The following is a 72,089-nucleotide window of genomic DNA, read 5'->3' as shown; positions in this document are numbered from 1 at the left end:
ATAAGGCTCGCCATGATAGATCTCGTGACATTCTTTGGGCGCCTTGTATCTTCACATCTTGCGAGGCTCTCCGGTAGCCGGGTCTATCTCTCTTGGGTTCCGGTATCTGCGACCCTTATTTGGCTCGAAGTCCTTGTAGTTGACTTTCGATTGACGCTGCAGGTAAGTCGGGTAGAGTCTTCAGCTCGTGATGAGTAAGATAAATAAGATCCCCGCTGTAGCGTCTGATGGCCCAAACCTTATTTCGTTGATCAAATCTAGCATATACGATCAGCGAGTCATCGTGATATGGATAGTTAAGCACGCGGGCAGACGCACAGTCCGTGACGATATGTGTCTTAAGCTTATTCTTTGGTGGTGGTGCAGGGACAGGAGCTGTTGCAGGAGCCTCCGAAGCTTGAGCAGGAGGAGTATCTGGATTTGGCGAGTAATTGATGTCATCTTCTTGTTCATTCACCGCCATTTCCTTTTCAGTTCCCTCTATGAACTCCTCAAAGCTTATACCTGCATTAATAAAGTCAGCGATTACACCTGTATTGTCTGTCGGAGAGATGAGATCTTTGTATAAGCTGTCAAGTATCGAATCATCCTCTCTGACTTTTCTGGCTGAGCCGGTGTTAGCAGGGTCTTGAGTATCATGTTGAGATTGTGGAGGTGATTGAGTGTTAGCTCCACCTCCACCTCCTGCCGTCCCGGCTCCTCCATCTCCTCCACCACCGTTGCCACCATCGTCATCATCATCATCATCATCAAAACTGTCATGTACGTCATCGTTGTCGTCATCTTCTTCATCATCATCATCCTCTTCGTCTCCATCATCCTCTTCGTCTCCATCATATCCACCACCAGCGCCGCTAGATTGGCCGCCCTGTTGTACTAACCGACCAACAGTCGCCTCTCCTTCTGACACAGCAACCGATACTCCTCGCATGGCAACAGAAGGACCTGCGGCTGGTTGCGATCCACCAACTTGAGAAGTCTCACCAGACCTTCTCCAAGTTCTAAAAATAGCATCAAGCCTATCCTCCAGACCATGAAATTCGTCTTCCTGAATGCCCATCAGGTCTGAGGCCGCTTGGTATTTGCTCACCATCTCTTCATTTGTTTTGAGCTGTAGCTCATTCAGATGCTCTTGATCTTTTAATCTTTCTTTGATGGCTTCCATGTCTGATCTGAGCAATTCAAGAGAGGTGGAGGAAGCGAGTTGATTTTCCAAATCAGCAACTCGTGAGTTTGTAGCTTCCTTCTCAACATCCCACCTTCTTGTGGCATCTTCAATTTTCTTGTTATTGCTTGTTCTGAGAGCACTAGCACTTGGTAAATTTCTTTCAAGTGTGCCCAATCGATCTCCAAGTCTAGCGTGATCGGCTCTCAGATTAGCATTTTCGGACGCCTCATGATTCATCAAAGTTTGAAGATTTTGGATGCGGGTGTGGAAGGTATTGGTCAATAACCGTTGATTTTCAGCAACTTCATCACTTGCTGCTTTTTGCTCTTCCAACACCCGTATCCTTTCCTTTAGGGCCGCCTTCTCCTTTTTTTCCTCTAGAGCCCTTTGCTTCATCTCCTTGATAAGCTTGAGAAGGGCAATCTCTCGTTCTGCCCTTTTGGCGTTTGATTCCTCCAGTGCGATGATCCTATCTAGGATAGGATCATCGTATACTGGAGGTGTCGCAGACATCCCTCGTGAGATCGGTTTGGGAGAGATAATAGTGGATGGTGGGGTTGTGGTTGTTATGGGTGGTGAGGTGGTTGGCAGGGGTAGGGTGATGGCTTGGGTAGGTGAAGTAAGGACGGTTTTGCTCCATATGCTTGTAGTTTGAATTGGGGAGCTGAAAACTGAGGAAGTGAATATGGATGATATTTGCTATGAAGGTGGTGTTGAGGCTTGGGTAGGTTCAGGTTGAGGTTGTTGTTGAGGTGGTGAGTGTGGTGAGGAAGGTATTTGGGGTAGGAAAGTTGGAATTGGTTGGTCTGCAGGTGAGGGTTCAGGTGAGGAATCAGGTGAGTCATAGAGTAGGGTTTTGGTTTTCTTGGCTTTGGATTTCTTTCTGGTTTTAGTTGGTTTGAGGGCAGGGATTTGTATTTTGGTCACATATAAGGATTTGAGGGCTTGATCTAGGGCTTCTTTGGTAATTTTTGGTTAGTCTGTGGGCTTGTCTTGTGAGGGAGACGTGACATGAGACTTGGTTGACTTCTGGGAGTCTCCATGTCTCCTCAAACGCTTTAGAGGCGGCTGGTCTTCCTCCTCCTCCTCAAGCTCTATTGTTTTGCCCTTTTGTGCTATCTTTCTCTTCAAATCGTGTTTGGCCTTTGTTCTATCTTCGGCCGGCTCATCGGACGAATCTTGACCTCCTTCAGATACCGGTTCTGCATCACCTTCTCCTTCTTCAGATGCCTCATCCCCAGCAGGCTCTGTGTCTTCAAACAATCCAAACATGGGCCCAGGTCGTGGTCCAGTGTATTGATGACCTCTTCCCTTGGTGCTCAACAGCACGCCAAATACTGACATCTTGATCTTGTGAATGTGAAATAGCTCGGGGTGTGACTTCTTGTCTTTTGCCTTCTTGTCTCTCGGCCGTTGAATGTCTGGGATCATATCATCCAATAATAACTGCACAAATCTTGGGTACATCAACCATGTGGCCCCACTCTTGATATTTGCGAGCATGCACAAGAATATACGTCGTGAGTAATTAAACTTCTCTTTGTTGGTCAGTGCGTACATGACTCGAACCCAATCTGTTCTCATGCTGTCAAAACCGCCTCGAATATCTGTGAAGCAGTGTGTAATGATGTGGAAGAGGAATCTCCAATACGGTGACAGATGGCTCTTCTCTAAACTTTTCCATTCCGTATCATACCCCATTTGGGTAACGAATTCTTCCAACATCTTCTTATTTCCTCTCTCATATTTGTAATCAGACTGGTCGTCGATCTTTAGCACCCTTCTAATATCCTCCTCTGTGATAGTTAATTCTAGTCTGGCAACTGTCGTGGTGAAGGACATAGAATCATTAGCAATTTTGGCGAATGCCCAGAAATCTAAGATCTACTTGTAGTAGATTGCTGGATCTGCGGTAATGGCATATGAAAGGGGCGATTGCCTGAGCCCCTTGACCATAGGAGTAAAAACCTTGTCACCCTTTGCTTTAGGCAACACTAGAGTACAAAAGTTGTTATAACCCTGAAATGTAAAAATAAAAGATCATGAGAATCATCATTAAGACAGACCAAGACAAACTAGATATTTACATGGATATTAATAATTTATACATTAGATAAGTTAGATGTAGCATTATGTACATTCTAGATATAATAAGTTAATAAGTTAACTTCAGCCAAATTACAAGTTAATAGGAACAAAAGGCACAAAGATCAAGTTCAGATCAGTCAACAATTTCAAACAGTGTGTTTGAGGTAACAAATCAGTTGCATTGTGTTTGAGTTTCTGAAAAATTTTCTAAGTATGAGTTTTTCGCATGAGAAAGAGTTTCGCTTCGCATGGACAAGCGAAGCGAAACAGAAAGTGTTTCGCTTCGCATGGTCAAGCGAAGCAAAAGACCCTTCAAGCGAAAAACCTGTACTTAGTGCCTTTGTCACACCCCGACTAGCACAATGCGGAAGCGTAAAACGGGAATGTAACAGACACCTCTGGTATCAACACATTGTTTATAAAGAAACATTACAAACTAATTTACAATATATTACATTTCTTTGTTCTATCATTGTTTTACAGTCTAGGCGATACAGACAAAACTAGTTCGTTAACTATACATTCTTACTGCTATCGCCCTTGCTTCTATTCACGTAGCATCAACCACACACCTCAGGCAAATAACAGGTCACCAAATCGTTCCAATTTAGGTACAGCTGAAAAGCAGTTTAAAACGGGTCAACTACTAGAGTTGGTGAGTTTCACGAGTTTCAAGAAAACAGTAATGAGTATTCACAAGTCAACACTTGTAATCATGAAATAAGTACGTATGTATGTAAATGATGTATGTGATGTAATTATGCTAAGCTACAGTGAAGCCTGGACTGTTCGTGCTGCGTGCCTCCATTTCCTACGCTCAATCAACCACTGTGGCCCATTTCCGCCCACAACATGCCCCGGTAGCTATGTCTAACACTACATAGCTGGTTCGTAAAAATAAAATATGGACATGTGCAAACGGGATAATGTCTCAGCAACCATGCTGGCCCCGCCTGGGTTTGTCAAACCAATAGTACTATTCACAAGCCACCGGCTCGAAGTTAATCACTGTGATCGTGGGGACTTTCGTGTGTTAGCACTTTAGATAATTCACATCATCACATGTTTCAGATAAGTATATAGATATAAGCAAACATGCTTTTCACCCCAAAAGTTCGTAAAACAGTTTAAAAGTGGGGTCATGAAACTCACGGTTTAGTAGATATCCAGTACTGTATCAGCTCGTGGTTTGTTCGGTCCGCTATCAGTAGTTCCTATAATCAATATTATAATAATATTAATATTTTAATATTATTATAATCTCAATACTAAACTGGGCTGTATAACTAATCTGGGTGTAGCTGGAATCTGGATCACCCAGAAAGTGGCAATAGGCTTAGGTTGTGATGTTGTTCAATGTCTAATACTCAAAACCGAACTTGGCTCAGATTCCCGTTTTCCCAGCTGGCCAAGTTGCTCGTTTACGCGTTCAGAAAACAGTTATGGGAAAATAAGCTTGAGTAAATGTATTGGTTAATAAAATGATTAAGTTATAAAGAAAGATCACATGCTGGGGTCCCGGATTAGTTACGGGGCCCGTTTCCGTTTATTCAGTTTGATTTAAGAAGAAACGCGCACAATCCATCCGGATTGTCCAGATTTTTCATAGAAAAGTTCGTTTTTACTTAATTAGTTCAAAAATATGATTTTTGATCACTCCTGGTGTTTTGATATTCCCGCAGATTCGCTAGTCGCAAACTTGCCGGTTTTTATAACAACTGAATTTGTTTAATCTTCAATTTAGCATAATTAATTAACCGTTAATCATTAATTTATGAAAATTTAGCCATTTATCAATTAAAATATGTAGATTTTTACAAAAATATTTCTGGAATTTATTTACTGATTTATTAATTTATAAAAATTCATTTTATCAGCTATATTTCGCCTGAAAATCGTCCGTTTACCCCAAACAATTTCCAAAAATTCCACAAAAATTCCTGAATACTCAAATCATATCCCAAAACAACCTGTATCAATTCTAGAAGGTAAAAAGCTCGTGCAATATTCTTTTCGGCCCAAAATTCGGCTATAAAAATTCACACGAACGCAAATAAACAAAGCACCTTTAAACATTTCCAAATGATTCCAAAATTCATATGTGATCAAAATACATCAAATCTGATTTCCCAGAAAAATTTCATAATTTTTAAAGTATTTTATCTATTTTTCCCAAATAAACGTAACAATTCGGTAATAAATTCACCAAATATTCTCAGATGGTCAAAAAATTACCAAATTTGAACAGGGACTCATTGACATGGTCCCTGATGTCCCTGAAAAATTTCAAGTCCTAAAAATATGTACATCACAACCTTAGCCCAAAAAGCCCGTAAGCGAGTGTTTAGGCATTACCTTAGTGGGTTTGGCTCGTTTCTGACTTTTTAATCAAGTTTTTAGGTTCTTGTGCTTCTAGGAAAGCTAGGTATAAGTCCTATATCACAAAACAAGCAATTTTTCATCAACATAACAGCCCTTAACTTAGGGTGGGTTTCGGCTAGTGCACAAAAACGAAATTTTGAACCGTAAAAACGCCGTTTCAACCCTTTAATCCGTGTTTATGGCCAAAAAAACTATCAAAACAGGTTCCTTACCATGTGTATGATCAAAACATGTTTATGGACCATTTTTAGGATTTTTACACGGTTAGGAATGATTTTTAGTAACCAAGACATGTTTTTTATGGTATTAAACAAGTTTAAACAAGCATAAAAGCTACTTATTTAAGCCCCTTACCTTAGGGTTTGAAGGTTTTTGGCTGGAACAGAGCTTATGTCCAGAGTTTTCAAGAAAATGAGGCTAAAAATATCTTGGATCTAGTTTAAATATGAAAGAACCAAGGGGGGGGGGGGCTGCTGATTGCGATCGGGATCTACATGGCCCACCTTGGGCCCATTTTGGCCCAAGTTTCTGATTTCTCAAGCCCAAATATGAAAAGCCCGGTCCAAATTTAGTTCGGGTTCGGTTTTTGGTGCGAAAAACTTATCGGGTGCGTTAAACAACGCGAAAACGAGTGTTTTTCGACTAGTTTTGTGTAAAATTATAAAAACATACTATATGTTTGTAAAAATCAAAAATATTTTCACGGATCGCTTAAAACATTTCAAATAAGTGTTTGGTAAGTCTTTTTCGGCTTAACGGATGATACAATGCTTGGTTTGTAACTATCTTTCGCGTTTAAATCTATAGCGGGTAGTTAAACGAGCATGTTTTCGTTTAACTTGTTTGCTATCAAACTAAGACCATATTTCTAATATTTTAGCTTGTATAGATCGTATATCACTTATAGATGGCCCCCTGAGATATCTGGGTCATAACCTGACCCGTTCGGTTAATCGTTCGTTTGTTACGCAAAAGGCGTTTATTTGCTTAATCGGTAAATACATACTGAGGTGTACCTTGTTTTGGCTCAAATGTCACACCCTTTTAGCCACTTCTCACTTTACTCAAGATCGCCTTTAAGCGAATTGGGTTTCTGGAGGGTTTGAACTTGAAGCCCTTATGATTTCTAGGTCAATTTGTCCTATGAACTGATAAACAAAAACTTAAGTCTACAAACTTTGTACAAATATCCCTAACACTAATAAATAATGATGATACTCAAGTTTTACAAGTCCAAAACAGATTCATCTTTAACAGATGAACCAATTTCATATGAAGATCAATTATGAATTGATCCGACGTCTCATTTGAACCGTCGTCTCAATCCATAAGAACCCAGAAAATATGAAGATGAATGATTTATGAAGTTTTGATGTTATACCGAAGGTGGATACACTGGATTCAACGGCATAATTGTAATATTGAGGACCGGATGCTTTGAAGATTTGAAGAAAATCTGGGTTTGTGTTTGAAGATTAGAGAGAGAGAGGAGAGTGAAACGTGAAAATCTTTTGGTGAATAGTAAAAGAGATTTTAGGTTTCCCTTATATATAGGGTCAGCCTATCTCGCGATAAGGTCAAAACATCGTGAGTATTTACCGAAAATGCACTCTCAGTCCTCGTTTTTTAACAATATTTGCATTTTCAAACCCGAAAAAAATTTACCCACCGAATCCAAGCACTAAATTGTTTATAAAATTTTCTTTTGTTGGTCCATAACTGTTATCATTTGCACGATCGATCTCTTTTGTCAAAACACAACATAATAAAAGAAATTTTTTTTTAAAAAAAATAAAATTTAAAATTAAACAAAAAAAAATAATTAAAACAAACATAATAATAATATTAAATTAATTTACATAGTACTTCCTTTGATTAATTTTCAAAGAATGATCGCGATATGGAATCATATTAATTTGCAAAGCTCTATATCGCGTTTCCATTATGAAGTTTATTGTGACACAAGTTCATCATTGACTGTAGATATTGTCCTTCTTTTCAACTTGACAAGTGTTTTGATGCCAAAAGTGATACAATTTAGGTACAATTAGGCACGGTGCTTATGTGGTCCCCACTCAATCGGACATGTTACTGATTCCGTCATATCTCAGGCCTACTTTGTGTTAACATATCACCTCAACTTGACTTAAACCTTTCTTAGTTGATCACAGTACACTTATTAACAGACTGACTTACCGTACATTGTACACAATACACATGACACTTTGTGCTTTGCACACTTGACTCGATCTAGAAAGATTAAAATAAAGCAGAAGTTCAGGCCATAACAATCAGGTCGGATAATACCATATTATCGCGCAGAGAAAGTCCAAGGCTTGAACAAAAGAAAGAAAATAAAACAAAGCAGAAGACTCAGGGCCTTAACGATCAGATCTTGTATGACTACAAATATAGAAAGTCCAAGGCTTGAGTCAAAATAAATGAAGAAATAAAGCAGAAGTTAAAATTCCTAGGACTGACTCTTTTTCTTGATTTTTCTTTTTCTTTTCTGACTCTTTTGTTTTCTTTTTCTTGCTTTTCTTGACGCTTTACTTGACTCAATGAAAATTTACACTAACTTTCATAAGACGACTGTGATCAGGTAAAGAGAGGCTTGGGTATGACATGTGTAGTTACATTTTTGCCTTCATAAATATGACTACACGAAATCATGAAACCGCTTCATACTCGTATATCCACTAGCACCGGCAAGAATTTAAGTTTATATCACTTGACACTTACTTGTTTGTCAAGCCTACCTACACATCAATGAATGACCTTGGAGCCTTTTGTTCTTTTCTTTTAATGAGCTAGAGTTATTGCAAACCAATGTACTATCACTTTCCATATAGTCGGATCAAATTCTCTATTATTTTAATTATCCGACTCCCTCTAAGCAGGAGCTCCCTCTAAATGGGACAATCCTTTTTGAATTTTCTTTAAATTATAAAAATAAAATCTTTTTGTTAAGTCAAATGACTTGGTTTTGTTTTACTGAAAGTAAATTTAAAATCTTTTTGTTGAGTTAAAGTTAACTCATTTTCTCCCTCTAAAAGTGTGACATATTTGAAAAATATTTACAGTTTTAAACTAAAAGATAGACAATAAAAATTTACTGAAAGGAGATCATGCCCAATGACTCAACGAGAAACAAAAATCGGGCATGACAGAAAGTTTTTGTAAAGAGATCAGCAAAGTTAAAGTCAGTATGGACTCGTTTTATGTCGACAAGCTTACGATCATAACAATCACGAATAAAATGTATTCGGATGTCTATGTGCTTAGTCTTTGAGTGCTGTACTGGGTTTTTGACAATAGCAACGGCCGCCTCATTATCACATTTGATCGTTGATCCGTAGAAATTCAAACCGTAATCCAGCAGCTGATGCTGGATCCAAATCACTTGAGAGCAGCAGCTGGATGCGGCGATGTACTCGGCTTCGGCTGTGGATGTAGACACAGTGAGTTGTTTCTTGCACTGCCATGAGATCAGCCGATCTCCCAGGAATTGACATCCACCAGATGTGGATTTTCTGTCCAAGTGGCATCCTCCATAATCACTGTTGGTGTAAGCATGAAGTTCTAAGGGAGAATTCTTTGGGTACCAAAGACCCAAACGTGGTCTCCCTTTCAAGTATCTGAAGATACATTTGACAGCAGTCATGTGGGATTCTTTTGGGTTAGATTGATATCTGGCACACTGGCAAACAGGGAACATGATGTCCGGTTTGCTTGCAGTGAGATACATCAGGGAACCAATCATTGACCTATAAAGATGTTGATCGACTGGCTTTCCTAATGGATCAGGAGCGAGAACAGGACGAGTAGCGATTGGTGTCATAGAAGCATTTGAGTCCTTGAATCCAAATTTCTGAACAATGTCATGAACGTACTTTTCTTGGTGAATTAAAGTCCCGTTTGTCTTTTGCTCAACCTGTAAGCCCAGGAAGAAAGTCATCTCCCCTAAGGAACTCATTTCAAATTGCTTTTGCATGATCTCAGAAAACTCCTTGCACAGAGTCTCATTCGTGGACCCGAAGATAGTATCATCAACATACACTTGAACAAGAATCAAATCATCCTTCACTTTCTTGACAAAGAGAGTTTGATCAACAATGCCTCTCATGTATCCATTCTTTACTAAATGATCAGCCAGTGTGGCATACCAAGCACGAGGAGCCTGGTGAAGACCATAAAGTGCTTTGTCAAGACGGTAAACGTGGTCAGGATAATTTGGGTCTACAAAACCTGGAGGTTGGCTCACATAAATTTCTTCTTTTACTTTCCCGTACAAGAAAGCAGTCTTCACATCCATCTGATATACTTTGAAATTCATATATGACGCATAGGCCAAAAAGATACGAATTGCTTCCAATCTGGCCACAGGTGCATAAACTTCATCGTAATCAAGTCCTTCTCGTTGCCAAAAACCTTGTACGACCAATCGGGCTTTATTTCTGATGATCACCCCCTTGTCATCTTTCTTGTTACGGAACACCCATTTTGTTTCGATTGGTTTCTTGTGATTTGGTTTCTTCACCAGCTTCCAAACGTTTAGCTTCTTGAACTGCAACAGTTCTTCTTGCATTGCTTCAACCCAAGAGTTCTTCTTCAAAGCAACTCTGTAGTCCTTGGGCTCTACCTGCGAAATAAAACATGCAAAAAGACATCTGTTAATGTTACCAGAGGTGCTGCGTGTTTGGATGCCAGCGGATGGATGTCCAATGATGTTCTCAGTCGGATGTCGGCGATGAATTGGTAACTGTGGAATTTGTTCGACACTCTCGACTGGCGTTGCCTCAAGCTCAATGGTCAGGCTCTCTATGGGATGAAAGACCGTGGTCACATCGACAACGGCATTTGGTTGGGGGTCTCTTGCATCTTCTTCTTGATCAACCAAATGTTCCTGAGTGATGGTGCCTTCCCATAGGTTGTCGTAGAAAGGTACGACGACAGCAGGTACCGATGATGAGTCAGTGGTGCGAGAAGTTCCAACAGGAACGGTGTCATTTTGCACATTCTCTTGAATAGCTTCCTCAGCAGATCCATGAACGTCTTCTTCATAGGAAAGTGTAGGAACTGATTCAACTATACTTGGATCATAAGCTGGGGAAGTTTCTATTTGGTAGGTTTGTTGATCCGCCGCTTGAATGGTCTGGTCATTTCCCACATTGTCAGCTGAAATAAATGAGTCGGTGTCTGAATCATCTGCGTCTTCGACAGCGGGCATTTCGGTAGATTCTGCAGAAGTTTGCACATTGACTTCCGGGACATGTTGATTAACCCCGTGTGGACCATTGAGTGCGGGTGCGGGTGCAGCAATCTGAATATCTGTCAAACCTTTCATAACGGCGTGCATCAAGATTGATTGATCAACAATTGTCGGAGATGGTGCAGAAACAACAGGAGACATCACTGGTGCAGACAGTGGTACATACATTCCTCGAAACTGCCTGAACAAGCCTTCATAATCAAACATCCAATCAGGACCATTGTGTGCATCGGTAGGGTTTATTTCTTGCCAATCGATGTTGTAGGACTCCAAAATCACTCGGGATTTCTTGTTGAACACACGATAAGCGCTTTTGTTAGCGGAATAACCTACAAAGTAGCACTCATCCGCCTTTTCAGCAAACTTTGAAGTTGTAGAAACATTAGATTGAAGCACTGTGCAAGGACAACCGAATGTCTTGAAGAAATTAACCCTTGGCTTGTTTCCATAAAAGACTTCATAAGGTGTCTTATTCAGTCTTTTATTCAGCAACACGCGATTCTGAGTGTAGCACGCAGTGTTAATGGCTTCCCCCCAGAAGAATAAAGGGAGTTTGGAGTATGACAGCATGGTTCTTGCAGCTTCAACTAGTGTACTATTCCGTCGTTCAGCCACCCCATTTTGTTCAGGAGTGTAGGGTGCACTGAACTGATGAAGAATCCCCTTGTTGTGACAGAATTTGTTGACAGCCTTGTTGCAGAATTCCGTTCCACTGTCACTTCTGATGCACTTTACTCGTTTGTCCGTCTGATTCTCAACCAATACAATGAATCTGATAAGAAACTGAGATGTCTCATCCTTGTGACCTAGCAGAAAAGTCCAACTGAAACGCGAGTAATCATCAGTAATAACCAGACAATAGGCTTTTCGACCTATTTCCATTGGTTGAATATGACCAAAAAGATCCATATGCAACAGTTGAAGAGTGGAGTTCATGGAATTGACCATCTTAAGACGGTGAGGGAGTTTGTGCTGTTTGCACTTAGAGCAAGATAAACATTTTTCAGCACAATGAAATGATTTTACAGGCAAGCCCCTCACATGCTCACCTTTAACCAACTTATTCAAGTTCTTAAAGTTTACATGCCCTAGACGTCGATGCCATAATGATGAGTTGTTCTCCGAGGCCTTGGACATCAAACAAGAGGCAGTACGCATGGAATAATTGCTTCTCATGTCCAGAATGTATGCGTCATTGTGCCTCAGAGTACGTAACATGATCCACTCTTCCGGGACTTTAAAACCTGGTTTAAGAATAAGACATTCATTTTCAGTGAAAAGAGTTGAAAATTTCTTATCGCAAATCTGAGAGACACTGAGTAAGTTGTGATTGAGTTGTTCCACAAGATTGACTTCGTCGAAGGTCAATGTGCCATTGGAGACCTTGCCTTGTTTCGTGATTTGTCCTCCTATGTCACCAGCAAAGGAAACATGTCCACCATCGAAGGGCTTTATATCGAACAATAGGGACTCATCTCCTGTCATATGTCGGGTACAGCCGCTGTCCAAGTACCAAATACTGTTGACAGGCCTTCCAGGCTGACCCTACATACATGAGCAGCTAGTTAGTAGAAGGGTCCCGAGACGAACTTGTCTCGGGAAAAGCAAACAGAAAATCACCCAATTTGATTTTATGATTCTTGAAAATGTAATCTTTTGGAGAATCCGAATCTGAAGTGCAATCACTCAAGGAACTGGTGTTGGGATTCCCTCGGTTTTTAAAAGATTTTCTTGATTGCCTTCGTTTTGACTTGGGTTTGATTGTCAAATCTTCTTTGTTTGCTTTTGAAAATGGTTTAGAGGGGTTTTTAGAGTTTCCAGCTTCTAACCCTTTGGCTAACCGCTTCCTTTCTCTTTGTGTAAGCCAAAAAGGTTTCTTGGGTTTGTCGGTTCTTTTAATTGTTGAATCCGTCTTACTGGCTGAGGTACAAGTTTGATTAGACATTTTCTTAGTTTGAACGTTTAACTCAGTAAATGTCTGACCAAACTTGCTTGTGGCGTCTCTTTGTTGCTTATGCCAGTTCTTGCAGTGTCTCGCAAGATGAGACAGATTACCACACACAAAACAACATTTTCTTTTGTTACAATCATAGACGTGTTGATCATTGAAATATGTGGGGTGAGGTGATGTGGGAGAGTTAATGGCTTGAAAACCTCTACCTATGAACACATTTGAATGATTCGATGCAAAGTAATTTGACTGCCGAGGTTTATGACCAGTATAGTAGTAGAAGCTATCAAATTGATCATAAGATTGAGAACTATTTCTATTAGTAGTATTTTGTGAAAATGAAGTTTTCTTTGAAGGCATATATTTACACGACGTGCTTGGTTTTTCATTTTCAAAGACAATTTCTTGCTTTCGTAAGTCCTCAAAATCATGATCAGTTGACAGGCAACTAGACCTTGTTTGTTCATTAACTTCAGTCACATTTGATTCATCAAAAATTGTTTCACACTCAGAATCAGATGAAGAACATTCACTTTCATTACAATTTTCTTCACAAGTGGTTTCACAAAATACAGGCTTTGATTCCGACATTAAACAATCCAACATTGATTCACAAAATTTGTTACAGATAGGGTTATTAATGCTTTTGGTTAGACCCACACATGACTCAAAACGTGGTTCTAATCCACCATGTTGCTTAAGACCCTGATTAACTTTCCCACAATCACCATTGTTTATATTTACTGCTTCACAAGACACATTGACGTTAGTATTATCAAGTGATTGAATTGGAGCAACAGTCTGAGATGCTGCGGGAATAAATGTCACAGGTTTTGGTATCCTACCAACACCGTATGCCATTTCCTCATCAGGAGAAGTATTATAGCTAAAGTGGGGCAAACTGGTGTAGTTATCATTGAATGGTGGTGGTACGGCCGTGTAGTCGTACCCCAACCCCGTTTTAACTTTAGTACTTCTCTGGGCTCCAATAAGATCATCTAATTTCTCAGATGATACCTCAAACCTTTCGACTTGTTTTTCCATTTCTTTCTTATTAGTAACTTCGAGTCTTAATTTCTTAATCTCTTCTTTTAAATCATTGATTATGTCCTTATAGTAAGTGACATTATGTTTTTCTCGAAAAATTTCAAGTCTAAGATTAACGACATCATCGTGATGAGTTTTGATCTTTTCAATGTAGATCTTATCAGCCTTTACATATTCAGTGTTCAGCTGACGAAGTTTTGCATTTTCTTTCAAAACTTCGTCTTGCAAGTATCTATAGTATGTAACTTTGTTGACACATGCTTCTGTGCAAAGATTTCGTTTTACCTCATCAAGGTGTGATGCACAAGAATCGGCAGCAGAAGATGAAGAGGGTTCATCGTTTGAAGTGAAAGCCATGCTAGCCATATTTAGAGGATTCTGCAACTCTTGAAACTGTTCGTCCCAATTCATATCGGTGTGGATTTCTGTTTGAGAAACAAGGGCTCTTGAATTTGAGCTTGAGCTGCCCTTGTGTGAACGATTCCCGATCCTTTGAGCTGAGTTGTTTGCCCTTTGATCCTCATGCCTCTTTCCAGCAGCTTTTGCGTCCTCTTCTTCAGTTACTTCTGTCATCTGTATATCGTTTGCTGGTTTGGGAGGATTTGTGCATTCTCTAGCAAAATGACCCATCTCTGCACAGTTGTAGCATCGAAGCTTGCTCTTGTCAAAACCAATTCGCTTTCGATCCGAATCATTGAAGCTGTCTTTTCCGTAGGTTTTGATGAAGTTGGTGGCCCTTTGCACAGCCATGGCCATCTGATACTTAATGTCCATTTTCTCAAGATCCTTTTGATTTATGTCTTTCAGATCGCCTATTTCAAACCGAGCAGGTAACAAATTCCCTTGCAAAAGCTCTTCATGACAAGATAGAAAAGCTTTAACGAGTGTCACATTTGAATCATTTAGCATGGGAATTGCTTCACAATAGCTGGATGGCTTGTTCGCTTGAGGTTTTGTTGCAGAAATTCCATGTGCTTTCAGAGCTTGAGCAACTGCACTGTCAACTGCCTTTTGAAATGAACTTGCACTGGATGGAGTTGATGGGTTGCTGGTGGATATGAAAGCGGTTGATTGTGAATGGACAGTTGGTGAGTACTTGGGATTGGTCACGGGATATACATTCGGTTGGGGTTTGCTGACAAAGGCTGTTGGCACACTTGAGGATGTAGAACTTACTCCGGCTTGATTCAGAGAATTCATGTGATTGTTCATCCTCATCTGTTCATCCATTTCGAATGGTTTGATGGTGGATATTAGTTCACCATTTGTCATCCCATTTAGATTTGTGGTTCTCTTGATAGTTATTGTGTTTACACTCCAGCTGTAAGGCAAAGAGTTCATCAACATGTGATTTACCTCTGTGTTGGGAATGTTAATACCTGCAGCTCTTACTTTGACCATGAGCTTCTCAAACCTTTTCACTAAGTCAAGCACAACTTCACCTTGACGATGGTTGAACATATTGAATTCTTCCTTCAACAGTGCCTTCTTGTTTTCTCTAATTTCGGCATTTCCTTCAACCATCTCAACAAGAGCTTCCCATAATCCCTTGGCACTTCTGTGTTCTCGTAGTGTTTCTGTGATTTCATTTGACAGACAGACTGTCAACAATAGAAATGCTTTCTTATCTTGTGCTAACTTATCCAAATAATCTTGATCATAATTCTCCGGTGCCTTAGGTTGTTCCCCAACATCAGTGCGAGTTGTTGGAACATGAGGACCAACTTCAAAGCATCTCATTAAATCAGTTTCAGTTAATGAGATGAAGTTCACGAACCTCCATTTAAAATCAATGAAGTTATCATCTAAGGTCATAAACTTAGGAGGTTTCTGAGGAGTTCCAACTTGATTTTCTAACAGCAAATAACCCTTCAATAATTCTGAATCAGTACTGGCCATGGTGTAAATCTTCAAAAGAACTTAATCTTCCAAATAGTTAACTTTTTTCGCTTAAATAGCTTCAGGCGAAGCGAAAGAAACTTAAGCGAAGCGAAAGACTTTCAAGCGAAGCGAAAGACTTTCAAGCGAAGCGAAAGGATTTCTTAAGCGAAGCGAAATTGTCCAGAAAGCAAATATTCCTTGAGATCTGTTTCACCCACTTTTGTCAGTTCAAGTATGATATTTGGTACAATGCCTGAGCGAAGCGAAAAATTTTCTTATCAACTCAACAAACTTGGAACCCGTAAGTACCACCTTATGAAGTTGTTGCCAATTCTTTTTGTATTTTTGATAATTTTCTTTGCCAAGAACACTTGAACACTTATCTTCTTCTTTTCAAGATCAAAACCCAAGGTTGTGATCCAAAAGCCCTCAACTAGGGAGCCGAAGCTCTGATACAATTGTAGGTCCCAAGTCGGGTGGATCAAACAACGTCTTTGGATCAACCTAACTTAGTGCTAGCAGAAATCACACTAAGCAACCAAGAGGTCTCGGATCTTGAGTTTATTTTCGGTTAAGGAAAGGAGAGGTGATAGAGAGAGAAAGTGATAGAGTTCTTGCAAAAGATTTTCTTTTGTATATCAAACTTCAATAACTTCAACAACATGCTTCTCATGGCATGCTCCCTATTTATAGGGAAGCATGCATGAGAAGTATGATATGTCAAATGCCCAATGAGCTTCTTTACAATGGACCGTGGCCCAATAATATACAAAATGACCCGCAGGCCCAAACATATAACTTAAACAATACAAAAGACTAAATATACAAATGGGACTAACAGCCACATAAGTCTCGAACCCGAGACCTCATGTTTCAAACTAAAGATGCTTACCAACTCCACTTAAGTAGTTATTGTGTTGGTTTTCTTGACTTATAAATGATATATTGTTAATTCACTTATAATTTACCAGATAATCATTAAACAATTAAGTTAGCATCCAATGTTGTATTCAAAGAGGCTTTTAGAGATTTATGAATTGTAAAATTTTGTTTATCATTATTAGTATCATATGAATCTATAACGTATGTTATCATGTATATTACAAAATTTAACTTTTTTGTTTTTGTTGTTTTTAAGCACCCGTGTATCACACGGGCTCTATCCTAGTTTATTATATAGTAGTAAAAGTAGGTAATGATGTGGAAGATGAGGTGGAGGTTTTTATTGGTTTATGGGTGGATTAAAAAGCGAGGTTTTGTTAAACAAATGGTTAGAGTATGATGTGGCGATGAGGTGGAGGTTTGAATTGGTTTATGGGTGTGAATGCTCTTATTAGGCAGTTTAAGTATGATTGTATACTAAACCATTTTGTTATATTCAATACTGTTGTATATATCACAATTTCAACAATCTTCATAAATTGCTATTATTGAAATGTTACAAGCTGATTAGACGACACAAATTTTTGAAAGTAGATGGATCCCACTCCCTCACTAGTTATGTCAGGGTGATACATTGTACAATTGTTTTTCTCCACGTAAGTGCTTTAATAATGGATTAAATGGCGCCAAACAATAGTTTCGCAGGTGGCCCCAAGTGAAAGACTGAAAGGATATATAACAAATTGTAATTTTGCTGTGTAGTGACTAGTGACTGCAATTTTGTTTTCTTTATTCATGCAGGTTAACAACATATGATATTATGATTCATGTTTTCTGATTACTTGTTCAATTATCATTTTACTGTTGGACGTAATTTCAGACTCCAAGTCAGGGAACAATGGTGACAAGTTGGTCATAGTTGGTTATGTTTCCTAATTACATTATGGTTAGCATTATAAAATGAAGTTGATGCAACCAAGCTAGGGTTCAGGAGTCAAACCGAGTTAGCGTTTGAGAGTTGTAATCGGTTTTTTGAGTAATATTTTCCGATTAATATAAACGGGAGTTAGTCGTTTAATTCATGTTTGATTATCAATCCGAGACTTGATTTACAACTTGCTAATTTCTGATTTAAGTATCTTTGTGAAATTTTGAAGCTTAATTTGAAACAAGTAATTTTGATTTAATTATGTTTCTAATCTTATAATCAACTTTTACGTAAGGTCTTTTGATTTATAATTAATTAATTATATATACAATTTGTTTACATTATTAACATCTATATGACTATATTAGTTGCCGGCTACATCGAATTATAGATTAGCGAACTAGATAACCTTAAACGAAGGGCCCGATGTCCTGCGTTCATTAACGTGACCCTATTTTAACATGCTATCTAACTCCTATATAGTCTATATTACTGTCTCGTGTAACATGCCATATATATTATTTTCCTGCTACCTTCAGCTTTGTTTGTTGTCAACTCATTTCGAAATCCACTATCAAACTAAAAGCCAAGATCACAACTCAGTTTTCTCGAAATCACTGGAATTATTGGAGAACTTTAATTATAGCAAATTAAAAGCCAGGTCCATGTAATATGTGGTAGTAAATAACTGTCAATTTGTATTGGTCTTTTTATATAAAGGTAACAGGGAATGACCTTAATCTTCCAAACAGTTAACTTTTTCGCTTAAATAGCTTCAGGCGAAGCGAAAGAAACTTAAGCGAAGCGAAAGACTTTCAAGCGAAGCGAAAGGATTTCTTAAGCGAAGCGAAATTGTCCAGAAAGCAAATCTTCCTTGAGATCTGTTTCACCCACTTTTGTCAGTTCAAGTATGATATTTGGTACAATGCCTGAGCGAAGCGAAAAATTTTCTTATCAACTCAACAAACTTGGAACCCGTAAGTACCACCTTATGAAGTTGTTGCCAATTCTTTTTGTATTTTTGATAATTTTCTTTGCCAAGAACACTTGAACACTTATCTTCTTCTTTTCAAGATCAAAACCCAAGGTTGTGATCCAAAAACCCTCAACTAGTGAGCCGAAGCTCTGATACCAATTGTAGGTCCCAAGTCGGGTGGATCAAACAACGTCTTTGAATCAACCTAACTTAGTGCTAGCAGAAATCACACTAAGCAACCAAGAGGTCTCGAATCTTGAGTTTATTTTCGGTTAAGGAAAGGAGAGGTGATAGAGAGAGAAAGTGATAGAGTTCTTGCAAAAGATTTTCTTTTGTATATCAAACTTCAATAACTTCAACAACATGCTTCTCATGGCATGCTCCCTATTTATAGGGAAGCATGCATGAGAAGTATGATATGTCAAATGCCCAATGAGCTTCTTTACAATGGACCGTGGCCCAATAATATACAAAATGACCCGCAGGCCCAAACATATAACTTAAACAATACAAAAGACTAAATATACAAATGGGACTAACAGCCACATAAGTCTCGAACCCGAGACCTCATGTTTCAAACTAAAGATGCTTACCAACTCCACTTAAGTAGTTATTGTGTTGGTTTTCTTGACTTATAAATGATATATTGTTAATTCACTTATAATTTACCAGATAATCATTAAACAATTAAGTTAGCATCCAATGTTGTATTCAAAGAGGCTTTTAGAGATTTATGAATTGTAAAATTTTGTTTATCATTATTAGTATCATATGAATCTATAACGTATGTTATCATGTATATTACAAAATTTAACTTTTTTGTTTTTGTTGTTTTTAAGCACCCGTGTATCACACGGGCTCTATCCTAGTTTATTATATAGTAGTAAAAGTAGGTAATGATGTGGAAGATGAGGTGGAGGTTTTTATTGGTTTATGGGTGGATTAAAAAGCGAGGTTTTGTTAAACAAATGGTTAGAGTATGATGTGGCGATGAGGTGGAGGTTTGAATTGGTTTATGGGTGTGAATGCTCTTATTAGGCAGTTTAAGTATGATTGTATACTAAACCATTTTGTTATATTCAATACTGTTGTATATATCACAATTTCAACAATCTTCATAAATTGCTATTATTGAAATGTTACAAGCTGATTAGACGACACAAATTTTTGAAAGTAGATGGATCCCACTCCCTCACTAGTTATGTCAGGGTGATACATTGTACAATTGTTTTTCTCCACGTAAGTGCTTTAATAATGGATTAAATGGCGCCAAACAATAGTTTCGCAGGTGGCCCCAAGTGAAAGACTGAAAGGATATATAACAAATTGTAATTTTGCTGTGTAGTGACTAGTGACTGCAATTTTGTTTTCTTTATTCATGCAGGTTAACAACATATGATATTATGATTCATGTTTTCTGATTACTTGTTCAATTATCATTTTACTGTTGGACGTAATTTCAGACTCCAAGTCAGGGAACAATGGTGACAAGTTGGTCATAGTTGGTTATGTTTCCTAATTACATTATGGTTAGCATTATAAAATGAAGTTGATGCAACCAAGCTAGGGTTCAGGAGTCAAACCGAGTTAGCGTTTGAGAGTTGTAATCGGTTTTTTGAGTAATATTTTCCGATTAATATAAACGGGAGTTAGTCGTTTAATTCATGTTTGATTATCAATCCGAGACTTGATTTACAACTTGCTAATTTCTGATTTAAGTATCTTTGTGAAATTTTGAAGCTTAATTTGAAACAAGTAATTTTGATTTAATTATGTTTCTAATCTTATAATCAACTTTTACGTAAGGTCTTTTGATTTATAATTAATTAATTATATATACAATTTGTTTACATTATTAACATCTATATGACTATATTAGTTGCCGGCTACATCGAATTATAGATTAGCGAACTAGATAACCTTAAACGAAGGGCCCGATGTCCTGCGTTCATTAACGTGACCCTATTTTAACATGCTATCTAACTCCTATATAGTCTATATTACTGTCTCGTGTAACATGCCATATATATTATTTTCCTGCTACCTTCAGCTTTGTTTGTTGTCAACTCATTTCGAAATCCACTATCAAACTAAAAGCCAAGATCACAACTCAGTTTTCTCGAAATCACTGGAATTATTGGAGAACTTTAATTATAGCAAATTAAAAGCCAGGTCCATGTAATATGTGGTAGTAAATAACTGTCAATTTGTATTGGTCTTTTTATATAAAGGTAACAGGGAATGACCTTAATCTTCCAAACAGTTAACTTTTTCGCTTAAATAGCTTCAGGCGAAGCGAAAGAAACTTAAGCGAAGCGAAAGACTTTCAAGCGAAGCGAAAGGATTTCTTAAGCGAAGCGAAATTGTCCAGAAAGCAAATCTTCCTTGAGATCTGTTTCACCCACTTTTGTCAGTTCAAGTATGATATTTGGTACAATGCCTGAGCGAAGCGAAAAATTTTCTTATCAACTCAACAAACTTGGAACCCGTAAGTACCACCTTATGAAGTTGTTGCCAATTCTTTTTGTATTTTTGATAATTTTCTTTGCCAAGAACACTTGAACACTTATCTTCTTCTTTTCAAGATCAAAACCCAAGGTTGTGATCCAAAAACCCTCAACTAGTGAGCCGAAGCTCTGATACCAATTGTAGGTCCCAAGTCGGGTGGATCAAACAACGTCTTTGAATCAACCTAACTTAGTGCTAGCAGAAATCACACTAAGCAACCAAGAGGTCTCGAATCTTGAGTTTATTTTCGGTTAAGGAAAGGAGAGGTGATAGAGAGAGAAAGTGATAGAGTTCTTGCAAAAGATTTTCTTTTGTATATCAAACTTCAATAACTTCAACAACATGCTTCTCATGGCATGCTCCCTATTTATAGGGAAGCATGCATGAGAAGTATGATATGTCAAATGCCCAATGAGCTTCTTTACAATGGACCGTGGCCCAATAATATACAAAATGACCCGCAGGCCCAAACATATAACTTAAACAATACAAAAGACTAAATATACAAATGGGACTAACAGCCACATAAGTCTCGAACCCGAGACCTCATGTTTCAAACTAAAGATGCTTACCAACTCCACTTAAGTAGTTATTGTGTTGGTTTTCTTGACTTATAAATGATATATTGTTAATTCACTTATAATTTACCAGATAATCATTAAACAATTAAGTTAGCATCCAATGTTGTATTCAAAGAGGCTTTTAGAGATTTATGAATTGTAAAATTTTGTTTATCATTATTAGTATCATATGAATCTATAACGTATGTTATCATGTATATTACAAAATTTAACTTTTTTGTTTTTGTTGTTTTTAAGCACCCGTGTATCACACGGGCTCTATCCTAGTTTATTATATAGTAGTAAAAGTAGGTAATGATGTGGAAGATGAGGTGGAGGTTTTTATTGGTTTATGGGTGGATTAAAAAGCGAGGTTTTGTTAAACAAATGGTTAGAGTATGATGTGGCGATGAGGTGGAGGTTTGAATTGGTTTATGGGTGTGAATGCTCTTATTAGGCAGTTTAAGTATGATTGTATACTAAACCATTTTGTTATATTCAATACTGTTGTATATATCACAATTTCAACAATCTTCATAAATTGCTATTATTGAAATGTTACAAGCTGATTAGACGACACAAATTTTTGAAAGTAGATGGATCCCACTCCCTCACTAGTTATGTCAGGGTGATACATTGTACAATTGTTTTTCTCCACGTAAGTGCTTTAATAATGGATTAAATGGCGCCAAACAATAGTTTCGCAGGTGGCCCCAAGTGAAAGACTGAAAGGATATATAACAAATTGTAATTTTGCTGTGTAGTGACTAGTGACTGCAATTTTGTTTTCTTTATTCATGCAGGTTAACAACATATGATATTATGATTCATGTTTTCTGATTACTTGTTCAATTATCATTTTACTGTTGGACGTAATTTCAGACTCCAAGTCAGGGAACAATGGTGACAAGTTGGTCATAGTTGGTTATGTTTCCTAATTACATTATGGTTAGCATTATAAAATGAAGTTGATGCAACCAAGCTAGGGTTCAGGAGTCAAACCGAGTTAGCGTTTGAGAGTTGTAATCGGTTTTTTGAGTAATATTTTCCGATTAATATAAACGGGAGTTAGTCGTTTAATTCATGTTTGATTATCAATCCGAGACTTGATTTACAACTTGCTAATTTCTGATTTAAGTATCTTTGTGAAATTTTGAAGCTTAATTTGAAACAAGTAATTTTGATTTAATTATGTTTCTAATCTTATAATCAACTTTTACGTAAGGTCTTTTGATTTATAATTAATTAATTATATATACAATTTGTTTACATTATTAACATCTATATGACTATATTAGTTGCCGGCTACATCGAATTATAGATTAGCGAACTAGATAACCTTAAACGAAGGGCCCGATGTCCTGCGTTCATTAACGTGACCCTATTTTAACATGCTATCTAACTCCTATATAGTCTATATTACTGTCTCGTGTAACATGCCATATATATTATTTTCCTGCTACCTTCAGCTTTGTTTGTTGTCAACTCATTTCGAAATCCACTATCAAACTAAAAGCCAAGATCACAACTCAGTTTTCTCGAAATCACTGGAATTATTGGAGAACTTTAATTATAGCAAATTAAAAGCCAGGTCCATGTAATATGTGGTAGTAAATAACTGTCAATTTGTATTGGTCTTTTTATATAAAGGTAACAGGGAATGACCTTAATCTTCCAAACAGTTAACTTTTTCGCTTAAATAGCTTCAGGCGAAGCGAAAGAAACTTAAGCGAAGCGAAAGACTTTCAAGCGAAGCGAAAGGATTTCTTAAGCGAAGCGAAATTGTCCAGAAAGCAAATCTTCCTTGAGATCTGTTTCACCCACTTTTGTCAGTTCAAGTATGATATTTGGTACAATGCCTGAGCGAAGCGAAAAATTTTCTTATCAACTCAACAAACTTGGAACCCGTAAGTACCACCTTATGAAGTTGTTGCCAATTCTTTTTGTATTTTTGATAATTTTCTTTGCCAAGAACACTTGAACACTTATCTTCTTCTTTTCAAGATCAAAACCCAAGGTTGTGATCCAAAAACCCTCAACTAGTGAGCCGAAGCTCTGATACCAATTGTAGGTTCCAAGTCGGGTGGATCAAACAACGTCTTTGAATCAACCTAACTTAGTGCTAGCAGAAATCACACTAAGCAACCAAGAGGTCTCGAATCTTGAGTTTATTTTCGGTTAAGGAAAGGAGAGGTGATAGAGAGAGAAAGTGATAGAGTTCTTGCAAAAGATTTTCTTTTGTATATCAAACTTCAATAACTTCAACAACATGCTTCTCATGGCATGCTCCCTATTTATAGGGAAGCATGCATGAGAAGTATGATATGTCAAATGCCCAATGAGCTTCTTTACAATGGACCGTGGCCCAATAATATACAAAATGACCCGCAGGCCCAAACATATAACTTAAACAATACAAAAGACTAAATATACAAATGGGACTAACAGCCACATAAGTCTCGAACCCGAGACCTCATGTTTCAAACTAAAGATGCTTACCAACTCCACTTAAGTAGTTATTGTGTTGGTTTTCTTGACTTATAAATGATATATTGTTAATTCACTTATAATTTACCAGATAATCATTAAACAATTAAGTTAGCATCCAATGTTGTATTCAAAGAGGCTTTTAGAGATTTATGAATTGTAAAATTTTGTTTATCATTATTAGTATCATATGAATCTATAACGTATGTTATCATGTATATTACAAAATTTAACTTTTTTGTTTTTGTTGTTTTTAAGCACCCGTGTATCACACGGGCTCTATCCTAGTTTATTATATAGTAGTAAAAGTAGGTAATGATGTGGAAGATGAGGTGGAGGTTTTTATTGGTTTATGGGTGGATTAAAAAGCGAGGTTTTGTTAAACAAATGGTTAGAGTATGATGTGGCGATGAGGTGGAGGTTTGAATTGGTTTATGGGTGTGAATGCTCTTATTAGGCAGTTTAAGTATGATTGTATACTAAACCATTTTGTTATATTCAATACTGTTGTATATATCACAATTTCAACAATCTTCATAAATTGCTATTATTGAAATGTTACAAGCTGATTAGACGACACAAATTTTTGAAAGTAGATGGATCCCACTCCCTCACTAGTTATGTCAGGGTGATACATTGTACAATTGTTTTTCTCCACGTAAGTGCTTTAATAATGGATTAAATGGCGCCAAACAATAGTTTCGCAGGTGGCCCCAAGTGAAAGACTGAAAGGATATATAACAAATTGTAATTTTGCTGTGTAGTGACTAGTGACTGCAATTTTGTTTTCTTTATTCATGCAGGTTAACAACATATGATATTATGATTCATGTTTTCTGATTACTTGTTCAATTATCATTTTACTGTTGGACGTAATTTCAGACTCCAAGTCAGGGAACAATGGTGACAAGTTGGTCATAGTTGGTTATGTTTCCTAATTACATTATGGTTAGCATTATAAAATGAAGTTGATGCAACCAAGCTAGGGTTCAGGAGTCAAACCGAGTTAGCGTTTGAGAGTTGTAATCGGTTTTTTGAGTAATATTTTCCGATTAATATAAACGGGAGTTAGTCGTTTAATTCATGTTTGATTATCAATCCGAGACTTGATTTACAACTTGCTAATTTCTGATTTAAGTATCTTTGTGAAATTTTGAAGCTTAATTTGAAACAAGTAATTTTGATTTAATTATGTTTCTAATCTTATAATCAACTTTTACGTAAGGTCTTTTGATTTATAATTAATTAATTATATATACAATTTGTTTACATTATTAACATCTATATGACTATATTAGTTGCCGGCTACATCGAATTATAGATTAGCGAACTAGATAACCTTAAACGAAGGGCCCGATGTCCTGCGTTCATTAACGTGACCCTATTTTAACATGCTATCTAACTCCTATATAGTCTATATTACTGTCTCGTGTAACATGCCATATATATTATTTTCCTGCTACCTTCAGCTTTGTTTGTTGTCAACTCATTGTCGAAATCCACTATCAAACTAAAAGCCAAGATCACAACTCAGTTTTCTCGAAATCACTGGAATTATTGGAGAACTTTAATTATAGCAAATTAAAAGCCAGGTCCATGTAATATGTGGTAGTAAATAACTGTCAATTTGTATTGGTCTTTTTATATAAAGGTAACAGGGAATGACCTCATGGTGGCATCTGGTTTATTGCATTAGATAATAGGTTGATTTCAAGTGGGCCTGGGCCAGACGCCCTATCCGGACACTCAAAGTTGCCTATATGAGTTGTATAGACCCGTTCTATTCGTATAGGTGACCACGTTATACACGAGACCAACTATACGACTAGTCGACTACGTCCCATGCGAGTAGTATGGCAATACAAACACTAGCGAATCTTGGACAAAAATGCGAATGGGGACCGGATGAAAACGACTGGCTTAAACTCCTTTAAAGCAATATTTCAAAAGCCCGGCCTCTAAACAACAATCATCATAATAACAAAAATAATGTCAGTAATATTGTGGGAAAAGAAGAAAAAATGTAGCAATAATAATAATAATAATAATAATAATAATAATAATAATAATAATAATAATAATAATAATAATAATATCTATCGAAAATGGCACTACACACGGATACCTTTTCGTTAACTATGGGTACGTAAACTGTATGTGCTATATATTCTAAATAAATGCTTTGAGAAGTGGTCATCCCAAAACTTGTATCAAATCATTAGATATGCCTCCCAATTCAACAACTTATCTTAATCTTGTGCATCAACTCAATATAACATACCATGTTCCTAAAGGTATCATCTCTTCGTTGTCACGTTACGTTATAATCATATACAACTCAGATCTGGAAGAAAAGTATGGCGAACCCATGGTTCTGATCGGGATATACATCGCTTTCGCATCTCTATGTTGCATCCTTGCAATGGTGGCTGATTTAATACATGTTTTAAGAAGCAGAAAGCTATGGTTTCCATGCAAGTACTTTACTATTAATGCGGCTTCTCTCTCTGTGATAGCTGTCGCAATGAAGTTACCTGTGGATCTAAGTGCTTCGATGCCTGGTGTTGTTGACCAAGTGTCAAAGCTCGGAAGTGTGGCCTTTATGTGCACCATGATGGCTAATCTATTGCCTTGTTTAGCAACAATGGACAACAACGCAATGTTGGCGAACATCGTAGCTTTGGGTGTTATGGTAATCACCTTGGTAGTGAATGTTTGCATTCAAATACAAACAGGTGTGGTGGCCTGTAACTATTGTAAGGTCCCATTAATGGAAGAAGATGAGTACCATATTCCTGAAATGGTGGCTAATGGAAGCTACCCTGATTCTTTAGATGTCATCGGTGGAGTTCCCTATTCCATAATAGCCGCAATTTACGTGACTATGTTACTCGTGTTGTTGATAATATATGTATCTTCTTCTTTAGCAATTCTAAAATCCAAAGAGATTATAGAATCCAAATACCAAGAAGGTCATGCAAGAGCATCAAGATTCCTAGAACAGTCAACCGAAGAATTATTAACCGTTGATAGGCTACGACAGCATGTGAAAAACTACTGGCTCATGGCAGGAAGTGGCAGCCCCCAATTTCTAATTGCTTGCTCTCCCACAACCACTGCCTCAGGGGTAATATGTGCTTTAACAGCTTTGTTGCACACTCTTACAATGTGTTTGTTAGATTTCGATACGTACAGTTGTGGTTCAGCTTATAAAGGGACAACGAAGTTGATTCTCAAAGTGCAATTTGTTGGTGTCTTGGTTGGTTCAGTTGCACCACTTTCTAGATGTTTTGCATCATTAAGCTTTTATAAGGTGTCCACCAAAAGCATTTGGAACCATATGAAGGTCTTTAAAGTAGAATGCTATTGGACTGAGAAGTTATCTGATTGGAAAAATGGTAGTATTCCATTTCCATTTCCATTTCGTACCCACAAACGCAAGATAGTCATCAATAATTTAAAAAGCATAATTCTCAACTTTTTTATAAAACTCCAGGAGGGAGTTGTGGTAGTATGCAAGATTATAGCATTGAACTCGTTTTTCTTTACGATATGTGTTTTGTATTTTCTGCGTTGTTTGAAGTGTTTATCAAAAGCCACCTGCTGTTCATTGGGAAAAGAGGATTACAACTTGGATGAAAGCTCTTATTTTTTGCAACTTGAAGAAGAAAATGAGCTTGCTAAGGGAACATTGAAAGGTCTTTCAAAATCTTTGAACCAGTTGATCCAAAATAGTGAAAAGAAACATCCTGAAAATCTCATGAAACTAACTAATACAAAATCTACACTAGGTTTTCAAGGACTTAAAATGTTTGATAAAAACAATGATCATGTTCAATGTGTACCACCATCGAATGTAGTATATCGGGATTGCTGGAGCTTAGCAGTGGTAACCTTAGCAACCATTGCGGTTACTCTTCGTGAGATAAAAAAGGTGGAAGTGGATAGCTTGTTGAAAAGTGTGAGGGAAGGTCTTGACTATGTCACACTTGTGGAAAAAAACCTCAATGCTACACCTGATTATGCAAGCAGTCAAAAGGCGGCTGAATGCTTGTGGCAAGAAGTTGATGTTTGTGATATATGGCTAGGAATCAAGTTGAAAGATTTTGCTTCTCAAGTAAATAAAAGTGATTGCCTAGAGGATCCAACAATGCAAATTGTTCATTTGTTCTTGGAAAAAGCTAAAATCAAGATCAGCGAACCAGGGGAGGGAAGTAAAGATGGCGACTCTGAATTCACGTCTATTTGTGCCAACTCAATGGCTCGTATCACTGAAACAATCATCATGGACAGCGAGAAGAAATCATTTGATGAATTAATATCTTCAAGGATTGCTGATATAATGGCTGCATGTCTCACCAACTTACCTCAAGTGATAGCAATGAAATGCCACACTAGTGCGATAGAAAAAAGGGAAGCATGTGTCAAAGGTGCAGCCGAACTTCTGGGTGAGACTACGGAGTTAATCAAAATCGTTCAAGACCTGTCTAGGTGTGTTTCAGGTATGCATCCAGACAACATGCCATTTATTGACAAATGGCATGCTAGTATGAGTGAACCTTAAATCATGTTTGTTCTTCGAGTAATGATCAGGTAAGTTAATTCAGATTTCTCTATAATGTTTATATCCTACTATACATATACAGATGTACTAACACTAGATTTTGAACCATAATGCAGAGCTATTATGATTTTCATGGGTCGCACCTTTACTCGTCAAACTAAACTCGATGTGATCAAGATGAAATTAAGATGCCCGATTAAAAACTATGTTGTATTTTGGTTTCTAGTTAGTGTGTGAAGTTATTTAACAAGTTCTTCTGGCGAAGTCTTTGATCATAGTTATAATTGGTAGCTTTATTTTCCTAGCTTATTTGTAAGATATGGGTTGCTTCTTATATGTATTTGATATTTGGTGTGATTTAGAAACATTTTCATATCCATTTGTTTCCTTGGCATATTCCAGGATCATATGATCTTCGATTTCCATTTTCCACGTATATATTTTATATTTGTTGAGTTAATCCTGATCCTTGGTGGTGGCGGTAAAGTCCTGCCCCATTCAACCTCACCACCCCCCCCCCCACCCTTACCTGGGTTAGATCCTTGGCGGCAGGGGCGAAGCTTGGACAAGCTCGTCGGTGGCCTGACTCAAAATGCATTAAAGAAAATCATAAACAAGGGGGTCGACGGGCTCAAATTTTCAGGCGAAAACGAGTAAATTTGCGCTATTGCACAAAAAACATGGGGCTCAGCCACCCCCAGCCCCTCGTTAAAGCCTCGCCATTGCTTGGCGGTGGTAGTTTTTGATAATTTTTTTTAATCCAGTTTTTTTGTTCTTGTTTTGTTTTTCTCCGGCTTTGTTTCCTAGCCTTTTAACGTTTTGTTGTATTATGCAAAAGCATTTTATTTTTCTAATATTTTCACATTGCAAATTTTAACACTCATGTATTACTAAGGTTTTAAAATATTGTACAACTGCGTGCCCAGCCGCTTAGTGCGAGCATCATAACTATTTGGTTCAAGCCTGAATGATTTCTTATAACAAAAAATATGGAGCTATTATCTGTTAACACGATGTTGTTATGTTCTACCCATGTATGAGTGATTTTTTGTTACAAAATTTTGGGTGTTGTCCCATTGACATAGTGTTGTTATGGGTCGGCTCTAGAAGGTTTTTATTACGAAAAATATGCTGATGTTATACCAATTTATAAGGTGGTGTTATTAGCATCAATAACATGTGATTGCAAATGGATGTGAATACCCTTGCCCATAAAGCCTCCACGCACACACGTGCTACGTTCTTGTTGGTTCTTATGCTTTTAAAGTTTTTGTACACATACCAAAATTGAACTACATAACATGCATTTATTTAAAAAAAAGGTTATACATAACCAACAAACTAAACAAACACAAATTTTCCCAACTTATCCTATTGGCAAACTATAACAAACAAAAACTCATCCTGTTGGTTGAGTTTATTGCTAATATCATTTAAACTAGAGGATGAGTTTCAAGACACCTCCAATGTCTTTGAATAGTGGCAAATGTACTGCAACAAAAAGAGAAATCATCTTGGTTCATCCGGTACAATAAATGAATTTGATTTGAACTGTAGAGGCTTGAAGCCTCTACTATGTTCGTGTGTGGATTAATCGAGACATTATATAGATTAGATGTTCGCCCTGGCATACTTGGCTCAAAGCATCTTCATTACCATGTTGATTAACCTATGGTTGTTTAGTCAACTTCCTCAAACCCTCTAGTTCCATAGCTACTTCCATCATTGTCGGTATGTCATAACCGTTTATGTTTAGGCATCGTTTCACCAGAGAAGCTATTGCTCGGAGTTGATCAAACGACCTCTAACATGATGTTGTTTATGGTAGTGTTGGTGGTTGCGGCCGCGGCTGAGAATGAGAGGTGTGATGGACATAGGAATATGGATAGTAGAAGCACTTTTGCAATTAGTGTTGGATCAAATTAGAAGTGGTTATAAGGTTCTTTCTTTATCATGTTTTACATTTGTATTGTTTAATGTACAAAAGTCAATCTAGTTGACATTTGACACAAGGAATATGTAATTGATCAGACTACCTTAAATTTTCAATGTGACGAAACTAGTTGACTTTAAGATTTGAGCAATCCAAGTCAACGACTATTTTTCTGGATCCAAAATCTTTGAAAAAATAGAATCATGGTTTAGATTTTTTTCCTTGTTATTTATGATTATTGAAGGTTCCATTGTTTGAATAACCGGTGTTGGGTATAATAGCTAGGTGCTAAATACCTGGATTGGTTACGGATTATGCATTCAAATATTATACGTACTCTAGAATCAACTGCGGTTTTCGTCCTTGTGGTTTGTCAAAATATGTGGCTTTAGTCAAATAGTTTCAAATTTGCAATTTTCGTCCCTGCGGTTTTATTTTACTTGCAATTAAACCCGAATTCACTAATCCCATTAAGCTTGGTCGTTAAATCCATCAGTGTGTTCTTCACGTGAGGAGCAGTTTTGACTTTTTTCTTCCCAAGTAAACCCCAGTCCTAATTCATAAGCTCCCTCATATGAAGGCTGGGGTGTATTTTGGGGAACAAAGGACAAAAATGCCCCTCACGTGAAGGACACGCTGATGGGTTTAATGACTAGACTTAACGGGATTAGTGAATTCGGGTTTAATTGCAAGTGAAATGAAAACATAGGGACGAAATCGTAAATTTGAAACTATTGGACTAAAACTGCAGCTTTGGACAAATCACAAGGATAAAAACCACAGTTCACTCTATACTCTATGCATACCCTATGAGTGGGTCGTGTACAAAACCGATTACCTAATAACCAATTATACTAAACCATTTTTTCCTATTCAATTATGTTGCCCGCTTGCCTTCTGTTTCGATGTAATCCAATAAACAATTTATAATTTAGTTTAAAAAAAAAATTATGTTTTGTGTATATCAGCAATTGTCCCTTGAATGTAAAGACTCAATGTTAAAGTAGATGGATCCCACTCACTCATTAGCTAGCTTTGTCAGGGTGACGCATTGTACAATTGTTGTCTCCACGTAGCTGCTTCAATAATGGATTAAAGGTGCCAAACAATAGTTTCACAGGTGGCCCCAGGTGAAAGGATATATGGCAAATTGGAATTTTGCTGTGTATTGGCTATTTGGCTGCAATTTTCTTTTCTTTACACATGCAGGTTTAAGTATATATATGTTTGTGTAATTTAGTAGCTTAATTTGAAACAAGTAATTTTGATTTAATTATGTGTCTAATTATCTTACTAATTATCTCACTATCAACTTTTACCTACGGGTTTCGGATCTATAATCAATTATATATACTTCGTTTACATTTCTAACAACATCTATAATTAGTTACCCTAGTACATTTCGATTAGTGTACTAGAAAACCCTAAGCGAAGGGCCCGACCTGCATTAACGTGAACCTATTTTAACATGTTATCTAACTCCTATATTACTGTCTCGTGTAACATGCCATATATTGTTTTCCTGCTACCTTCTGCAGCTTTGTTTGTTAACTCATTTTCGAAGTCCACTAGCAAATTAAAAGCCAAGACAAATCAATTTTCTCGAACTCACTGAAATTATTGGCGAACTTTAATTATAGCTAGCATACCCTGAGTTAGCTCGTGACCTGAAAGGAGAACACTTCCTGCTGGTCCCTGCAATATGTGGTAGTAAATAAATGTCATACTTTTTGTTGGTCTTTTATATAAAGGTAACATATCAAATTTGTATATGTCTTTAATATAAAGGTTAACTGGATGATGTTATGAATTATGATCTCATATTTTACCGCATAGTCCAGGTTTTAAGGTATTCATGAAATTGGACATAATCAAGAACTTTTTATAGTACCTAAGAACTTTGTCACAAAGTTAAATCTGCGATCTAAGAAACGAGCTTTGATTTTGTATGAATAACAACCTTATCCATTTAATGTAATAACTCACCGGCATTTTTGAAATCTATGATAATCTCTAGTCATCCAGGTAAATTTCGGAACAAGATTAATTTAAGGTTTATGAATGCTTATTTAGACATGTAATGTAATTGCATATCTTAAAATGAAGCATGACACCTACTTGCTTGACAGTAGTCTACAATTAATGTCTGAAGTAGTGGCGGATCTAGAAGAAAGTAGAGAGGTAGCATGGGCTATCAAAATTTTGTTCAAGGGTGACGATACATAAAGTTTATAAGTTTAGAGCAACAGGGTGTTCTACAACAATCCCCACAGACATGCAATAATCATCAAAAGCATGTGATGTAAATTCTCCCGCATTATCAAGCCTTACTCTTTTAATGGTATAATCCGGAAAATGTGCACGTAATTTGATAATTTGAGCAAGAAATTTTGCAAAAGTAACATTACGAGTCGATAATAAAGAGATATTAGACCATCTGCTAGATGCGTCTATTAAGACCATGAAGTATCTAAATGGTCCACATGGTGGATGAATTGGTCCACATATGTCACCTTGAATTCTTTCAAGAAACATTGGTGTTTCTTTATCGACTTTTAATGGCGAAGGCCTTGTAATTAATTTTTCAAGAGAACAAGATGTACATTGAGGTATTTTATCTATTTTGTGGATCTTTTGACCTTTCAGTGGATGCCCATGTGTATTTTCAATGATCCTTTTCATCATTGTGGATCCTGGATGGCCTAATCTGTCATGCCATAAGTTTATGATACCAGAATCGCAACAATTTTCTTTGACTGCCATATGTGCTTGAGGCACATTTATATATGTATAATGCAAACCAGAATGGAGCATTGGCAATTTTTCCAATATTTGATCTTTGCTTATGATATGCAAATATTTTTCATTACTAACAGTCCTTGACTGAGTATCATATCCATTATGATATATGTTTCTGAAACTCAACAAATTTCTTGTTGATTTTGGGGAAAATAAAGCATTTTCTATTTTGAGCTTTGTACCATTTGATAATGCTAAATTAGCTTTTCCCACTCCTTCTATCAAGTTTGTAGGACCTGATATTGTATTGATGATCCCTTTTGTTGGTTTCAGTTCATAAAAATATTTTTTAGATCTAAGTATAGTATGCGTGGCTCCACTATCCGCTATACATATATCTTCTTCATTTGTTTGATCTTGTGCTCCGGTGATTTTCATTTTAAATCTTGAAAAATATTAAAAGAGAAAAAAAATAAGTGTATAACGAATACATATGATATTTTAATAAGAACTTTAATTGGAACACAAGTAGTACATGGAAGAGAAACTACATAATTAAAGATAATGAGAACACACTTAATAATTGCATCTAATTATAATAGTCAAGCAACTTTGTTTCAAAGTTCTATCCCAAAGTCTTCAACGCTCAGCTCAGCATTGATATTATTAAAGTTATCAACATGGTTTACTTCTTTCTCTTTTCCTTTTAGAGAGGCTTGGTACAGTTCACACAGATGTGGAGCTGTGCGACAAGCCTTTGCCCAGTGGTTTGTACTTCCACATCTAAAACATGAAGTGCCATTGTTTTCGGACCTACCAGCTTCATTCCATTTATTTTGGTGGTTGGAATTGGTATTGTGTGGGACATGATAATTATTGGCTCTCTGGTTATGACTACGACCACGGCCACGATCACGACCGTAAGAGTTATTGTTCCATTTGAATGGATGCTTACGATCATTAAAATGCCTTTTGTCAAAATGACCACGTCCACGTCCACGGCCTCGTCCTCGACTTTGTTCCCATTTATGATCAGAATTTTTATGAGAACTTTTGTGAGCAACATGTGCTTCTGGTATTGCTAGTGAACCCGTGGGACGAGATTGATGATTTTTCATCAATAATTCATTATTTTTCTCGGCTACAAGGAGTAATGCATTTAGATCAGAGTATCTCTTAAAATTCTGCAAACGATAATGTGTTTGCAAGTTTATATTTGATGCATGAAACGTGGAGAAAGTTTTCTCTAACTTTTCTTCCTCTGTTACGGGATACCCACAAAATTCTAGCTTTGAACAGATTCGGTATAAAGCAGAGGTGTAATCATTTACCCTCTTAAAATCTTGGAACCTAAGACTGTTCCATTCATCTCTAGAAGTAGGAAGTAAAACTTCCTTTAGATGACCGAATCTGCTTTTCAAATCTTCCCATATCATATATGGGTTATCATAATTAAAATACTCATGCTGTAGCAATTCATCAATATGTTTATGGATGAAAACATCAGCTCTTGCTTTATCCTGGTCAGAGCAATCATTGTGTTCTTGGATTGCGTCTAACACATCCATGGATTTTAAATGTCTTTTGACATTTGCTGTCCAAGACATATAATTTTCTCCAGAAATGTTGAGTGTTGGGAATTCAAGTTTTGCTATATTTGACATTTTGTTGCTAAACATAATAGAGCAAATAATAAGATAAATATTAGAATCCATATATATCAATCAACAATGAGATACAATACATTGGTAGAGCTATAAACATATAAAAGAAAAAGAACATGCCGAACTCTTCAGATGGGAGATTAAAAATTAGAATGAGAAGTAGTATAAGCATTATAGTGACCAACATCAAAACCGGGTGAATCATTTTGAGAATTTTATCTTGGATAAATTTAATAAGAAGAATGTTTGTTGTAATGAAATGGGGTTAATGATTGGTTATTTATAGTGGAGGTTTATAACCCATTTATAACGGTTATATTACCGTTTATAACGGTAATATTACCGTTTGTGTGTGTGTGTATATATAATATATAATATTAATTATTTTAAAGTAAGATAATAAATAAGATATTAAATACAGTTTATTTTGTAAAATATATATAATTAGTATGCACAATAATAAGAATAGAATTGTTAGTGTAAATAAATCTAACTTCTAAAATAGTTATCAAATTTTAATAACAATGTTTATACACATTATTGCTATTACTCAGTATATTAGTTAGTATATGTATATGCATAGATATATATCTAATGTACATAATTAAAGAAATGTTTATGATGCTTATGTAGATACCTTTGTGTCTATTACCTTTCTTGGTTAGGATATAAGCGGCTCGTGCTGATAACGTGTTATAATATTACTCTTAATTACAACAAGATTATTGATAAAGAGACAGGGGATAAGAAAAGTAAGTATTTAATATCTTTTTGGGATGCCAGTACTCGTTATACATACACTCTATTTATAATGTTAGAATACTGTTTGTGAATACTATTTAGGGGGGACAAACATGCATTATTGCTTTGAAAGAAATGGTCATCAAAAATCGTCGGTGGATTCACCTTTGAAAAAGTGGTCATCCAAAAAAAACGTCGGTGGATTCATAATAGTTTTGTGTATATCAGCAATTGTCCCTAGAATGTAAAGACTCAATGTTAAAGTAGATGGATCCCACTCACTCATTAGCTAGCTTTGTCAGGGTGACGCATTGTACAATTATTGTCTCCACGTAGCTGCTTCAATAATGGATTAAAGGTGCCAAACAATAGTTTCACAGGTGGCCCCAGGTGAAAGGATATATGGCAAATTGGAATTTTGCTGTGTATTGGCTACTTGGCTGCAATTTTCTTTTCTTTACACATGCAGGTTTAAGTATATATATGTTTGTGTAATTTAGTAGCTTAATTTGAAACAAGTAATTTTGATTTAATTATGTGTCTAATTATCTTACTAATTATCTCACTATCAACTTTTACCTACGGGTTTCGGATCTATAATCAATTATATATACTTCGTTTACATTTCTAACAACATCTATAATTAGTTACCCTAGTACATTTCGATTAGTGTACTAGAAAACCCTAAGCGAAGGGCCCGACCTGCATTAACGTGAACCTATTTTAACATGTTATCTAACTCCTATATTACTGTCTCGTGTAACATGCCATATATTGTTTTCCTGCTACCTTCTGCAGCTTTGTTTGTTAACTCATTTTCGAAGTCCACTAGCAAATTAAAAGCCAAGACAAATCAATTTTCTCGAACTCACTGAAATTATTGGCGAACTTTAATTATAGCTAGCATACCCTGAGTTAGCTCGTGACCTGAAAGGAGAACACTTCCTGCTGGTCCCTGCAATATGTGGTAGTAAATAAATGTCATACTTTTTGTTGGTCTTTTATATAAAGGTAACATATCAAATTTGTATATGTCTTTAATATAAAGGTTAACTGGATGATGTTATGAATTATGATCTCATATTTTACCGCATAGTCCAGGTTTTAAGGTATTCATGAAATTGGACATAATCAAGTTCTTTTTATAGTACCTAAGAACTTTGTCACAAAGTTAAATCTGCGATCTAAGAAACGAGCTTTGATTTTGTATGAATAACAACCTTATCCATTTAATGTAATAACTCACCGGCATTTTTGAAATCTATGATAATCTCTAGTCATCCAGGTAAATTTCGGAACAAGATTAATTTAAGGTTTATGAATGCTTATTTAGACATGTAATGTAATTGCATATCTTAAAATGAAGCATGACACCTACTTGCTTGACAGTAGTCTACAATTAATGTCTGAAGTAGTGGCGGATCTAGAAGAAAGTAGAGAGGTAGCATGGGCTATCAAAATTTTGTTCAAGGGTGACGATACATAAAACGAAGAAGATAAAAAAATTACACCAAAATGTATTCGCCAAGAAAATTGAGGAGCAGCGCGGGTACTCCTCAGCCTATGCTAGATCCGCCCGTGGTCTAAGTTAAGACATGCAGCCTAAGTCAAGATATTTAATTATATTAAACTTGTTGCTTGGTTGACGAAACAATAACTGAACTGATCAATTATCAATTAATGCCAATAAACTGGAAAACTATCAGTTTTTAACATCCTCTAAACACAATATGACAAAAAGAGTAATAACTTGGTGGGAAAATATATAATTCAAAATGTAGTAAGAAAATAATAATAATAATAATAATAATAATAATAATAATAATAAACTTTATAAAAAGTATCACTACACGGACAACTTAAAGGTACATGAACTGTATGAGCTATATATAAATAAAAGATTTGCAGAAGTGTTCTCCAAGAACTAATCCCATCATATCTCAATCAAATTATCAGTTGTGATTACAGTTCGAACATAGATATGGGTCTCAACTCAAGAATTTATGACAATCTTCTCCTACAACTCCAAGACGAAAAATATCATGTTCCAGATAATATTACATCTTCGTTGCAACGTTTCGCTGACATAATATACAATTCAGATCAGGAGGACAAGTTCAGCAAACCTTTGGTGTGGATCGGGATATACATCGCTTTAGCATCTCTGTGTTGCATCCTCGCAATGGCGGCTGATATATTACACGGCTTAAGAAGTAGAAAGCTATGGTTTCCGTGTAAGTACTTTACCATTAACGCGGCTTCTCTCTCTGTGATAGCTGTTGCAATGAAGTTACCTGTGGATTTGAGTGGTTTGTTTCCTGGTGAGGTGGACCAAATGGCAAAGCTCGGAAGTGTGGCCTTTATGTGCACCATGATGGCTAATCTATTGCCTTGTTTAGCAACCATGGACGACAACGCAATGTTGGCGAACATCATAGCTTTGGGTGTTATGGTAATCACCTTGGTGGTTAATGTTTGTATTCAAATACGAACAGGTGTAATTCCCCATTCTATAATAGCCTCAATTTATGTGGCTATGTTACTCTTGTTGTTGATACTACATGTATCTTCATCTTTAGCGATTCTAAAATCCAAACAGATTCTAGAACCCAAATATCAACAACGTCATTATAAAGAAGCTTCAACATTAACCGGAGAATTATTAACGGTTGAGAAGCTACGGGAGCATGTGAGCAAGTACTGGATTATGGCAGGAAGTGGCAACCCCGAATTCATCATTGCTTGTTGTCCCACAACCACTGCTTCTGGGGTAATATGTTCTTTAACCACTATGTTGCACAGTCTTACAATGGTTTGGACATTTATGGATATAAACGACTGTGGCTCAGCTTATGACTGGACAACGAAGTTGATTGTCATAGTGCAGTTTATAGGGGTCTTGCTTGGTTCAGTTGCACCACTTTCTAGATGTTTTGCACCCTTAAGATTTTATAAGGTGTCGATCAAAAGCATTTGGAACCGTATGAAGGTCTTTAAAGTAGAAAGCTACTGGACTCAGAAGTTATCTGATTTGAAAGATGGTAGTATTTCATTTCCATTCCGTACCCACAAGCGCAAGGTAGTCATCAAGAATTTGAAAAGCTTAATCTTCAACGTCTTTATAAAACTTCTAAAGGTAGTTGTGGTAGTATGCAAGATAATAGCATTGAACCCATTTATCTCTATAGTATGTGTTGTGTATTTTCTGCGTTGTTTGAAGTGTTTATCAAAAGCCGTCTGTTGTTCATTGGGAAAAGAGGATGACAACTTAGATGAAAGCTCTTATGTTTTGCAACTTGAAGATGAAAATGAGCTTGCTAAGAGAACACTGAAAGGCCTTTTAAAATCTTTGAACCAGTTGATAAAAAGTAGTGAAAAGAAAGAGCCCAAGAATCTCATGAACCTAATTTATACAAAATCTACAGCAGGTTTTCAAGGAGTTAAAATGTTTGATAAAAATAATGATCATGTTCAATGTTCATCAACATCAAAAGTAGAATATCGAGATTGTTGGAGCTTAGCGGTGGTAACCTTAGCAACCATTGCGGTTACTCTTCGTAAGATAAAAAAGGTGGAAGTGGATAGCTTGCTAAAAAGTGTGAGGGAAGGTCTTGACTATGTCACACTTGTGGAAAAAAACCTCAATGCTACACCTGATTATGTAAGCAGTCAGAAGGCGGCTGAAAGGTTGTGGCAAGAAGTTGATGTTTGCCACAAATGGTTAGGAATCGGGTTGAAAGATATTGCTTCTCAAGTAAATAAAAGTGATTGCCTAGAGGATCCAACAATGCAAATTGTTCATTTGTTCTTGGAAAAAGCTAAAAACAAGATCAGCAAATCAGGGGTGGGAAGTAAAGATGGCGATTCTGAATTCACGTCTATTTGTGCCAACTCAATGGTTCGCATCACTGAAACAATGATCAAGGACAACGAGAAGAAATCATTTGATGAATTGATATCATCAAGGATTGGTGATATAATGGCGGCATGTCTCACCAACTTACCTCAAGTGATAGCAATGAAATGCCACACGTGTGATAGAGAAAAGAGAGGCATGTGTCAAAGGTGCAGCACAACTTCTTGGTGAGACTAAAGAGATAATCAAAACCATCCAAGATCCTTCCCGGAATGTGTCAAGTATGCATCCAGACAACATGCCATTTATCGACAAATGGCATGCTAGAATTTGTGAACCATAAATCATATTTGTTCTTCGAGTAATGAAGTAAGTTAATTTAGATTTCCCTGTAATGTTGATTTCCTACTTTACATGCATATATAGATGTATTAACACTAGATTTTGAACCACAGTGCGGAGCTATTATGATTTTCATGGGCCACGCCTTTACTCTCCAAGCTGAATTCGATGTGATCAAGATCAAATTAATATGCCAGATTTAAAAGTATGTTGTATTTTGGTTTCTAGTTAGTGTACGTGTGACGTTATGGTTATTTTCCTAGCTTATTTGTAAGATATGGGTTGCCTTGTTATCTGCATTTGATGTTGGTGTGATTTGGAAACACTTTCATATTGATTTGTTTCCTTGGCATTTTCCTGGATCACATGATCTTTGATTTCCACGTATATATTATAGATATTTGTTTGGTTGATCCTTGAGGGGTAAAGTTTTGCTAGTTTTGTTAACTTTTTTAATCCAGCTTTTTGGACACCCCCCCTCCCGGTTCTTGTTTTTTCTAGCTTTTTTCCTAGCCTAATGTTTTATTATATCATGCAAAAGTATTTTATGTTCTCATATTTTCACGTTGCAAATTTCAACACTCATGTTATACCAACGTTTTAAAATTTGCAACTGTGTGCCCAGTCGCGTAACACAGGCATCATAACTAGTTGGTCACATTTGCAGCTTTAAACCGATGGTACAAAATATTGAAACCGGCAACATGGTGCTGTTATATTTTGTTAATGACTTAATAGCGAAAAATATGGAGCTATTGTATCCGTTAACATGATGTTGCTACGTTTTACACATGTATGAATGATTTTTTGTGACAAAAATTTGGGTGATATTATCCCATTGACATGGATGGTGTTGTTATGGATCAGCTCTAGAAGGTTAATTTATTACGAAAAATATGGTGATGTTATACCAATTTATAAGGTGTAGTTATTAGCATTAATAACATGTGTTCTTAAATGGAGGCAAATACCCTCACCCATAAAACCTCCACGCATGCACGTATCGCCTTCTTGTTGGTTCCTATGTTTTTAAAGTTTTTGTACACAAACCAAAATTGGACTACATAACAACATGCATTTATTTCAAAAAAGGTTATGCATAACCAACAAACTAAAACAAACACAAATTTCACCCAACTTATCCGATTGGTAAACTATAACAAACTAAAACCCATCCAATTAGTTGAGTTTATTGCTAATATCATGTAAACTACATAATGAGTTACATGACACCTCCAATGGATTTGAATGGTGGCAGAGGTCCAACAAAAAGAGTAATCATCTTGGTTCATCAACTGGGTACAACGAATGAATTTGATCTGAACTGTAGAGGCTTGAAGCCTCTACTAAGTTCGTGTGTGGATTAATCGAGACATTATATAGATCAGAGTGTTCGCCATCACATACCTGGCTCAAAACATCTTCATTATCATGTTGATTAACCCATGATTGTTTAGTTAATTTCCTCAAACCCTCTAGTTCCATAGCTACTTCCATCATTGTCGGTCTGTCACAACCGTTTAAGTTTAGGCATCGTTTTACTAGAGAAGCTATTGCTTGGAGTTGATTAAACGAACCCTCTCTAATGAGTCTCGGGTGAAGAATTTGAAATAAGTTATTTTCCCTTAAAGAGACAAGGAAATGGGCTGCTAAGTTTCTTTCTACTTGACTGCGTTCCATGCAAAGTGGCTTCTTACCGGTCAGAAGCTCTAGAAGGACAACTCCAAAACTATAAACATCACTTTTATCCGTTAACTGACTTGTATGAAAGTATTCAGGATCCAAATATCCTATTGTCCCTTGAACCAATGTAGTCACTTGTGTTTTATCCAAGGGTATCAACCTTGAAGCTCCAAAGTCTGAAATTTTAGCAACCATGTTCTCGTCTAACAATATGTTAGCAGATTTTACATCTCGGTGGATAATTGGCTTTGAAGCAGCTGAGTGAAGGTACGCAAGTGCTCCAGCAGACTCGACTGCTATTCTTAAACGATTGTCCCAAGATAACCATGTACTTCCATTGTTGGCATGAATATGATGGAATAGTGTGCCATTGGAAACACATTCATAGACAAGTAATGGAACTTCGGTCTCTAAGCAACATCCTAAGAGCTTAACCACATTCCGATGATTAATTTGAGTAAGAATGACCACCTCATTGATGAACTGCTCAATTTGGGTATCGTCCATAACACGGGATTTCTTTATCGCAATAACAGTTCCATTTGGTAAGATCCCTTTATATACGGTCCCATAGCCGCCACGACCAAGAATCATGTTGTTAGAGAAGTTTTTCGTAGCTTTTTCTAGCTCTTCGGTTGTGAAAATTTTGTTTGGTTGATTGACACCGCCAGACTCATCCGAACTAATTTGTTGTTTCAAGAGCAAGCCACCATTTTTTAAAAAGAACTTCTCTCTTGACTTTATAACCTTACTTCTCTGGTGGCTGAAATACCCCCATCCCATTCCTAGGAATATAGACAAGAATCCAATCCCTATTCCTGTATTTACGAAGTAAGGTTAGCATCATTGGAACAAAAGTATCAATTTTATAATCATGAAAGTATGAGCTCCCTCACCAAGAGACAACTTTAATGCCGGGGATTTCGAGTTCCTAGCCCTGCAACCACTCCCATTTTTTCTCCCATCTCCTTCATAACCGTGAGGGCATGAACAATTGAAACTTCCAGGAAGATTAGTGCAAGTCCCGTTACATGGGTTAGTGTTTGGATCCGCACACTCATCGATATCTACAAAACAAAACTTAAGAATAGTGCATCACGCAACGGTATATGATGGGATATTAATCAATTAATTTTTAAAAATATAAGTCACCTACAGATAAAAAAAGATCTGAAATGTGACTAACCATGGCAGCCAGGTGAAAGGTAAGGATTGCCTTGATAGCCATTCTTGCAGGAGCACCTATACCCTCCATTACCACCTTCAAAATCTACACAAACACTATTCTCTTGACAATAATAATCACTTGTGTTTTTGTAGTCATCACACCTACCACTACCAATCGCCCAATTCAGCACCACTGGAACAGTCTCTTCGATGCGAACGGCAAATTCTGGATCTTCAAAATCGGAAGCACCTTGAAAGTTAAATGCACTTTGCTCTCCAAGGAAAGCGTAGCCGCATTTGTTAAAAGACCATACTCGGGTGTGAAAAAAGATTGTGTTTGCAACGGCTATGTAAGTTGTTAAACCCGTGGGCAAGCTCGTTGCGCAACACCCCATACCTAGACAATGTCATTTTTTCCCCAATGAATATTAATTACAAAAGAAAGAAAAAAAAAGATCCAAAAGATGTTGAGCCAACTTGTGCTAATTAAATATTCATGCCTAAACTAGTTTTTTTTAATTATTTTAATTAAAATAAAAAGAAGCCAAATCCGGTGCACAAAGCTCTTGTCGTCTCGCATATGTAAGATATGGAGGGCGTTGGGCGAACATAAGCTTGATATACAAAAGTAACAAGTTTTGTTTTTTTATTTCAAAAGTATCTTAATTTTTTTTAATATAATTAAAATATCCATAAAATAAAAGAAAACAATTATAATAGAGACGCAGGTAAGCGGGCAACAATCTGCGCCGCTATCCCCTTTTGAATAGCAAAACCGATGCATGAGGCCTGGATAAATGCCTAGCATGGACATTATTTACCAAAATATGAATACCTAACCAAGGTTATTTTTGTTTTTTAAACCAGGCTCGTAAAGTGTCGGGCCAACTTGGGCATGATGTACAAAAGTTTCCATACCTGAACACGAACCAATGGGAACATCTTGAACACTAGAGCATATAGACACACACCCACTACTAAAATTCTTGCCTTCAATCCCTGCCACCGGAGACACAAACACATAATCATCACACCCGACAGCAAACACCTTGTTCCTTTCGGACAATGTAAAGTACGAGTTTTGCACCACAAGCCCACTTGCCTTATTTTGAATAATGAAACCGGTTTGATTATAGCACCTCGAAGCAACGGTGTTCTTGACTCTCACATGCTCATCAGAGATATCCACCACCTCTACCCGATGAAAAGAGTCTTGTCCGGTGTAAGTAAATAGGTCAGCCGGTAAGAAGGCTTTAGGGGGATTAAAGGATGTGTTGCAAGTGATGTCAAACCATGGGCCGATGGAGCAACCCGAATTGGTTCCAATACCGAACGGGTATGGTACGGTGAGGTTGCCACATTTGGCGGGGCAGCGAGGAAGCGTGGTGTTGTTTATGGTGGTGTTGGTGGTTGCGGCCGTGGCTGAGAGTGAGAGGTGTGATAGATATAGGAATATGGAGAGTAGAAGCATTTTTGCAATTAGTGTTGGATCAAATTGGAAGTGGTTATAAGGTTATTTGTTAATAATATTTTACATTTGTCTTGTTGAACATATAAATGGCAACTAGTTGACATTTGACAAAAAGGAATATGTATTTGATCAAACTACCTCAAATTCTCAATGGGACAAAAGTAGGTAGTTGACTTTAATATTTGAGTAATCCAAGTCAACGACTATTTTTCTGGTTCCGAAATGTTTGAAAAAATAGAATCATGGTTGAGATTTTTTCCTTGTGATTTATGATTATGGTGTTGTTTAATTATTTTTTTTAAAGAGTAAATTAAAGATTTTGGATGCTAGGTTCTTTATTTTCACTGATTACACTAGACATCTAAAATGTAATCGGTTTGTTACAATTTACAAATTACTTACTTTATGGCATGAGTATGTCATGCCCTAGCGACAGGGCGATTCTCATTCGGTGGTCATAATCAAGTCGTGTTCGGCTCAAAACAATACTTCGTATCAAATTATCACATGTCATCTTGTGGGTCAATGCATAAATTAAAATGTACTTGACAAATTTATTTAAAAAAAACAATCCAGGCTTTTACAAAGCATGCACAAGTGAAGTGCACAACAAAAGTTTAGGCTCAAGAATATTTTGTTAAATGGGCTGCCAAAGCAGACGAGAAATAATATGGGCCTAAAATTTGATTTGACCCCCATAGAATTAAAATTAAACTCATATTGGTGATTACGCCTTAAGCCCAACAATGTTCATTCAGTGATGGTTCCTCCCAACATATACAACTATACAAGTCTTGTGTTTTATTTATAGCCCCTATATGAAATATAACAATTAAACTGCTTAGAAAACAGGGCACTTGCAACCGTTGTTTCGGTCGCAATTCGGTCGCATATGCCCTTTTGTGACCGAATTGCGATCAGTTTCGGCGGTCGGTTAAACCTTGGTCGGCAAATATTTTGCAACCATTTTTGCGGCTAAAAGTATTGCCGCGACCGCCTTTGCAACCAACGTTTCAGTTGCAAATTTATCGACCAAATTTGCAACCGAATCTTTTTTGCGACCAAACTGTTAGCGACTGAGATATTGACCACAAATTTTTTCAACCGGTTTTGTGACTGAACCTTTAGCGACCGCCAGTATACATTTTGCGACTGAATTGTTTCGCGGCTGAAACTTTTGCCAACCAATTTTGCAACTGAAGTCATAATGGAACCAGATTCTTTTTTGACCTATTTAGCAACCAACTTTTGGTTCAAACTCACGACCGACTTTGCAACAATCGTTTAGATTTAAAATAGCACAAAACCGGTTGAAAAAAATCCCGTTTGTCTTTTGCTCAACCTGTAAGCCCAGGAAGAAAGTCATCTCCCCTAAGGAACTCATTTCAAATTGCTTTTGCATGATCTCAGAAAACTCCTTGCACAGAGTCTCATTCGTGGACCCGAAGATAGTATCATCAACATACACTTGAACAAGAATCAAATCATCCTTCACTTTCTTGACAAAGAGAGTTTGATCAACAATGCCTCTCTTGTATCCATTCTTTACTAAATGATCAGCCAGTGTGGCATACCAAGCACGAGGAGCCTGGTGAAGACCATAAAGTGCTTTGTCAAGACAGTAAACGTGGTCAGGATAATTTGGGTCTACAAAACCTGGAGGTTGGCTCACATAAATTTCTTCTTTTACTTTCCCGTACAAGAAAGCAGTCTTCACATCCATCTGATATACTTTGAAATTCATATATGACGCATAGGCCAAAAAGATACGAATTGCTTCCAATCTGGCCACAGGTGCATAAACTTCATCGTAATCAAGTCCTTCTCGTTGCCAAAAACCTTGTACGACCAATCGGGCTTTATTTCTGATGATCACCCCCTTGTCATCTTTCTTGTTACGGAACACCCATTTTGTTTCGATTGGTTTCTTGTGATTTGGTTTCTTCACCAGCTTCCAAACGTTTAGATTCTTGAACTGCAACAGTTCTTCTTGCATTGCTTCAACCCAAGAGTTCTTCTTCAAAGCAACTCTGTAGTCCTTGGGCTCTACCTGCGAAATAAAACATGCAAAAAGACATCTGTTAATGTTACCAGAGGTGCTGCGTGTTTGGATGCCAGCGGATGGATCTCCAATGATGTTCTCAGTCGGATGTCGGCGATGAATTGGTAACTGTGGAATTTGTTCGACACTCTCGACTGGCGTTGCCTCAAGCTCAATGGTCAGGCTCTCTATGGGATGAAACACCGTGGTCACATCGACAACGGCATTTGGTTGGGGGTCTCTTGCATCTTTTTCTTGATCAACCAAATGTTCCTGAGTGATGGTGCCTTCCCATAGGTTGTCGTAGAAAGGTACGACGACAGCAGGTACCGATGATGAGTCAGTGGTGCGAGAAGTTCCAACAGGAACGGTGTCATTTTGCACATTCTCTTGAATAGCTTCCTCAGCAGATCCATGAACGTCTTCTTCATAGGAAAGTGTAGGAACTGATTCAACTATACTTGGATCATGAGCTGGGGAAGTTTCTATTTGGTAGGTTTGTTGATCCGCCGCTTGAATGGTCTGGTCATTTCCCGCATTGTCAGCTGAAATAAATGAGTCGGTGTCTGAATCATCTGCGTCTTCGACAGCGGGCATTTCGGTAGATTCTGCAGAAGTTTGCACATTGACTTCCGGGACATGTTGATTAACCCCGTGTGGACCATTGAGTGCGGGTGGGGTGCAGCAATCTGAATATCTGTCAAACCTTTCATAACGGCGTGCATCAAGATTGATTGATCAACAATTGTAGGAGATGGTGCAGAAACAACAGGAGACATCACTGGTGCAGACAGTGGTACATACATTCCTCGAAACTGCCTGAACAAGCCTTCATAATCAAACATCCAATCAGGACCATTGTGTGCATCGGTAGGGTTTAGTTCTTGCCAATCGATGTTGTAGGACTCCAAAATCACTCAGGATTTCTTGTTGAACACACGATAAGTGCTTTTGTTAGCGGAATAACCTACAAAGTAGCACTCATCCGCCTTTTCAGCAAACTTTGAAGTTGTAGAAACATTAGATTGAAGCACTGTGCAAGGACAACCGAATGTCTTGAAGAAATTAACCCTTGGCATGTTTCCATAAAAGACTTCATAAGGTGTCTTATTCAGTCTTTTATTCAGCAACACGCGATTCTGAGTGTAGCACGCAGTGTTAATGGCTTCCCCCCAGAAGAATAAAGGGAGTTTGGAGTATGACAGCATGGTTCTTGCAGCTTCAACTAGTGTACGATTCCGTCGTTTAGCCACCCCATTTTGTTCATGAGTGTAGGGTGCACTGAACTGATGAAGAATCCCCTTGTTGTGACAGAATTTGTTGACAGCCTTGTTGCAGAATTCCGTTCCACTGTCACTTCTGATGCACTTTACTCGTTTGTCCGTCTGATTCTCAACCAATACAATGAATCTGATAAGAAACTGAGATGTCTCATCCTTGTGACCTAGCAGAAAAGTCCAACTGAAACGCGAGTAATCATCAGTAATAACCAGACAATAGGCTTTTCGACCTATTGCCATTGGTTGAATATGACCAAAAAGATCCATATGCAACAGTTGAAGAGTGGAGTTCATGGAATTGACCATCTTAAGACGGTGAGGGAGTTTGTGCTGTTTGCACTTAGAGCAAGATAAACATTTTTCAGCACAATGAAATGATTTTACAGGCAAGCCCCTCACATGATCACCTTTAACCAACTTATTCAAGTTCTTAAAGTTTACATGCCCTAGACGTCGATGCCATAATGATGAGTCGTTCTCCGAGGCCTTGGACATCAAACAAGAGGCAGTACGCATGGAATAATTGCTTCTCATGTCCAGAATGTATGCGTCATTGTGCCTCGGAGTACGTAACATGATCCACTCTTCCGGGACTTTAAAACCTGGTTTAAGAATAAGACATTCATTTTCAGTGAAAAGAGTTGAAAATTTCTTATCGCAGATCTGAGAGACACTGAGTAAGTTGTGATTGAGTTGTTCCACAAGATTGACTTCGTCGAAGGTCAATGTGCCATTGGAGACCTTGCCTTGTTTCGTGATTTGTCCTCCTATGTCACCAGCAAAGGAAACATGTCCACCATCGAAGGGCTTTATATCAAACAATAGGGACTCATCTCCTGTCATATGTCGGGTACAGCCGCTGTCCAAGTACCAAATACTGTTGACAGGCCTTCCAGGCTGACCCTACATACATGAGCAGCTAGTTAGTAGAAGGGTCCCGAGACGAACTTGTCTCGGGAAAAGCAAACAGAAAATCACCCAATTTGATTTTATGATTCTTGAAAATGTAATCTTTTGGAGAATCCGAATCTGAAGTGCAATCACTCAAGGAACTGGTGTTGGGATTCCCTCGGTTTTTAAAAGATTTTCTTGATTGCCTTCGTTTTGACTTGGGTTTGATTGTCAAATCTTCTTTGTTTGCTTTTGAAAATGGTTTAGAGGGGTTTTTAGAGTTTCCAGCTTCTAACCCTTTGGCTAACCGCTTCCTTTCTCTTTGTGTAAGCCAAAAAGGTTTCTTGGGTTTGTCGGTTCTTTTAATTGTTGAATCCGTCTTACTGGCTGAGGTACAAGTTTGATTAGACATTTTCTTAGTTTGAACGTTTAACTCAGTAAATGTCTGACCAAACTTGCTTGTGGCGTCTCTTTGTTGCTTATGCCAGTTCTTGCAGTGTCTCGCAAGATGAGACAGATTACCACACACAAAACAACATTTTCTTTTGTTACAATCATAGACATGTTGATCATTGAAATATGTGGGGTGAGGTGATGTGGGAGAGTTAATGGCTTGAAAACCTCTACCTATGAACACCTTTGAATGATTCGATGCAAAGTAATTTGACTGCCGAGGTTTATGACCAGTATAGTAGTAGAAGCTATCAAATTGATCATAAGATTGAGAACTATTTCTATTAGTAGTATTTTGTGAAAATGAAGTTTTCTTTGAAGGCATATATTTACACGACGTGCTTGGTTTTTCATTTTCAAAGACAATTTCTTGCTTTCGTAAGTCCTCAAAATCATGATCAGTTGACAGGCAACTAGACCTTGTTTGTTCATTAACTTCAGTCACATTTGATTCATCAAAAATTGTTTCACACTCAGAATCAGATGAAGAACATTCACTTTCATTACATACTTCATTACAATTTTCTTCACAAGTGGTTTCACAAAATACAGGCTTTGATTCCGAATTAAACAATCCAACATTGATTCACAAACTTTGTTACAGATAGGGTTATTAATGCTTTTGGTTAGACCCACACATGACTCAAAACGTGGTTCTAATCCACCATGTTGCTTAAGACCCTGATTAACTTTCCCACAATCACCATTGTTTATATTTCCTGCTTCACAAGACACATTGACGTTAGTATTATCAAGTGATTGAATTGGAGCAACAGTCTGAGATGCTGCGGGAATAAATGTCACAGGTTTTGGTATCCTACCAACACCGTATGCCATTTCCTCATCAGGAGAAGTATTATAGCTAAAGTGGGGCAAACTGGTGTAGTTATCATTGAATGGTGGTGGTACGGCCGTGTAGTCGTACCCCAACCCCGTTTTAACTTTAGTACTTCTCTGGGCTCCAATAAGATCATCTAATTTCTCAGATGATACCTCAAACCTTTCGACTTGTTTTTCCATTTCTTTCTTATTAGTAACTTCGAGTCTTAATTTCTTAATCTCTTCTTTTAAATCATTGATTATGTCCTTATAGTAAGTGACATTATGTTTTTCTCGAAAAATTTCAAGTCTAAGATTAACGACATCATCGTGATGAGTTTTGATCTTTTCAATGTAGATCTTATCAGCCTTTACATATTCAGTGTTCAGCTGACGAAGTTTTGCATTTTCTTTCAAAACTTCGTCTTGCAAGTATCTATAGTATGTAACTTTGTTGACACATGCTTCTGTGCAAAGATTTCGTTTTACCTCATCAAGGTGTGATGCACAAGAATCGGCAGCAGAAGATGAAGAGGGTTCATCGTTTGAAGTGAAAGCCATGCTAGCCATATTTAGAGGATTCTGCAACTCTTGAAACTGTTTGTCCCAATTCATATCGGTGTGGATTTCTGTTTGAGAAACAAGGGCTCTTGAATTTGAGCTTGAGCTGCCCTTGTGTGAACGATTCCCGATCCTTTGAGCTGAGTTGTTTGCCCTTTGATCCTCATGCCTCTTTCCAGCAGCTTTTGCGTCCTCTTCTTCAGTTACTTCTGTCATCTGTATATCGTTTGCTGGTTTGGGAGGATTTGTGCATTCTCTAGCAAAATGACCCATCTCTGCACAGTTGTAGCATCGAAGCTTGCTCTTGTCAAAACCAATTCGCTTTCGATCCGAATCATTGAAGCTGTCTTTTCCGTAGGTTTTGATGAAGTTGGTGGCCCTTTGCACAGCCATGGCCATCTGATACTTAATGTCCATTTTCTCAAGATCCTTTTGATTTATGTCTTTCAGATCGCCTATTTCAAACTGAGCAGGTAACAAATTCCCTTGCAAAAGCTCTTCATGACAAGATAGAAAAGCTTTAACGAGTGTCACATTTGAATCATTTAGCATGGGAATTGCTTCACAATAGCTGGATGGCTTGTTTGCTTGAGGTTTTGTTGCAGAAATTCCATGTGCTTTCAGAGCTTGAGCAACTGCACTGTCAACTGCCTTTTGAAATGAACTTACACTGGATGGAGTTGATGGGTTGCTGGTGGATATGAAAGCGGTTGATTGTGAATGGACAGTTGGTGAGTACTTGGGATTGGTCACGGGATATACATTCGGTTGGGGTTTGCTGACAAAGGCTGTTGGCACACTTGAGGATGTAGAACTTACTCCGGCTTGATTCAGAGAATTCATGTGATTATTCATCCTCATCTGTTCATCCATTTCGAATGGTTTGATGGTGGATATTAGTTCACCATTTGTCATCCCATTTAGATTTGTGGTTATTTTGATAGTTATTGTGTTTACACTCCAGCTGTAAGGCAAAGAGTTCATCAACTTGTGATTTACCTCTGTGTTGGGAATGTTAACACCTGCAGCTCTTACTTTGACCATGAGCTTCTCAAACCTTTTCACTAAGTCAAGCACAACTTCACCTTGACGATGGTTGAACATATTGAATTCTTCCTTCAACAGTGCCTTCTTGTTTTCTCTAATTTCGGCATTTCCTTCAACCATCTCAACAAGAGCTTCCCATAATCCCTTGGCACTTCTGTGTTCTCGTAGTGTTTCTGTGATTTCATTTGACAGACAGACTGTCAACAATAGAAATGCTTTCTTATCTTGTGCTAACTTATCCAAATAATCTTGATCATAATTCTCCGGTGCCTTAGGTTGTTCCCCAGCATCAGTGCGAGTTGTTGGAACATGAGGACCAACTTCAAAGCATCTCATTAAATCAGTTTCAGTTAATGAGATGAAGTTCACGAACCTCCATTTAAAATCAATGAAGTTATCATCTAAGGTCATAAACTTAGGAGGTTTCTGAGGAGTTCCAACTTGATTTTCTAACAGCAAATAACCCTTCAATAATTCTGAATCAGTACTGGCCATGGTGTAAATCTTCAAAAGAACTTAATCTTCCAAACAGTTAACTTTTTCGCTTAAATAGCTTCAGGCGAAGCGAAAGAAACTTAAGCGAAGCGAAAGACTTTCAAGCGAAGCGAAAGACTTTCAATCGAAGCGAAAGGATTTCTTAAGCGAAGCGAAATTGTCCAGAAAGCAAATCTTCCTTGAGATCTGTTTCACCCACTTTTGTCAGTTCAAGTATGATATTTGGTACAATGCCTGAGCGAAGCGAAAAATTTTCTTATCAACTCAACAAACTTGGAACCCGTAAGTACCACCTTATGAAGTTGTTGCCAATTCTTTTTGTATTTTTGATAATTTTCTTTGCCAAGAACACTTGAACACTTATCTTCTTCTTTTCAAGATCAAAACCCAAGGTTGTGATCCAAAAACCCTCAACTAGTCAGCCGAAGCTCTGATACCAATTGTAGGTCCCAATTCGGGTGGATCAAACAACGTCTTTGGATCAACCTAACTTAGTGCTAGCAGAAATCACACTAAGCAACCAAGAGGTCTCGGATCTTGAGTTTATTTTCGGTTAAGGAAAGGAGAGGTTAAATAGAGAGAGAAAGTGATAGAGTTCTTGCAAAAGATTTTCTTTTGTATATCAAACTTCAATAACTTCAACAACATGCTTCTCATGGCACGCTCCCTATTTATAGGGAAGCATGCATGAGAAGTATGATATGTCAAATGCCCAATGAGCTTCTTTACAATGGACCGTGGCCCAATAATATACAAAATGACCCGTAGGCCCAAACATATAACTTAAACAATACAAAAGACTAAATATACAAAATGGGACTAACAGCCACATAAGTCTCGAACCCAAGACCTCATGTTTCAAACTAAAGATGCTTACCAACTCCACTTAAGTAGTTATTGTGTTGGTTTTCTTGACTTATAAATGATATATTGTTAATTCACTTATAATTTACCAGATAATCATTAAACAATTAAGTTAGCATCCAATGTTGTATTCAAAGAGGCTTTTAGAGATTTATGAATTGTAAAATTTTGTTTATCATTATTAGTATCATATGAATCTATAACGTATGTTATCATGAATATTACAAAATTTAACTTTTTTGTTTTTGTTGTTTTTAAGCACCCGTGTATCACACGGGCTCTATCCTAGTTTATTATATAGTAGTAAAAGTAGGTAATGACGTGGAAGATGAGGTGGAGGTTTTTATTGGTTTATGGGTGGATTAAAAAGCGAGGTTTTGTTAAACAAATGGTTAGAGTATGATGTGGCGATGAGGTGGAGGTTTGAATTGGTTTATGGGTGTGAATGCTCTTATTAGGCAGTTTAAGTATGATTGTATACTAAACCATTTTGTTATATTCAATACTGTTGTATATATCACAATTTCAACAATCTTCATAAATTGCTATTATTGAAATGTTACAAGCTGATTAGACGACACAAATTTTTGAAAGTAGATGGATCCCACTCCCTCACTAGTTATGTCAGGGTGATACATTGTACAATTGTTTTTCTCCACGTAAGTGCTTTAATAATGGATTAAATGGCGCCAAACAATAGTTTCGCAGGTGGCCCCAAGTGAAAGACTGAAAGGATATATAACAAATTGTAATTTTGCTGTGTAGTGACTAGTGACTGCAATTTTGTTTTCTTTATTCATGCAGGTTAACAACATATGATATTATGATTCATGTTTTCTGATTACTTGTTCAATTATCATTTTACTGTTGGACGTAATTTCAGACTCCAAGTCAGGGAACAATGGTGACAAGTTGGTCATAGTTGGTTATGTTTCCTAATTACATTATGGTTAGCATTATAAAATGAAGTTGATGCAACCAAGCTAGGGTTCAGGAGTCAAACCGAGTTAGCGTTTGAGAGTTGTAATCGGTTTTTTGAGTAATATTTTCCGATTAATATAAACGGGAGTTAGTCGTTTAATTCATGTTTGATTATCAATCCGAGACTTGATTTACAACTTGCTAATTTCTGATTTAAGTATCTTTGTGAAATTTTGAAGCTTAATTTGAAACAAGTAATTTTGATTTAATTATGTTTCTAATCTTATAATCAACTTTTACGTAAGGTCTTTTGATTTATAATTAATTAATTATATATACAATTTGTTTACATTATTAACATCTATATGACTATATTAGTTGCCGGCTACATCGAATTATAGATTAGCGAACTAGATAACCTTAAACGAAGGGCCCGATGTCCTGCGTTCATTAACGTGACCCTATTTTAACATGCTATCTAACTCCTATATAGTCTATATTACTGTCTCGTGTAACATGCCATATATATTATTTTCCTGCTACCTTCAGCTTTGTTTGTTGTCAACTCATTTTCGAAATCCACTATCAAACTAAAAGCCAAGATCACAACTCAGTTTTCTCGAAATCACTGGAATTAATGGAGAACTTTAATTATAGCAAATTAAAAGCCAGGTCCATGTAATATGTGGTAGTAAATAACTGTCAATTTGTATTGGTCTTTTTATATAAAGGTAACAGGGAATGACCTCATGGTGGCATCTGGTTTATTGCATTAGATAATAGGTTGATTTCAAGTGGGCCTGGGCCAGACGCCCTATCCGGACACTCAAAGTTGCCTATATGAGTCGTATAGACCCGTTCTATTCGTATAGGTGACCACGTTATACACGAGACCAACTATACGACTAGTCGACTACGTCCCATGCGAGTAGTATGGCTATACAAACACTAGCGAATCTTGGACAAAAACGCGAATGGGGACCGGATGAAAACGACTGGCTTAAACTCCTTTAAAGCAATATTTCAAAAGCCCGGCCTCTAAACAACAATCATCATAATAACAAAAATAATGTCAGTAATATTGTGGGAAAAGAAGAAAAAATGTAGCAATAATAATAATAATAATAATAATAATAATAATAATAATAATAATAATAATAATAATAATAATAATATCTATCGAAAATGGCACTACACACGGATACCTTTTCGTTAACTATGGGTACGTAAACTGTATGTGCTATATATTCTAAATAAATGCTTTGAGAAGTGGTCATCCCAAAACTTGTATCAAATCATTAGATATGCCTCCCAATTCAACAACTTATCTTAATCTTGTGCATCAACTCAATATAACATACCATGTTCCTAAAGGTATCATCTCTTCGTTGTCACGTTACGTTATAATCATATACAACTCAGATCTGGAAGAAAAGTATGGCGAACCCATGGTTCTGATCGGGATATACATCGCTTTCGCATCTCTATGTTGCATCCTTGCAATGGTGGCTGATTTAATACATGGTTTAAGAAGCAGAAAGCTATGGTTTCCATGCAAGTACTTTACTATTAATGCGGCTTCTCTCTCTGTGATAGCTGTCGCAATGAAGTTACCTGTGGATCTAAGTGCTTCGATGCCTGGTGTTGTTGACCAAGTGTCAAAGCTCGGAAGTGTGGCCTTTATGTGCACCATGATGGCTAATCTATTGCCTTGTTTAGCAACAATGGACAACAACGCAATGTTGGCGAACATCGTAGCTTTGGGTGTTATGGTAATCACCTTGGTAGTGAATGTTTGCATTCAAATACAAACAGGTGTGGTGGCCTGTACCTATTGTAAGGTCCCATTAATGGAAGAAGATGAGTACCATATTCCTGAAATGGTGGCTAATGGAAGCTACCCTGATTCTTTAGATGTCATCGGTGGAGTTCCCTATTCCATAATAGCCGCAATTTACGTGACTATGTTACTCGTGTTGTTGATAATATATGTATCTTCTTCTTTAGCAATTCTAAAATCCAAAGAGATTATAGAATCCAAATACCAAGAAGGTCATGCAAGAGCATCAAGATTCCTAGAACAGTCAACCGAAGAATTATTAACCGTTGATAGGCTACGACAGCATGTGAAAAACTACTGGCTCATGGCAGGAAGTGGCAGCCCCCAATTTCTAATTGCTTGCTCTCCCACAACCACTGCCTCAGGGGTAATATGTGCTTTAACAGCTTTGTTGCACACTCTTACAATGTGTTTGTTAGATTTCGATACGTACAGTTGTGGTTCAGCTTATAAAGGGACAACGAAGTTGATTCTCAAAGTGCAATTTGTTGGTGTCTTGGTTGGTTCAGTTGCACCACTTTCTAGATGTTTTGCATCATTAAGCTTTTATAAGGTGTCCACCAAAAGCATTTGGAACCATATGAAGGTCTTTAAAGTAGAATGCTATTGGACTGAGAAGTTATCTGATTGGAAAAATGGTAGTATTCCATTTCCATTTCGTACCCACAAACGCAAGATAGTCATCAATAATTTAAAAACGCATAATTCTCAACTTTATTATAAAACTCCAGGAGGGAGTTGTGGTAGTATGCAAGATTATAGCATTGAACTCGTTTTTCTTTACGATATGTGTTTTGTATTTTCTGCGTTGTTTGAAGTGTTTATCAAAAGCCACCTGCTGTTCATTGGGAAAAGAGGATTACAACTTGGATGAAAGCTCTTATGTTTTGCAACTTGAAGAAGAAAATGAGCTTGCTAAGGGAACATTGAAAGGTCTTTCAAAATCTTTGAACCAGTTGATCCAAAATAGTGAAAAGAAACATCCTGAAAATCTCATGAAACTAACTAATACAAAATCTACACTAGGTTTTCAAGGACTTAAAATGTTTGATAAAAACAATGATCATGTTCAATGTGTACCACCATCGAATGTAGTATATCGGGATTGCTGGAGCTTAGCAGTGGTAACCTTAGCAACCATTGCGGTTACTCTTCGTGAGATAAAAAAGGTGGAAGTGGATAGCTTGTTGAAAAGTGTGAGGGAAGGTCTTGACTATGTCACACTTGTGGAAAAAAACCTCAATGCTACACCTGATTATGCAAGCAGTCAAAAGGCGGCTGAATGCTTGTGGCAAGAAGTTGATGTTTGTGATATATGGCTAGGAATCAAGTTGAAAGATATTGCTTCTCAAGTAAATAAAAGTGATTGCCTAGAGGATCCAACAATGCAAATTGTTCATTTGTTCTTGGAAAAAGCTAAAATCAAGATCAGCGAACCAGGGGAGGGAAGTAAAGATGGCGACTCTGAATTCACGTCTATTTGTGCCAACTCAATGGCTCGTATCACTGAAACAATCATCAAGGACAGCGAGAAGAAATCATTTGATGAATTAATATCCTCAAGGATTGCTGATATAATGGCTGCATGTCTCACCAACTTACCTCAAGTGATAGCAATGAAATGCCACACTAGTGCGATAGAAAAAAGGGAAGCATGTGTCAAAGGTGCAGCCGAACTTCTGGGTGAGACTACGGAGTTAATCAAAATCGTTCAAGACCTGTCTAGGTGTGTTTCAGGTATGCATCCAGACAACATGCCATTTATTGACAAATGGCATGCTAGTATGAGTGAACCTTAAATCATGTTTGTTCTTCGAGTAATGATCAGGTAAGTTAATTCAGATTTCTCTATAATGTTTATATCCTACTATACATATACAGATGTACTAACACTAGATTTTGAACCATAATGCAGAGCTATTATGATTTTCATGGGTCGCACCTTTACTCGTCAAACTAAACTCGATGTGATCAAGATGAAATTAAGATGCCCGATTAAAAACTATGTTGTATTTTGGTTTCTAGTTAGTGTGTGAAGTTATTTAACAAGTTCTTCTGGCGAAGTCTTTGATCATAGTTATAATTGGTAGCTTTATTTTCCTAGCTTATTTGTAAGATATGGGTTGCTTCTTATATGTATTTGATATTTGGTGTGATTTAGAAACATTTTCATATCCATTTGTTTCCTTGGCATATTCCAGGATCATATGATCTTCGATTTCCATTTTCCACGTATATATTTTATATTTGTTGAGTTAATCCTGATCCTTGGTGGTGGCGGTAAAGTCCTGCCCCATTCAACCTCACCACTCCCCCCCCACCCTTACCTGGGTTAGATCCTTGGCGGCAGGGGCGAAGCTTGGACAAGCTCGTCGGTGGCCTGACTCAAAATGCATTAAAGAAAATCATAAACAAGGGGGTCGACGGGCTCAAATTTTCAGGCGAAAACGAGTAAATTTGCGCTATTGCACAAAAAACAGGGGGCTCGGCCACCCCCAGCCCCTCGTTAAAGCTTCGCCATTGCTTGGCGGTGGTAGTTTTTGATAATTTTTTTTAATCCAGTTTTTTTATTCTTGTTTTGTTTTTCTCCGGCTTTGTTTCCTAGCCTTTAACGTTTTGTTATATTATGCAAAAGCATTTTATTTTTCTAATATTTTCACATTGCAAATTTTAACACTCATGTATTACTAAGGTTTTAAAATATTGTACAACTGCGTGCCCAGCCGCTTAGTGCGAGCATCATAACTATTTGGTTCAAGCCTGAATGATTTCTTATAACAAAAAATATGGAGCTATTATCCGTTAACACGATGTTGTTATGTTCTACCCATGTATGAGTGATTTTTTGTTACAAAATTTTGGGTGTTGTCCCATTGACATAGTGTTGTTATGGGTCGGCTCTAGAAGGTTTTTTTATTACGAAAAATATGCTGATGTTATACCAATTTATAAGGTGGTGTTATTAGCATCAATAACATGTGATTGCAAATGGATGTGAATACCCTTGCCCATAAAGCCTCCACGCACACACGTGCTACGTTCTTGTTGGTTCTTATGCTTTTAAAGTTTTTGTACACGTACCAAAATTGAACTACATAACATGCATTTATTTAAAAAAAAGGTTATACATAACCAACAAACTAAACAAACACAAATTTTCCCAACTTATCCTATTGGCAAACTATAACAAACAAAAACTCATCCTGTTGGTTGAGTTTATTGCTAATATCATTTAAACTAGAGGATGAGTTTCAAGACACCTCCAATGTCTTTGAATAGTGGCAAATGTACTGCAACAAAAAGAGAAATCATCTTGGTTCATCCGGTACAATAAATGAATTTGATTTGAACTGTAGAGGCTTGAAGCCTCTACTATGTTCGTGTGTGGATTAATCGAGACATTATATAGATTAGATGTTCGCCCTCGCATACTTGGCTCAAAGCATCTTCATTACCATGTTGATTAACCTATGGTTGTTTAGTCAACTTCCTCAAACCCTCTAGTTCCATAGCTACTTCCATCATTGTCGGTATGTCATAACCGTTTATGTTTAGGCATCGTTTCACCAGAGAAGCTATTGCTCGGAGTTGATCAAACGACCTCTAACATGATGTTGTTTATGGTAGTGTTGGTGGTTGCGGCCGCGGCTGAGAATGAGAGGTGTGATGGACATAGGAATATGGATAGTAGAAGCACTTTTGCAATTAGTGTTGGATCAAATTAGAAGTGGTTATAAGGTTCTTTCTTTATCATGTTTTACATTTGTATTGTTTAATGTACAAAAGTCAATCTAGTTGACATTTGACACAAGGAATATGTAATTGATCAGACTACCTTAAATTTTCAATGTGACGAAACTAGTTGACTTTAAGATTTGAGCAATCCAAGTCAACGACTATTTTTCTGGATCCAAAATCTTTGAAAAAATAGAATCATGGTTTAGATTTTTTTCCTTGTTATTTATGATTATTGAAGGTTCCATTGTTTGAATAACCGGTGTTGGGTATAATAGCTAGGTGCTAAATACCTGGATTGGTTACGGGTTATGCATTCAAATATTATACGTACTCTAGAATCAACTGCGGTTTTCGTCCTTGTGTTTTGTCAAAATATGTGGCTTTAGTCAAATAGTTTCAAATTTGCAATTTTCGTCCCTGCGGTTTTATTTTACTTGCAATTAAACCCGAATTCACTAATCCCATTAAGCTTGGTCGTTAAATCCATCAGTGTGTTCTTCACGTGAGGAGCAGTTTTGACTTTTTTCTTCCCAAGTAAACCCCAGTCCTAATTCATAAGCTCCCTCATATGAAGGCTGGGGTGTATTTTGGGGAACAAAGGACAAAAATGCCCCTCACGTGAAGGACACACTGATGGGTTTAATGACTAGACTTAACGGGATTAGTGAATTCGGGTTTAATTGCAAGTGAAATGAAAACACAGGGACGAAATCGTAAATTTGAAACTATTGGACTAAAACTGCAGCTTTGGACAAATCACAAGGACAAAAACCACAGTTCACTCTATACTCTATGCATACCCTATGAGTGGGTCGTGTACAAAACCGATTACCTAATAACCAATTATACTAAACCATTTTTTCCTATTCAATTATGTTGCCCGCTTGCCTTCTGTTTCGATGTAATCCAATAAACAATTTATAATTTAGTTTAAAAAAAAAATTATGTTTTGTGTATATCAGCAATTGTCCCTAGAATGTAAAGACTCAATGTTAAAGTAGATGGATCCCACTCACTCATTAGCTAGCTTTGTCAGGGTGATGCATTGTACAATTGTTGTCTCCACGTAGCTGCTTCAATAATGGATTAAAGGTGCCAAACAATAGTTTCACAGGTGGCCCCAGGTGAAAGGATATATGGCAAATTGGAATTTTGCTGTGTATTGGCTATTTGGCTGCAATTTTCTTTTCTTTACACATGCAGGTTTAAGTATATATATGTTTGTGTAATTTAGAAGCTTAATTTGAAACAAGTAATTTTGATTTAATTATGTGTCTAATTATCTTACTAATTATCTCACTATCAACTTTTACCTACGGCTTTCGGATCTATAATCAATTATATATACTTCGTTTACATTTCTAACAACATCTATAATTAGTTACCCTAGTACATTTCGATTAGTGTACTAGAAAACCCTAAGCGAAGGGCCCGACCTGCATTAACGTGAACCTATTTTAACATGTTATCTAACTCCTATATTACTGTCTCGTGTAACATGCCATATATTGTTTTCCTGCTACCTTCTGCAGCTTTGTTTGTTAACTCATTTTCGAAGTCCACTAGCAAATTAAAAGCCAAGACAAATCAATTTTCTCGAACTCACTGAAATTATTGGCGAACTTTAATTATAGCTAGCATACCCTGAGTTAGCTCGTGACCTGAAAGGAGAACACTTCCTGCTGGTCCCTGCAATATGTGGTAGTAAATAAATGTCACACTTTTTGTTGGTCTTTTATATAAAGGTAACATATCAAATTTGTATATGTCTTTAATATAAAGGTTAACTGGATGATGTTATGAATTATGATCTCATATTTTACCGCATAGTCCAGGTTTTAAGGTATTCATGAAATTGGACATAATCAAGTTCTTTTTATAGTACCTAAGAACTTTGTCACAAAGTTAAATCTGCGATCTAAGAAACGAGCTTTGATTGTGTATGAATAACAACCTTATCCATTTAATGTAATAACTCACCGGCATTTTTGAAATCTATGATAATCTCTAGTCATCCAGGTAAATTTCGGAACAAGATTAATTTAAGGTTTATGAATGCTTATTTAGACATGTAATGTAATTGCATATCTTAAAATGAAGCATGACACCTACTTGCTTGACAGTAGTCTACAATTAATGTCTGAAGTAGTGGCGGATCTAGAAGAAAGTAGAGAGGTAGCATGGGCTATCAAAATTTTGTTCAAGGGTGACGATACATAAAACGAAGAAGATAAAAAAATTACACCAAAATGTATTCGCCAAGAAAATTGAGGAGCAGCGCGGGTACTCCTCAGCCTATGCTAGATCCGCCCGTGGTCTAAGTTAAGACATGCAGCCTAAGTCAAGATATTTAATTATATTAAACTTGTTGCTTGGTTGACGAAACAATAACTGAACTGATCAATTATCAATTAATGCCAATAAACTGGAAAACTATCAGTTTTTAACATCCTCTAAACACAATATGACAAAAAGAGTAATAACTTGGTGGGAAAATATATAATTCAAAATGTAGTAAGAAAATAATAATAATAATAATAATAATAATAATAATAATAATAATAATAATAATAATAATAATAATAATAATAATAATAAACTTTATAAAAAGTATCACTACACGGACAACTTAAAGGTACATGAACTGTATGAGCTATATATAAATAAAAGATTTGCAGAAGTGTTCTCCAAGAACTAATCCCATCATATCTCAATCAAATTATCAGTTGTGATTACAGTTCGAACATAGATATGGTTCTCAACTCAAGAATTTATGACAATCTTCTCCTACAACTCCAAGACGAAAAATATCATGTTCCTGATAATATTACATCTTCGTTGCAACGTTTCGCTGACATAATATACAACTCAGATCAGGAGGACAAGTTCAGCAAACCTTTGGTGTGGATCGGGATATACATCGCTTTAGCATCTCTGTGTTGCATCCTCGCAATGGCGGCTGATATATTACACGGCTTAAGAAGTAGAAAGCTATGGTTTCCGTGTAAGTACTTTACTATTAACGCGGCTTCTCTCTCTGTGATAGCTGTTGCAATGAAGTTACCTGTGGATTTGAGTGGTTTGTTTCCTGGTGAGGTGGACCAAATGGCAAAGCTCGGAAGTGTGGCCTTTATGTGCACCATGATGGCTAATCTATTGCCTTGTTTAGCAACCATGGACGACAACGCAATGTTGGCGAACATCATAGCTTTGGGTGTTATGGTAATCACCTTGGTGGTTAATGTTTGTATTCAAATACGAACAGGTGTAATTCCCCATTCTATAATAGCCTCAATTTATGTGGCTATGTTACTCTTGTTGTTGATACTACATGTATCTTCATCTTTAGCGATTCTAAAATCCAAACGAATTCTAGAACCCAAATATCAACAACGTCATTATAAAGAAGCTTCAACATTAACCGGAGAATTATTAACGGTTGAGAAGCTACGGGAGCATGTGAGCAAGTACTGGATTATGGCAGGAAGTGGCAACCCCGAATTCATCATTGCTTGTTGTCCCACAACCACTGCTTCCGGGGTAATATGTTCTTTAACCACTATGTTGCACAGTCTTACAATGGTTTGGACATTTATGGATATAAACGACTGTGGCTCAGCTTATGACTGGACAACGAAGTTGATTGTCATAGTGCAGTTTATAGGGGTCTTGCTTGGTTCAGTTGCACAACTTTCTAGATGTTTTGCACCCTTAAGATTTTATAAGGTGTCGATCAAAAGCATTTGGAACCGTATGAAGGTCTTTAAAGTAGAAAGCTACTGGACTCAGAAGTTATCTGATTTGAAAGATGGTAGTATTTCATTTCCATTCCGTACCCACAAGCGCAAGGTAGTCATCAAGAATTTGAAAAGCTTAATCTTCAACGTCTTTATAAAACTTCAAAAGGTAGTTGTGGTAGTATGCAAGATAATAGCATTGAACCCATTTATCTCTATAGTATGTGTTGTGTATTTTCTGCGTTGTTTGAAGTGTTTATCAAAAGCCGTCTGTTGTTCATTGGGAAAAGAGGATGACAACTTAGATGAAAGCTCTTATGTTTTGCAACTTGAAGATGAAAATGAGCTTGCTAAGAGAACACTGAAAGGCCTTTTAAAATCTTTGAACCAGTTGATAAAAAGTAGTGAAAAGAAAGAGCCCAAGAATCTCATGAACCTAATTTATACAAAATCTACAGCAGGTTTTCAAGGAGTTAAAATGTTTGATAAAAATAATGATCATGGTCAATGTTCATCAACATCAAAAGTAGAATATCGAGATTGTTGGAGCTTAGCGGTGGTAACCTTAGCAACCATTGCGGTTACTCTTCGTAAGATAAAAAAGGTGGAAGTGGATAGCTTGCTAAAAAGTGTGAGGGAAGGTCTTGACTATGTCACACTTGTGGAAAAAAACCTCAATGCTACACCTGATTATGTAAGCAGTCAGAAGGCGGCTGAAAGGTTGTGGCAAGAAGTTGATGTTTGCCACAAATGGTTAGGAATCGGGTTGAAAGATATTGCTTCTCAAGTAAATAAAAGTGATTGCCAAGAGGATCCAACAATGCAAATTGTTCATTTGTTCTTGGAAAAAGCTAAAAACAAGATCAGCAAATCAGGGGTGGGAAGTAAAGATGGCGATTCTGAATTCACGTCTATTTGTGCCAACTCAATGGTTCGCATCACTGAAACAATGATCAAGGACAACGAGAAGAAATCATTTGATGAATTGATATCATCAAGGATTGGTGATATAATGGCGGCATGTCTCACCAACTTACCTCAAGTGATAGCAATGAAATGCCACACGTGTGATAGAGAAAAGAGAGGCATGTGTCAAAGGTGCAGCACAACTTCTTGGTGAGACTAAAGAGATAATCAAAACCATCCAAGATCCTTCCCGGAATGTGTCAAGTATGCATCCAGACAACATGCCATTTATCGACAAATGGCATGCTAGAATTTGTGAACCATAAATCATATTTGTTCTTCGAGTAATGAAGTAAGTTAATTTAGATTTCCCTGTAATGTTGATTTCCTACTTTACATGCATATATAGATGTATTAACACTAGATTTTGAACCACAGTGCGGAGCTATTATGATTTTCATGGGCCACGCCTTTACTCTCCAAGCTGAATTCGATGTGATCAAGATCAAATTAATATGCCAGATTTAAAAGTATGTTGTATTTTGGTTTCTAGTTAGTGTACGTGTGACGTTATGGTTATTTTCCTAGCTTATTTGTAAGATATGGGTTGCCTTGTTATCTGCATTTGATGTTGGTGTGATTTGGAAACACTTTCATATTGATTTGTTTCCTTGGCATTTTCCTGGATCACATGATCTTTGATTTCCACGTATATATTATAGATATTTGTTTGGTTGATCCTTGAGGGGTAAAGTTTTGCTAGTTTTGTTAACTTTTTTAATCCAGCTTTTTGGACACCCCCCCTCCCGGTTCTTGTTTTTTCTAGCTTTTTTCCTAGCCTAATGTTTTATTATATCATGCAAAAGTATTTTATGTTCTCATATTTTCACGTTGCAAATTTCAACACTCATGTTATACCAACGTTTTAAAATTTGCAACTGTGTGCCCAGTCGCGTAACACAGGCATCATAACTAGTTGGTCACATTTGCAGCTTTAAACCGATGGTACAAAATATTGAAACCGGCAACATGGTGCTGTTATATTTTGTTAATGACTTAATAGCGAAAAATATGGAGCTATTGTATCCGTTAACATGATGTTGCTACGTTTTACACATGTATGAATGATTTTTTGTGACAAAAATTTGGGTGATATTATCCCATTGACATGGATGGTGTTGTTATGGATCAGCTCTAGAAGGTTAATTTATTACGAAAAATATGGTGATGTTATACCAATTTATAAGGTGTAGTTATTAGCATTAATAACATGTGTTCTTAAATGGAGGCAAATACCCTCACCCATAAAACCTCCACGCATGCACGTATCGCCTTCTTGTTGGTTCCTATGTTTTTAAAGTTTTTGTACACAAACCAAAATTGGACTACATAACAACATGCATTTATTTCAAAAAAGGTTATGCATAACCAACAAACTAAAACAAACACAAATTTCACCCAACTTATCCGATTGGTAAACTATAACAAACTAAAACCCATCCAATTAGTTGAGTTTATTGCTAATATCATGTAAACTACATAATGAGTTACATGACACCTCCAATGGATTTGAATGGTGGCAGAGGTCCAACAAAAAGAGTAATCATCTTGGTTCATCAACTGGGTACAACGAATGAATTTGATCTGAACTGTAGAGGCTTGAAGCCTCTACTAAGTTCGTGTGTGGATTAATTGAGACATTATATAGATCAGAGTGTTCGCCATCACATACCTGGCTCAAAACATCTTCATTATCATGTTGATTAACCCATGATTGTTTAGTTAATTTCCTCAAACCCTCTAGTTCCATAGCTACTTCCATCATTGTCGGTCTGTCATAACCGTTTAAGTTTAGGCATCGTTTTACTAGAGAAGCTATTGCTTGGAGTTGATTAAACGAACCCTCTCTAATGAGTCTCGGGTGAAGAATTTGAAATAAGTTATTTTCCCTTAAAGAGACAAGGAAATGGGCTGCTAAGTTTCTTTCTACTTGACTGCGTTCCATGCAAAGTGGCTTCTTACCGGTCAGAAGCTCTAGAAGGACAACTCCAAAACTATAAACATCACTTTTATCCGTTAACTGACTTGTATGAAAGTATTCAGGATCCAAATATCCTATTGTCCCTTGAACCAATGTAGTCACTTGTGTTTTATCCAAGGGTATCAACCTTGAAGCTCCAAAGTCTGAAATTTTAGCAACCATGTTCTCGTCTAACAATATGTTAGCAGATTTTACATCTCGGTGGATAATTGGCTTTGAAGCAGCTGAGTGAAGGTACGCAAGTGCTCCAGCAGACTCGACTGCTATTCTTAAACGATTGTCCCAAGATAACCATGTACTTCCATTGTTGGCATGAATATGATGGAATAGTGTGCCATTGGAAACACATTCATAGACAAGTAATGGAACTTCGGTCTCTAAGCAACATCCTAAGAGCTTAACCACATTCCGATGATTAATTTGAGTAAGAATGACCACCTCATTGATGAACTGCTCAATTTGGGTATCGTCCATAACACGGGATTTCTTTATCGCAATAACAGTTCCATTTGGTAAGATCCCTTTATATACGGTCCCATAGCCGCCACGACCAAGAATCATGTTGTTAGAGAAGTTTTTCGTAGCTTTTTCTAGCTCTTCGGTTGTGAAAATTTTGTTTGGTTGATTGACACCGCCAGACTCATCCGAACTAATTTGTTGTTTCAAGAGCAAGCCACCATTTTTTAAAAAGAACTTCTCTCTTGACTTTATAACCTTACTTCTCTGGTGGCTGAAATACCCCCATCCCATTCCTAGGAATATAGACAAGAATCCAATCCCTATTCCTGTATTTACGAAGTAAGGTTAGCATCATTGGAACAAAAGTATCAATTTTATAATCATGAAAGTATGAGCTCCCTCACCAAGAGACAACTTTAATGCCGGGGATTTCGAGTTCCTAGCCCTGCAACCACTCCCATTTTTTCTCCCATCTCCTTCATAACCGTGAGGGCATGAACAATTGAAACTTCCAGGAAGATTAGTGCAAGTCCCGTTACATGGGTTAGTGTTTGGATCCGCACACTCATCGATATCTACAAAACAAAACTTAAGAATAGTGCATCACGCAACGGTATATGATGGGATATTAATCAATTAATTTTTAAAAATATAAGTCACCTACAGATAAAAAAAGATCTGAAATGTGACTAACCATGGCAGCCAGGTGAAAGGTAAGGATTGCCTTGATAGCCATTCTTGCAGGAGCACCTATACCCTCCATTACCACCTTCAAAATCTACACAAACACTATTCTCTTGACAATAATAATCACTTGTGTTTTTGTAGTCATCACACCTACCACTACCAATCGCCCAATTCAGCACCACTGGAACAGTCTCTTCGATGCGAACGGCAAATTCTGGATCTTCAAAATCGGAAGCACCTTGAAAGTTAAATGCACTTTGCTCTCCAAGGAAAGCGTAGCCGCATTTGTTAAAAGACCATACTCGGGTGTGAAAAAAGATTGTGTTTGCAACGGCTATGTAAGTTGTTAAACCCGTGGGCAAGCTCGTTGCGCAACACCCCATACCTAGACAATGTCATTTTTTCCCCAATGAATATTAATTACAAAAGAAAGAAAAAAAAAGATCCAAAAGATGTTGAGCCAACTTGTGCTAATTAAATATTCATGCCTAAACTAGTTTTTTTTAATTATTTTAATTAAAATAAAAAGAAGCCAAATCCGGTGCACAAAGCTCTTGTCGTCTCGCATATGTAAGATATGGAGGGCGTTGGGCGAACATAAGCTTGATATACAAAAGTAACAAGTTTTGTTTTTTTATTTCAAAAGTATCTTAATTTTTTTTAATATAATTAAAATATCCATAAAATAAAAGAAAACAGTTATAATAGAGACGCATGTAAGCGGGCAACAATCTGCGCCGCTATCCCCTTTTGAATAGCAAAACCGATGCATGAGGCCTGGATAAATGCCTAGCATGGACATTATTTACCAAAATATGAATACCTAACCAAGGTTATTTTTGTTTTTTAAACCAGGCTCGTAAAGTGTCGGGCCAACTTGGGCATGATGTACAAAAGTTTCCATACCTGAACACGAACCAATGGGAACATCTTGAACACTAGAGCATATAGACACACACCCACTACTAAAATTCTTGCCTTCAATCCCTGCCACCGGAGACACAAACACATAATCATCACACCCGACAGCAAACACCTTGTTCCTTTCGGACAATGTAAAGTACGAGTTTTGCACCACAAGCCCACTTGTCTTATTTTGAATAATGAAACCGGTTTGATTATAGCACCTCGAAGCAACGGTGTTCTTGACTCTCACATGCTCATCAGAGATATCCACCACCTCTACCCGATGAAAAGAGTCTTGTCCGGTGTAAGTAAATAGGTCAGCCGGTAAGAAGGCTTTAGGGGGATTAAAGGATGTGTTGCAAGTGATGTCAAACCATGGGCCGATGGAGCAACCCGAATTGGTTCCAATACCGAACGGGTATGGTACGGTGAGGTTGCCACATTTGGCGGGGCAGCGAGGAAGCGTGGTGTTGTTTATGGTGGTGTTGGTGGTTGCGGCCGTGGCTGAGAGTGAGAGGTGTGATAGATATAGGAATATGGAGAGTAGAAGCATTTTTGCAATTAGTGTTGGATCAAATTGGAAGTGGTTATAAGGTTATTTGTTAATAATATTTTACATTTGTCTTGTTGAACATATAAATGGCAACTAGTTGACATTTGACAAAAAGGAATATGTATTTGATCAAACTACCTCAAATTCTCAATGGGACAAAAGTAGGTAGTTGACTTTAATATTTGAGTAATCCAAGTCAACGACTATTTTTCTGGTTCCGAAATGTTTGAAAAAATAGAATCATGGTTGAGATTTTTTCCTTGTGATTTATGATTATGGTGTTGTTTAATTATTTTTTTTAAAGAGTAAATTAAAGATTTTGGATGCTAGGTTCTTTATTTTCACTGATTACACTAGACATCTAAAATGTAATCGGTTTGTTACAATTTACAAATTACTTACTTTATGGCATGAGTATGTCATGCCCTAGCGACAGGGCGATTCTCATTCGGTGGTCATAATCAAGTCGTGTTCGGGTCAAAACAATACTTCGTATCAAATTATCACATGTCATCTTGTGGGTCAATGCATAAATTAAAATGTACTTGACAAATTTATTTAAAAAAAACAATCCAGGCTTTTACAAAGCATGCACAAGTGAAGTGCACAACAAAAGTTTAGGCTCAAGAATATTTTGTTAAATGGGCTGCCAAAGCAGACGAGAAATAATATGGGCCTAAAATTTGATTTGACCCCCATAGAATTAAAATTAAACTCATATTGGTGATTACGCCTTAAGCCCAACAATGTTCATTCAGTGATGGTTCCTCCCAACATATACAACTATACAAGTCTTGTGTTTTATTTATAGCCCCTATATGAAATATAACAATTAAACTGCTTAGAAAACAGGGCACTTGCAACCGTTGTTTCGGTCGCAATTCGGTCGCATATGCCCTTTTGTGACCGAATTGCGATCAGTTTCGGCGGTCGGTTAAACCTTGGTCGGCAAATATTTTGCAACCATTTTTGCGGCTAAAAGTATTGCCGCGACCGCCTTTGCAACCAACGTTTCAGTTGCAAATTTATCGACCAAATTTGCAACCGAATCTTTTTTGCGACCAAACTGTTAGCGACTGAGATATTGACCACAAATTTTTTCAACCGGTTTTGTGACTGAACCTTTAGCGACCGCCAGTATACATTTTGCGACTGAATTGTTTCGCGGCTGAAACTTTTGCCAACCAATTTTGCAACTGAAGTCATAATGGAACCAGATTCTTTTTTGACCTATTTAGCAACCAACTTTTGGTTCAAACTCACGACCGACTTTGCAACAATCGTTTAGATTTAAAATAGCACAAAACCGGTTGAAAAAAATCCCGTTTGTCTTTTGCTCAACCTGTAAGCCCAGGAAGAAAGTCATCTCCCCTAAGGAACTCATTTCAAATTGCTTTTGCATGATCTCAGAAAACTCCTTGCACAGAGTCTCATTCGTGGACCCGAAGATAGTATCATCAACATACACTTGAACAAGAATCAAATCATCCTTCACTTTCTTGACAAAGAGAGTTTGATCAACAATGCCTCTCTTGTATCCATTCTTTACTAAATGATCAGCCAGTGTGGCATACCAAGCACGAGGAGCCTGGTGAAGACCATAAAGTGCTTTGTCAAGACAGTAAACGTGGTCAGGATAATTTGGGTCTACAAAACCTGGAGGTTGGCTCACATAAATTTCTTCTTTTACTTTCCCGTACAAGAAAGCAGTCTTCACATCCATCTGATATACTTTGAAATTCATATATGACGCATAGGCCAAAAAGATACGAATTGCTTCCAATCTGGCCACAGGTGCATAAACTTCATCGTAATCAAGTCCTTCTCGTTGCCAAAAACCTTGTACGACCAATCGGGCTTTATTTCTGATGATCACCCCCTTGTCATCTTTCTTGTTACGGAACACCCATTTTGTTTCGATTGGTTTCTTGTGATTTGGTTTCTTCACCAGCTTCCAAACGTTTAGCTTCTTGAACTGCAACAGTTCTTCTTGCATTGCTTCAACCCAAGAGTTCTTCTTCAAAGCAACTCTGTAGTCCTTGGGCTCTACCTGCGAAATAAAACATGCAAAAAGACATCTGTTAATGTTACCAGAGGTGCTGCGTGTTTGGATGCCAGCGGATGGATCTCCAATGATGTTCTCAGTCGGATGTCGGCGATGAATTGGTAACTGTGGAATTTGTTCGACACTCTCGACTGGCGTTGCCTCAAGCTCAATGGTCAGGCTCTCTATGGGATGAAAGACCGTGGTCACATCGACAACGGCATTTGGTTGGGGGTCTCTTGCATCTTTTTCTTGATCAACCAAATGTTCCTGAGTGATGGTGCCTTCCCATAGGTTGTCGTAGAAAGGTACGACGACAGCAGGTACCGATGATGAGTCAGTGGTGCGAGAAGTTCCAACAGGAACGGTGTCATTTTGCACATTCTCTTGAATAGCTTCCTCAGCAGATCCATGAACGTCTTCTTCATAGGAAAGTGTAGGAACTGATTCAACTATACTTGGATCATGAGCTGGGGAAGTTTCTATTTGGTAGGTTTGTTGATCCACCGCTTGAATGGTCTGGTCATTTCCCACATTGTCAGCTGAAATAAATGAGTCGGTGTCTGAATCATCTGCGTCTTCGACAGCGGGCATTTCGGTAGATTCTGCAGAAGTTTGCACATTGACTTCCGGGACATGTTGATTAACCCCGTGTGGACCATTGAGTGCGGGTGCGGGTGCAGCAATCTGAATATCTGTCAAACCTTTCATAACGGCGTGCATCAAGATTGATTGATCAACAATTGTCGGAGATGGTGCAGAAACAACAGGAGACATCACTGGTGCAGACAGTGGTACATACATTCCTCGAAACTGCCTGAACAAGCCTTCATAATCAAACATCCAATCAGGACCATTGTGTGCATCGGTAGGGTTTAGTTCTTGCCAATCGATGTTGTAGGACTCCAAAATCACTTGGGATTTCTTGTTGAACACACGATAAGTGCTTTTGTTAGCGGAATAACCTACAAAGTAGCACTCATCCGCCTTTTCAGCAAACTTTGAAGTTGTAGAAACATTAGATTGAAGCACTGTGCAAGGACAACCGAATGTCTTGAAGAAATTAACCCTTGGCATGTTTCCATAAAAGACTTCATAAGGTGTCTTATTCAGTCTTTTATTCAGCAACACGCGATTCTGAGTGTAGCACGCAGTGTTAATGGCTTCCCCCCAGAAGAATAAAGGGAGTTTGGAGTATGACAGCATGGTTCTTGCAGCTTCAACTAGTGTACGATTCCGTCGTTTAGCCACCCCATTTTGTTCATGAGTGTAGGGTGCACTGAACTGATGAAGAATCCCCTTGTTGTGACAGAATTTGTTGACAGCCTTGTTGCAGAATTCCGTTCCACTGTCACTTCTGATGCACTTTACTCGTTTGTCCGTCTGATTCTCAACCAATACAATGAATCTGATAAGAAACTGAGATGTCTCATCCTTGTGACCTAGCAGAAAAGTCCAACTGAAACGCGAGTAATCATCAGTAATAACCAGACAATAGGCTTTTCGACCTATTGCC

General features: G+C 37.3%; 6 protein-coding genes across 6 annotated transcripts; 4 read left to right on the top strand and 2 right to left on the bottom strand.

Moving 5' to 3' along the window:
- Window positions 1–26,354: 26,354 nt before the first annotated feature.
- Window positions 26,355–28,694, top strand: LOC143544630 (uncharacterized). Its single transcript, XM_077036690.1, has one exon. It carries the CDS (start codon window positions 26,355–26,357, stop codon window positions 28,692–28,694), a length of 2,340 nt encoding a protein of 779 aa, XP_076892805.1.
- A 9,058-nt stretch (window positions 28,695–37,752) lies between these two features.
- On the top strand, window positions 37,753–39,858 carry LOC143544629 (uncharacterized). Its single transcript, XM_077036689.1, has one exon. The coding sequence runs from the start codon at window positions 37,753–37,755 to the stop codon at window positions 39,856–39,858; it is 2,106 nt and encodes a 701-aa protein (XP_076892804.1).
- A 1,268-nt stretch (window positions 39,859–41,126) lies between these two features.
- Window positions 41,127–44,364, bottom strand: LOC143544637 (wall-associated receptor kinase 2-like). Its single transcript, XM_077036696.1, has 4 exons — window positions 43,738–44,364; window positions 42,839–43,216; window positions 42,549–42,719; window positions 41,127–42,470 (listed from the first exon to the last, which is right to left on the bottom strand). Exons 1-4 carry the CDS (start codon window positions 44,288–44,290, stop codon window positions 41,248–41,250), a joined length of 2,325 nt encoding a protein of 774 aa, XP_076892811.1. The 5' UTR covers window positions 44,291–44,364; the 3' UTR covers window positions 41,127–41,247.
- Window positions 44,365–54,966: 10,602 nt separating this feature from the next.
- Window positions 54,967–59,227, top strand: LOC143544628 (uncharacterized). The gene is made up of 3 exons (XM_077036687.1): window positions 54,967–56,274; window positions 56,321–57,239; window positions 59,130–59,227. The coding sequence occupies exons 1-3, from the start codon at window positions 54,967–54,969 to the stop codon at window positions 59,225–59,227; spliced, it is 2,325 nt and encodes a 774-aa protein (XP_076892802.1).
- Window positions 59,228–61,991: 2,764 nt separating this feature from the next.
- Window positions 61,992–64,097, top strand: LOC143544627 (uncharacterized). The gene has a single exon (XM_077036686.1). It carries the CDS (start codon window positions 61,992–61,994, stop codon window positions 64,095–64,097), a length of 2,106 nt encoding a protein of 701 aa, XP_076892801.1.
- Window positions 64,098–65,365: 1,268 nt separating this feature from the next.
- On the bottom strand, window positions 65,366–68,601 carry LOC143544639 (wall-associated receptor kinase 2-like). Its single transcript, XM_077036697.1, has 4 exons — window positions 67,977–68,601; window positions 67,078–67,455; window positions 66,788–66,958; window positions 65,366–66,709 (listed from the first exon to the last, which is right to left on the bottom strand). Exons 1-4 carry the CDS (start codon window positions 68,527–68,529, stop codon window positions 65,487–65,489), a joined length of 2,325 nt encoding a protein of 774 aa, XP_076892812.1. The 5' UTR covers window positions 68,530–68,601; the 3' UTR covers window positions 65,366–65,486.
- Between the last annotated feature and the right edge of the window lie 3,488 nt (window positions 68,602–72,089).

This window comes from Bidens hawaiensis, unplaced genomic scaffold (assembly GCF_021521415.1).
Source record: "Bidens hawaiensis isolate Kalapana, Puna unplaced genomic scaffold, B.hawaiensis_p1.1 tig00013648_1, whole genome shotgun sequence".
In the NCBI taxonomy this organism is placed as follows: domain Eukaryota; kingdom Viridiplantae; phylum Streptophyta; class Magnoliopsida; order Asterales; family Asteraceae; genus Bidens; species Bidens hawaiensis.
This window is presented reverse-complemented; position numbering and strand designations above follow the sequence as displayed.

Bases quoted from the DNA above. Each gene is read 5' to 3' on its own strand.
- LOC143544630 (XM_077036690.1), top strand. From the start codon at position 26,355: ATGCCTCCCAATTCAACAACTTATCTTAATCTTGTGCATCAACTCAAT.
- LOC143544629 (XM_077036689.1), top strand. From the start codon at position 37,753: ATGGGTCTCAACTCAAGAATTTATGACAATCTTCTCCTACAACTCCAA.
- LOC143544637 (XM_077036696.1), bottom strand. From the start codon at position 44,290: ATGCTTCTACTCTCCATATTCCTATATCTATCACACCTCTCACTCTCA. The intron at 43,217-43,737 runs GTATGGAAACTT...GACATTGTCTAG, and splicing joins TCCCATTGGTTCGTGTTCAG to GTATGGGGTGTTGCGCAACG. The intron at 42,471-42,548 runs GTGAGGGAGCTC...TCGTAAATACAG, and splicing joins GGCATTAAAGTTGTCTCTTG to GAATAGGGATTGGATTCTTG.
- LOC143544628 (XM_077036687.1), top strand. From the start codon at position 54,967: ATGCCTCCCAATTCAACAACTTATCTTAATCTTGTGCATCAACTCAAT. The intron at 56,275-56,320 runs GTTTTTCTTTAC...CGTTGTTTGAAG, and splicing joins AAGATTATAGCATTGAACTC to TGTTTATCAAAAGCCACCTG. The intron at 57,240-59,129 runs GTATGCATCCAG...TGTTTATGGTAG, and splicing joins CCTGTCTAGGTGTGTTTCAG to TGTTGGTGGTTGCGGCCGCG.
- LOC143544627 (XM_077036686.1), top strand. From the start codon at position 61,992: ATGGTTCTCAACTCAAGAATTTATGACAATCTTCTCCTACAACTCCAA.
- LOC143544639 (XM_077036697.1), bottom strand. From the start codon at position 68,529: ATGCTTCTACTCTCCATATTCCTATATCTATCACACCTCTCACTCTCA. The intron at 67,456-67,976 runs GTATGGAAACTT...GACATTGTCTAG, and splicing joins TCCCATTGGTTCGTGTTCAG to GTATGGGGTGTTGCGCAACG. The intron at 66,710-66,787 runs GTGAGGGAGCTC...TCGTAAATACAG, and splicing joins GGCATTAAAGTTGTCTCTTG to GAATAGGGATTGGATTCTTG.